The sequence below is a fragment of the Onychostruthus taczanowskii genome, unplaced genomic scaffold (assembly GCF_017590055.1).
Source record: "Onychostruthus taczanowskii isolate IOZ18803 unplaced genomic scaffold, ASM1759005v1 scaffold98, whole genome shotgun sequence".
Lineage (NCBI taxonomy): Eukaryota > Metazoa > Chordata > Aves > Passeriformes > Passeridae > Onychostruthus > Onychostruthus taczanowskii.
This window is the reverse complement of record NW_024507879.1, coordinates 573,026-645,114: the sequence shown is the minus strand read 5'-3', so window position 1 is coordinate 645,114 and position 72,089 is coordinate 573,026.

The window sequence follows — 72,089 nt, the reverse complement described above, 5'->3', positions numbered from 1 at the left end:
ACAGTCCTTTATTTTGTTAGGTATACACCCAGAAATGTATTTAAGCAATTAAATTCAAGTTGCTTAATACCCTCATTAAATTCTGTGGGCCTGCTCTCCTACAGTCATTGAAACCTACTCTTCATTTGGGACTGGGGACAAGCAGAGGTGAAGGAGTCAGCAGAGAGGTGGTTATGAAACTGCAACACTTGAAGAATGCTTTTATGATGTGTGGAATGCAAAACATTCAGCAATGTAAGTCAGGGAGGCAGAGTGGAGCTCTGGTGGACCCCAAGTACATTCTAGGAAGCACAGCTGTATCAAAGCCATAACAAAACATCTATGACAGGAGGTATTCAGCAAAGACATCTCTGCACTACAAAAAATTGTGTAATGTGAACAGGCATAACTTCCTTTCTCCCTCAACCATGGATTGATGCAATCTGCCAACTATTGCAGATGAAAGTCTCATTCCTTAAGTATCCTGCAGCAACAATCTGAGAAGCTGATCTGATAAGAAAGCAGACAATAAAAAGAACATCTTCAACCCCTAAAATTAAAATGAGCAAGCATGACAATGCAAGTGAGAGACAAAAGAGCAAACATTAAGAGAACGACAAACTTTTATAAATAAAAAGCAACAAAACTGAACAAAGAGAGAAGGATGATTTAATTACATTTTTAGAATGAATGAGGGGATAAATGTGTGATAGTAACCCACTGCATGAATGGTTTGTATTTTTTACCTATTCTTCTAAGATAAAATCACCTTGCTCTCTCTTACTGGAACACCCCTACTTCTGAGAATGCAGAAATTTTACATAATATTTTGCAGGAAATACTTAATCTGGTCCTGCAGAGTTCAGTGCAGCAGCCTCTGAGCCTGGTCAGCTGGGTAGCCTGTCTGCCCTGGAGATGAAGAGCTTGAGCCTCTCCCAAAATGGCTTTGTCCTGCAGAGATGGGAATGGAAAGCACCACCAAACACACTGGATTCTGTGACTTCTTGAAACCCAAATGGCACAAGGTTTATTGATACAGTAAACTGAAGAGGTTTTTATACGTACATTGAGTGAGAGTTCAAGAAATGATCTGAGGATAGGAGAAAAAGAACAGGCAAAGATGATGCCTTGGTAAGATGTCCTTCAGCATCCTCTACCTACAATGTTTGAGGATAGTAAACTACAGAGGATGGAAAGCAGCTCTGCTTTCTCCTCTATAAGTTTACATTTACAATAGAAACAGGTACAAACAAATTTTTGTTTGTTCTGGATATTAAAAAACCTTGTCCCTATTGGCTTATGTGGAGTATTTAACTGGGAAATCTACTGCTTTTAATCAGAACAGTTTTAGGTAAGCATTACCTGCATTCCACAACATTTATGTACAAGATACTCAACACTGAATGTAAAACTTTGTATTAGCCTGGGAACTGAAAGCTCCTAGAGCTGCCCCAGAAGTGCTGTGTGACTGTGTGTCCTGTCTACCCTCCATGTCCTCAGGCTCAGAACTCCAGCCAGGGCTCCTGTCACAGCTCAGCTCTGCGGGGAGAAGGATTTCATCAGCCTGGAGAGAGCACCAGGGGTGTTCCTGACCAGCCCCAGTGGGAAAGCAGGACAGGCTCTGTTCAGGCACCAAGGACAAAGCCCCGACCTGGATGCTCACCCTCTAAACCAAATATGCACCAACCACCAAAGCCTTCCAACGCAAATTGTTTGTAAGAACAAACCAAAATCAGACCTGCTGGATATCAGAGCACCTATGAGTGACTTGCTGATCTCATAAATGGATTATTTTACTCTCTGTGCTGAGGGGACAGAAATAAAGCAGTGAAAGCAATGCCTAAGAAAAACTACAGACTCTGAGGCATATTCTTGTGAAAAATGTTCAGGTCATGGATGCAGCTCAACCTTCAAGAAAAGGCTTAACATAGTTCTGCAATTCAGAACAACTTTTTCAGTACAAAACTACAGATTTCTAATTTCCACTTAACTGTGTAAAAATACTGTCAGTTCTGTCAAGATATTCCAAGTTCCTACAGTTCAAAAGAAATTCAGTGTGTATTTTAACAGGTCAGTTGAGTGAGTAAGACTGCAAGATGCCAAGAAATCACAGTCAGAAAATAACCAAGATCACAACGTTTGTGTTTAAAAAAAACCATCATAGTGAATTCCCTCCTTTTTGGACTGGTATTTCAAGCCCTGGGGCCCATAAGTGAATTGCTTTTGTAATAAATCTTACATAAGCTGGGCTACAGAAGTGACTCAAACTCCTCTGACAGTACAAGCTGCAAGGTGAGAATAGAACTTTACCATCAGAAAAGCAGTACTTTATCAGACAAAGGTCATCCTGCCTCCAAGAGTGGCAATAAGCACTTCTAAGGTAAAACTATTCTGTCAAGTATTTTTGGCCTAGGGATGCCATTACTTGGATGGTATTTCTATAAGTGTAGCATCCCTTCACAGCCATCTCTTCCATTAACTAATTTCTTTAATTTATCCCAACTGCAGCATCCACAGCTTCTTTGATGGGGGTCCCACTGCTGACTGCCTTGCTGCACAGGAGACCCTGGCCACCTCTTGGTGCTGAAGCTGGCTCTCACCACCTTCACTGCATCCACGTCCTCCTTGTGCAACGGCAGCACAAACACCTGATCCCAGCTTCCTCCCTTCTCTTGGCTTCATGCCCCAGCACCAAACCCCCTGAGCACTCTCAGTTTTTGGTCCTGGCCTCCGTCACTGCGGAGCCAAGGCAGGGACATGCTCAGCTCAGCGTGCCAGGGAAGGAGGCCCTCCCTGCTGGCCAGGGATGCACACCATTCCCTGCCCACCTGCTGCAGCCCCAGCACAGAAACTGCTTTCCCAGCCCCTGGCAGCAGCCCTTCCTTCATCAGAAGCCCTGATTATTTGATGTATTTGTAATTAACTTCTGACCCATTACTCTTGAGTTGGGTTTTCAGGCTGCTTTTTGACCGATGAAATACAAATAAACCTGGGCTGCTTATCACAGAAGGCAACCATTTTTCTAATTATAAGAAAGTTGTTAATCATGTATTTGATCAAGCTGCATGTCTGCATCCCTTTGTGTATTTGGGAGCTTTGATTTAAAGAGGAATTTAGACCAAAGTAAGTATGCAAGTAATTCAGTGTTTTATCATTTACTGGGAAAAGTCTGAACCTCCTCCATGCAAAATAACAAAATGCACTGAATTTTTGGTGCGGTTTTGTAACACAAATGAGACAAGAGCATACTAGCCAGTTCCTCAAGCACTGATCAGAAAACTGCTTTTCAGGCTGCTTAAGGCAAAGCTCTCATCTATGTCAGCCACTGTCCATAAGAGCATCACAGAGACTGAGCTGATGATGTAGAAAAAGGCTTCCTGTAAGGGCAACTTCCTGGAACCCCTCATGTCAGAGTTATGCCTATGCACTAAGTGGTTTTTTACCAATACACATCAGTCAACAATACTGTTCCTAGCCAAGTTTAAAATATCTGGTTTGATTACAGTAAATTCTCCAATTCTGCAGGGTAACACATCCCATAACTGAAAACAAAGATTTTAAAGAAATCAATAAAGACTGGTACTGTATTTCCATTTAAAATGCTCTCATATATAATTCCCCAATAAATAACTGATGAATTCAGAACTAGCTGATGGGAAAATAAATTTTACATGCCTGCTAGTGGCCTTGCAAATACACGAGGTATTTCTTCTTATTCATGTATACCATTCAAATGGCTACAAATCACTGATTACTCAGAAAAAATGAGCCCTGCCTACCCACAGCACTTACAAGCCAAATACATTTCATTATACAAGAGTGTGATTTTAACAATTATTGTTAATGAGGAGCAAGAAAAATAAATCTCAAAGTGGGCTGTGTACCCACAGAAATAACCTATCCCCCTGCAGTCTGTCTCTTCCTTAAGTTCATACCATGATTAAAAACCAGCCTTACACTTTCCAAGAGGAGGCTATTCATTGTCTTCCATTTGTAATTCCAGTGGTTTGATTGTTGTTAAGCAATAAAATACGATGATAACATGACCCCAGCAGTTACAATTATTGTTATCTATAATTAAGAGAGAAGTACTGGTGAGTGAAAATGAACACTTCAGGAACAATTCACTCCAACATTTCCTGCTTTTCTCAACTGCCTCAGCTCAACTTTCTCATGACTTCCTGGCAGGAACCATAGTGACAGGCCAGTATCTAAAGTTTTCCTTGATTTCAGGACCCATGAAGAAGTCCCAGATTCCTACAGGCCAAAAATAACTGAAAGAACACTGAAAACATTCACTCACTCAAATGATCATTTGCTTGTAAGTGAAAATGTAAGTGAAAATGAAAACTGCCATGTGGCTAAAGCTATGAAATAAAACAAATGCACCATGAACACTCTCAAGCTTTCAAAGTTCAGCTTCAGACTACCAGATTTTAGGAATACCTAAGAAAATGGATAAGAACAGGAAAGACTGGGAATGAAACTGAAAGGACAGAGTGGTAGGAACAGTAAAGGCTGTTTTAACACACTGGGTATTTTCTCTGTTAGATGTAAGTTAGAAGGCACTAATAGAATCCTTCTGATTCTGGCCTGCAATTTCATACTACTTATGGGGGAGAGGAGGAATTAGTTAGTAACCTGGTAGAAGTGTGACAGGTGGTACTTATTCACCAGCTGAATACTTTTTCCTGTTAGGGGAGAAAGCTTCTTTTACTGTCTTTCATCAAAAGACTGGCCAGGGAAGGGCAGTCAACACTCCAGCTAAATAGTTCCCAGCAGGAAGCCCAGTACCCAAGAAAGGACTGGGAAATGTCACACTGGGACAACTGCTACCCTGCTATTATTTAATATTAATATGTTTGACCCTAACTATTGAAGTAGCTGAAGGCAACTTATGTTACACTGAAGAAGAAAATACATCTGAAAATCTAGCATGTTCTAGCAATGATCAGTGTTTTAGGAATTCTTGCATAGAACGGAGTTGGATGGAAACAATGTCTGTGAAGCCACACTGCTAACAAAACAATTGGTTTTTTTAAAAAATAATAAACTGATAATCTTTTACTCAACAATAAGACACCCACATGCATTATTAAGAAGTTATAAAATCATGATGTCCTGTTGTCTCTGAAATTTACACAAACCAGTAAATCCTTTAATACATCTCTTACAGATGATGAAAAAGAGGCTGAGGGTTTCTCCAAAATAAAATCACACAACACTTTATCTGTTGCAAAAAGTCTTACTATAATCTCTCAATAGCAACTGAGACAATGAAAACACTTTGTATAAAACATTAACTTACTGATTCCAAGCTGTTAAGACTTTTAAACCTATTCCTCCCTCCCCTTCCCCCCACCCCCACCAGTTATTCCCAGGCCAAGACATTTTCTTGACTGTAATGCTTCAATACTCAGCTGTCATCTTCATGTTTTATTTTTATTGAGAAAAATATGAAAGCATTTCCATGCTGCCTGTTTTTTTTAATGATTCTTCCTGAAGTAGCTTCTCTCCTCACCACTCTCCACCTTACTTAGTTTCAATGTAGGAAAATATCACCTCTCCTGATGACTTCTTTCCCCCTTTCAGTGCCAGCATTATTAATTACGAGCCTTGAAATTTTACCGGTTGTCATATGCCACAAGGCCACATAAACTATGATAAATCTGTGTCTCCAAAAGCATTTGCCTTGCCCTATCTGGCTCATACACCTCAACACTGACAGTAACAAGGAGCTATTGTGGAACGTGCATTTATTGTTAAAGTGCAAGAGCACTCTTATTGAGGTAACCTATATAAAAATTATTTTGACCTGTATTGTGCCCATAATTAAGATAATTTCAGTTAGCATTTGAGCTCTACATTAACTGGCAGTTCTACAAGCATAAAAATTTGAAACTACCTATAATCAGAACACTAAAAAGACGAAGAAAGTCTTAGAAAATTCAAAGTTTGAAAATTTATGGGGAGTGGGTACATAAATACACAGAGCAGCAGCTTTTAGAGCAGAAATAGCTACTTCAAAGTCAAAGAGTCAAAACATGCTTCTGATTGCAGCATTACTCCAATACAACTCTGACTTACTATTTCAACACAAACATTTTGCAAAGTCTAATCACTAATCCAGGAACCTGCTTTCATAGTTTTACTCATTCTTCTCTACTCAAATTTCAGATCAGTCCCCACCTTTCTCCATAGGATGTGGCTTTCAGGGAGCAAGCACAAGGCAGGTTGAGGGTGACCTTTTCTGCAGACAGAGCTGCCTGGTGCTGCACTAACATTAAAAGCACTTAGAGGATAAAGTCCTTCAAGAGGCAAGTAAGATGAACAGTCCCAGCTAGACAGGACAGAATAACACCACCCACACATAACCACGGCCATACACATTTTGTTCACAATCCAAGCGTCCTGAATAGACACAGCACATGTCCAACTCCCTGCTGCAGGGTGTATGTGCTCAGTGCAGCAGAAATGAGGCCTTTCCACACCCTGACTCACCATGAGTTTACCCTGGGAGACAGCAGGCCTTTGCCACCCTCCACCAGGTACCAACAGGTACTAAAGCTAGAAGTTTGTGCTAGTCAGATCAGATTTGCAATGAGGCACGGTATGTACCTGCCACAGCAGGATCAGCAAAAATCCTCACTGTAAATAGCTACAGGAACAAAACTGGTTCTACTGCTATGGGTTCATTTTGATCCTGGATAATCCTACACCTGTAAAGAAGCACTAGCTTTCCAACATGTCTTCACCAAAATCCAAAGAAGTGTTGTGCTACTTCATGCCCCTGTGCGCATCTGTTTGCATAATTTTATTTCTGGTTATCTTACCTTGTTCTCCCAAGGCTTGCAGCTACTCTTCCAGGTCCCAGTCCAGAACACCCGTACTTACAACAGGTAGGCAGAGGTAAGTACTCCTTCCTCTCCCTCACTCTGAGTTACTACTACAAGCAGAACTTTGGAGCAGCATTCTCACAGCTCTTCCCATCCTCTACACTAGCCTTTCAAAGGCAGCATCTAAACCAAAGCTTTACCTTGTCCTCTTCCTTCTCTCTGTGCCCCTTGTGCTTTGTTCCTCCTTTGTTCTCAGTCCAGTTCCTCTGAAACACTGCCAGCTGTGGCTGGGTGGGCTGTGCACGTTCCACAGGTGGATCTCAGACATAGGTGAGAGGGATGATAAGGCCACACGAGGCTTTGGGGCTGGGTGGCTGCCTGTCCTTCCTCAGGTGTTCCATATTAGCTGCTCCCCATAGTGGGATCTCAGGAGCTGCAGGTTCTGCAATATGCAGAAAAATATCTGATCCCTCAAACAGTGCTGTGCAGGCATTTGCCTTCAAAAAGTCACATTAAATAATAATAATAAAAAAAAACTACATTAAATAGTGTTGGCATGTTTTTTGTTTTGTTTCAATATTAATTTCTATTGTTCAGTACCTTGATATGAAACAACTGAGAAGCACTTATTGTGTCTGTAGCTGAAGTGGAGGAACTTCTGTTTACTGTAATTGGGCAAGCACCAGGTCCAGGAAGGGCAACTCCCCTTCTCTTGCAGCCCAGGGAGAGCCAAGGCACAGTCAGATTCTGAGGTAAACCCCAGCAACTTCAGTAAAGCCAGCCCAGATACAAGACATGACTCACTGGATTCTCTGAAGAAGCTTTTGGCTGTTCAGAGTTTGTTTATAGATGGCTCTTCAAGGAACACACTTCCATGTATGATGAGCTCTTGTATTGTTATGGAATACTGAGAAATTTCAATCCAGTAACTTTTCCTAGAAAAAGAGAAAAATACATCAGCTAGGATCTAAAGAACTGTACATTATGTGCTCTTACTCTCAGCTGTTTAGGGTTTTTTATAGGCTATATGGTCATATGGCACAGTCCTCACTGAGGAGAGCACAGCAAAATTCATGTTTAGCAGTTTTCAAAGCACCACAACGTGGTTTCATCCAAATATAGCACATAAGTAATAACCATTTCAATTTCACAGCCATTTACATGATGTGTATCAAGTAAAACAGCCTGGCTTCCCATTGTTGTTCCTAGTAACTCACACCATGAATAAGAAGTATTGCAGTGACCAAGGTCTACAGTTCTCAGTCCCCAGCCACACTTCACCACAATGGTTTCCACAAGTTTATAACCATTCTCTCCTTGGCTACTGAAATGATCCTGGATAGGATCCTTTGGTGAGGAAGTAATTCAGGGTGGCCAAAAGGACTGCTCGTGAAAGCTGTCTTCATCACCAAAAACTAAAGCTTCTTACTAATTCCTGTCCTGCACATGCATTTTGAACCTTTGAAATCTCATCTGCTTGTATTGCTGGTATTTCTCTCAAACTGCTACACTCTGCACTTTTTCTGCCAAACGTACATAGGTCAGGCTTTTACACGATTAACAGCTTTAAGTATTATCTAGGCAAATTTCTAATATAATAAATGCTTATGATCTCTCTGGTTCCAGTTCCCCTAGTTCTGCACACCTGTACAGAGCGTTTTAAAACCAAAATATTTCTGTGATATGTCCTGATACAAGACCACCACCAATACTACACTGAACAGGAATGTTAAATCAGCTCTCTTCCATCTAACTTTGCCTCAGAGTCAGGATTTCTTGGAGCTGAGGCAGTGGTAACATGATAACAATGCTGGAGCAGGTCTGCTGGCAGCACTCATGACTCTATGGGGAACCCACACAACCCACACTGGAGCAGGCTGTTCCTGAAGGACCCTGCAGCCCATGGAAGGGATCCATGATGGAGCAGGCTGTTCCTGAAGGACCCTGCAGCCCATGGAAGGGATCCATGATGGAGCAGGCTGTTCCTGAAGGACTGCACCTGTGGAAGGGATCCATGATGGAGCAGGCTGTTCCTGAAGGACTGCACCTGTGGAAGGGACCCACAATGTGGGAAGAATGTGAGGAATCCTCCCCCTGAAGAGGAAGGAGCAGAAGAAACAGAAGAACTGACCATGTCTCCATTTCCATCTCCTTGTGCTACTGCGAGGAAGCAGATGGAGAACTCAGAAGTGAAGCTGAGCCTAGGAAGAAGGGTGGGGTGAACAAAAGGTATTTTAAGTCTTCATTTTTCTTCTCATTCCTACTCTGATTTAAGCTAATTGCCCCAAGCTGAGTCTGTTTTGCACAGGATGGCAGCAGGAGCCTTCGATTGCACTTTCTGAGTCTGCCCAGCTGAGGAGGGAAGTTACAGAGGAGCTCTGGGGACCACCTGCTGTCCAGTCTGGATCAACCCTCCACAACTGGATAGATACACTGAGTTACTGCATCCTAGATGAAGGAAAGGTAAATATATCTCTGCAGTAAGTTCACATAATACAGGAAGCTTGCCAGAAGTGAAAACCTTATTTATGTGATCCTTCCCTTCAATTCTGACTCAAGAAAAAAAGCAAAATCTATTTAAGGCCACCAGCTAGATGATGAAACACATCCTTCCACAGAAGTCATTAAAGAGAGATTAACATCAGAAAAATTAAGAACTTACTGTTTTATATGGCCAGAAAATATTTTTCAGTTGATTTAAAATAAAAGACCATTAAACTTACTGATAATGTACTGTAAACAAGGAGAGAGAAATACATCCCAGCTATCAAATTACCAATATAGCCTTCAATATGGAGCCTTGACAGTGATTTACCAAATCTTCCAATGAAGTAGAGCTCTATACTGGTATTTAACACTGGAGACAAACTCCATTTTTGCATATGTCTTATCTGTATCTGTTCATTTTCTAGTCATAGTTTTCCCCCAGAGTGCTTTTTGGTGCCAAAAAAAAAAAAAAAAAAAAAAAAAAAAAAAAAAAAGAAAAAAAAAAAAAAGGCAGTGTCCTGTGCTCTGGATAGTTTTAGCTGAGCTTTTCTATGTGTGGTCTGACAGTCCCCACCTCGGGGAGCCCTGCAGAACTTCCCAGCTTTGTTCTCTGGGGAAAAACAGGACTTCAGCTGTATTCCTGCTGGCCTTGGCTGGGGTGCAGGGCTGGGCAGTGTGAGCTCACAGAGGGGCACACGGGGCACACAGATAGACACACAGAAGGGCACACAGACACAGGGCACACAGAGGGGCACACAGAAGGGCACACAGGGCACACAGAAGGACACACAGAAGGACACACAGATGGGCACACAGGGCACACAGATGGGCAGGGCACACAGACACAGAGCACACAGAGGGGCAGTGCACACAGGGCACACAGAAGGACACATAGGGCACACAGAAGGACACACAGAAGGACACACAGATGGGCACACAGGGCACACAGATGGGCAGGGCACACAGACACAGAGCACACAGAGGGGCAAAGCATACAGGGCACACAGAAGGGCACACAGGGCACACAGAAGGACACAGAGGGGCAGGGCACACAGGGCACACGGGCTCATGGCTGCTCCACCTTTCCCAAGGCAACACCACAATCATCCTGCTGCCCTTTCAGGCTGCTTTTAGTTCCTGCTCACATAAAACTCCATTAAATAATAATTCTAGGAGTAAAGTAATTGACTTTAAAAAATCCCAACAAACCACAACCCTTTAAAATTGTAGAATCCTGGAATACCTTTCTTTGTGTCCCAACCATTCTGTATTCTTCCCAGCCTGGAGAAGGCATATGCAGGAGCCACAGTGACATCCAAGAGCTACTGAATGTGTATGAAACATGCCACACACAGAGCTTCCTCACAGGACAAACAAACAACTGAAACTGTATGGAACCAAGTTGGAATTGCTGGTTTTGGGTTGAAAAGCGTGTTCAGCATATGGCTACTAAATTTTTGCCAGGGTAGTCTCAATGTAAAGGATGAGAACAGTAATTATCATCAGGAAGCAAGTTAAATAGCAGTAAAATATGTGACAATACTTAGCAAGAAATGGAGCTGAGACACTCTCAAATTCCAGTGTTAGCTGCTGAAGTATATACTTTATCTAAAAGCAGTGAATTCAAGCAAAAATGCATACTTAGCATTAGCACAACACTATATCTGTTATCCCAAATCCCAACAGCTGTTCGAATATTCAAATACCAAACTGGAAGCCAGCTTGCAAGTCAGTGATAAACAGGAAGGTACTGGCATCTATATAAATAAGAGCACAAACCTGCACAACAGAACAAAGCTGTCCTAGCACAAAAGAGTACGGCTGGATGAGGCAGTTCCCACAGCACACAACGTAAGGCAGCCTGACACACAGACAACAAGCCTATTTATCATGCTGCCTCCCAAGTCTACTTACATTTAAACATCACTCCTTTGAATCTGTTTATTTTCCATTTATAGATGCACCTGCAGCAAAATTAGAGGTACTAAAAATTAGTTTCTAAGAGCATATTTCAACTGTTTATTTATTTCCCTTTGATTTGAAGAGGTAAATTACAGACTTCTCTAAGTGAAAATGAACCCAAAGAAACTCTTTATGAACCCCTTAAAAAGAAATCCTTAATGATTGCTCTTAGCCAGCTAACTCCTACTGCTGTGCTTTTAACCAGTCAGAAGAAGAATAGAGTTAGGTTTTGCACTTCTATTTTACACCTCCAAGGTTCTGCATACAAAAAATACATTTCCAGATGCTGATGTAAGGTAGAAGAGATATTAACTCCACAGAGCAGAACTCTGGAATAAATACTTTTGTGTAAAAAAATATGAGAGACATTTAGAAGGAGAAAGAAGAAAGGGGAAGAACCATCAGCTAAATATTCTATGACAATATACCAGAGTTTTTATACCAGTGTCAGCTGTGAGACAGTGACTGACAAAGATGCTGGTGCACTGGATCTGTCCTGATGGATTGCTGAATTTCTATCAGGTCTCTGCCTTTGCTCCTCCTGAATTCCACAAGACTTCCAGCAGCGCACCTGTGATTCAGCACAGCTAAAGCTACAGTTCCTAAATTCCATAAAGGCATGAAACACCAAGTTCTTCTTTCACTTCATCACAAAACTTTGCTCCATAAGGTGACCACAGCAAGCTGAGCACAGCCAGAGCTGTTATGGGGACGTGAGACAGTAGAAGAGTAAAAAGTTAATGAAAAAATTAGAATTTAGCTTAAAAGTTAGAAGTAGCTTATCTGCTGCTGGTGGTAAAACTCTGACAGTGCCACAAATAACAGTTATAGATCTGGTCTCCAAACTCTAGTGTTTATCCCCTGGAAGTCTTGCTCTCTACTGATGGACATGCATTAAAATGTTATCCCTATGTTATATGCAGATATAGTTGCATGTACTCGTTATTTTCTTTATCACTTCCTCTTTGCATACCTCAAAAGCAAATTGTTTTCTTAACTCTAAATTATAACAAATTTTGTCATTTGCTGCTACAGTGAACATGCAGGGTGCATTAATGCAATTTTGAATTTTAGAAGCAAACTGTTTAAGTAGCAGCTTCCTGAAGAAAATGAAAGAAATCACTTTTGTTGAGGGTGTTTTCTTCAACAATTCACCTCGAGTCTGCTTTCTGTATTTTTACATAATTGTAGGTAATTTCCTTAAAATTATTAATCCTATTTCATGTAATTGTGTATAAAAAAACCCTGTATGTCTCATGACACCTCATTAAATTCTCATTTCTTATTGAAATTTTGTATGTAATGTACCAGTTTTCTCTTTTGGACAGAAGTCAAAGAATAATTCAGTGGAACAGATCAGATGGTTACTAAGCAAAGTCCTTTCCTAATGAACTTAGTGGGTCAGCTTAACACTGCTCAAGTACATAATAATAAAATTATTATTTCATTGAAAACCATACAACTGGTTTATATTAAAGCCCTTTTAAAAATTATTTGAGAGGTCTGATAATCTAAATTTCCATTGACTTTTTAATAGGGTTCAACATTGTTAAATGTGAAGATGTGTTGAAAAAACACCTACTATAAACTACACTGTTTTCACTAGTTCTGGGGAAATAGTTTATTCATATTTTAGTATGTTGCTGTTCAAAATGTTCTTTTTTTCTCAAGTGATAACAAGAATTATATGGAAAACAGAGGTATTGTGCTATGCACTTAATGAACACAGAATAAAAGAATGGCCCTGATCTGATGACTCTAACACAGCTTGTAAAGTCAATGTTACACAGGGGAGACTGAGGTCTGGGCTCAGATCTATGGCCTTAGCAGCAAATTTTGTTAGCATAGTTCCAATTCTTACTGGAACTGTTAGAAACTCAAAGCAGTAATTTCATAAATGTGGTGAAATTCACATCTAGCAAAAAACTATTGAATAGATTTATTAATCAACATTAATTTGCCTAACACATTCAGAAATTATGTTCACAAACAGTTTCTTTAAAATCACTTGTGAAATTAAATGGTGTTCTGCTCCTCACTGAATGGTTTAGATAACAAGAACAGTGGGAATTTTGATACACATATTTTGTAGTTCAGTCAAATCCTGCTCAGGCTACTTGTGAGAATTCACATGAGAGAAAATGATTCCCCAGATACAAATGAACAGTAAATACAGAATTATTTCAAAGCACTTCACATTAATTAATTTAAAAATCCAAACGAATGTTCACAGAAATAAACTCAGTGATTTGCTGAATGCTTTGCTCCCAAAGACTTTGCACACATGTAACTCTAACTAATATCCCTGTGTACTGGCAGGAGAAAATCAGTGCTTTTCTGCATGGCCTGAGCGGGGCTTGGCCGGCTGTGCCATGTTTCCATCTCACACAACGCCTGCAGGTGTGGTCTTGAGGGAGTTTTCATTGGTGTTTGGTGGAAAAATTACCTGAAGAACTTGGGGAGGCCTGGAAACGACCCTGGGAAAGGAATACTGCTGTAAGCTATGGTTACGGTATCATTTTAGTGTGTTATGCAAAGGTCCAATGTACCTACATCACCCTGAGCTCATTGCAAAGGCAGAGGCAATGCTCTGTTCCTCAGCACTTGTGCAGGTAAAGAAGGTCCTGTTTCACCCCTTATCCGAGGTGTCTGCTGGCTGGCAGCACAAACTTTAAAGGTGGGCTACAGCAAACATTGCCAGCAGGCCTTGGAACTGACTGAGACTGGTTGTTACTTGCTGAGGACTGATGAAGTGATCTGGTGCACATATAGGTGTCTATGTCCTACAGCCTGAGAAGTGAAAATTGCTACCTCCTTCAGCAGAATACTGCCCAGAGAGGCACCATTCCAAATAAGAAATTTTGGATCAAAAACTCAAAAATATTTTCTAGCCTTCATTCTTTTAAATGGGGAGAAGTTTCTGAAAAACTCTTTTGCATCAAAGTGTATAGGAGATTCATTTTACAGCACCTGGATAAAATAATGATAGGATTTCAAGACCCTGCGATGGTTTCTTAGATAGGAGATGAGGAAGGAAGAATAGATTGAATATTCTCTAGAATTAGAAAGTATAGCCATAGACTAGGATATTAAAAGCCTGTCTTGCAGAATTTATAGACTGCCATTAGGATTTAAATCTGTCAGTCTATCCTTGAAAAGACATTTGACTGAAATTATGGGTGGTGGGTCTGTGGGTAGGATTAAAAGCTTTCAGCTCTCTGGCAGCTCTGTCTCACTGCTGAGGTATTTGATGCTGAGGACTGATGACAGCAGACCATTATTTACTCAGTGACAGTTTCTGGAGCACATGCTAAGAAAGTGCTAGGGCAGAGAAACAGAATAGTTTGAAAGAAAGCAAAAGGGTAGGGAGGATTCTTCCCTGGAAATCTCTTGGAATATAGCTAATGGTCTCAACACAGCTAGAGAATGCTCTGCAGTTAATGCTTCAAGCACTTGGGAAAAAAATGGGGGCTCTCCCCCAAGGGGGCACTGCTCCACCTGAAAAGGGGACACAAATTTCAAGGCAAAAGCACCCTCTGGAAAGTAGGAGCTGTGGATCTTGCTGTGATTTCAGAGCCATATCTACTTTGAAGAGTAACTCCAAATGTGTATGTTAAGTTGTTTGATGCTGGAGACCTTTCTTATTCCTGCTGGAATTAGGTTTGAATGGGTCTTTAGCATTAAAAACATTGGTGGCCATCATGAGTGTTAGTGATGAAGTCAGAAGTATAGGAGACAGTAAAGGATTTCACCAGGAGGTGACAAGAGAAGCTCCATGCTGCTCATGCTGATTGGTTTCTTTCTGTAACAAAAACTGACACTACTAAAGGAGTCAGAATACCTGAAGAAAAACTGTATTCCCTCAGAGGCAGTAATTCCTATCAAAGCTTTAACAGAAGGAGCCTCAAGATGCCATTTTTAATCAGAACATGCAAGCAGTTACAGGCTGGTAATACACAGCCACTAGAGATAAAATTTTTTCAGAGGACATCCTCTGAGGTTGCTAGTCTTTCTGATAATTACAGCAAGAGTGTTCTGACAACACCCTCCTGCAGTCAAGGCAGCACAGGCTGTCAGTACTAAATAACACAGTCTGAAGGAGTGCCCTTTTAACAAAGAACAGTTAGGGATTTATGAGGGAAAGAAGATGTAGGATAAGACAAGAATGGCTTGAGATCACCAGTAAACACAGATTTGTCTTCTGCATTGATTTGGAACCTCATGTTGAGAATGTATTGTAGTGTTATTTTCAAAAAGCAGATCCAACAAGACTCATCTTGGTGAGTCTCTTGGTGACTGCTTTCCTCATGTGCACGGCTTTTGCTTTATCTGTTAAAATGCCTTTATCAACCCACAAGTTTTCTCCCTTCTGCCCATCCAATTCCCTGCCCCCCGCAATCCACCGGGGACAAGTGAGTGAGTGGCTGTGGGGGGCTCAGCTGCCAGCTGGATTTTGCACCTAACACTTGGAAAGCTTCTGTCTTTGAGCTGCAAACCTCCTGTCCAAGGAGCTTCACACTGGCTTTTGTCCACAACGCATTCGTGCATCTTACATGACTGAATGGAAACCTGCATTCTTGTGCTGCTATCAGTATTTAAATATTTAGATCTTAAAAGCTGCAAACGGCTCAGGAGCTGAGAAACACACTCCTTGTCACTCTTCATGTCACATACAGGGTACACAGGCTGATACTGCAGAGGTCTCGCTAGTGCTGCCATTTTCCCCCTGATATTCCAGATGCTACTGTCAGCTCTGCATTAACTTGAAAGCAGGTCCAGGGGCCATGACTGAATCCACCACAGCTAATCACAAAAAGATGATATGGCTGATTTCAAGGAAGCACATTATGATGTAAATGAGCAGGAAAACCAGGAAAAAACACCCAACTAGTTTCCAAGATCTGAGCAGATAGCTCCAATGGAAGACAGATATTTTTACTTTTCAGACATACAACTGACAATCCCTCTCCTTCTTTTCATTGACTCCTGCCCCTGCTGTCCCAGTTTCTGTGAAAATCACCTAGTTTTCAGTAGCAATCTGTATGCCACGATGACTTTGGAGATTCCCTAATGTCCTCACCTACGTATCAATGATAGCTTCTCAGAGTGACACCTCTGTAACACCTAACTTGTGCAAACAGACTTCCAACAGACAGACTTTAGTTTTTGATATACAACAGGTCACAATTCACAGTTTCAAAGCAAACTAGGTCTTACATGAAGATTCCCAAGTATCTCAGTATCTTGCTATATGAATAAAATACAGAGCAAAGGCAGATTCAAATAAAAGCATCTTGATGAAAGGCCTACCCAAAGTAAAAATGAACAAATCTTGTCCTTTCCCAAGGCACCATGGATGCATGTATCCAGATATCGCTTAAGCCTCACAATAATAAATGAAGCATTGACAACAGGTATCAACACCACCAATTACAGAACACAAAGAAAGGGCATAAGCCTCAAATCCTGAGCTAGATGATGATCTTTGGGTTCAACCTACTAGCTTCTTTTTCCTCTTTCACTTCAGACACTTCAGGAGACATTAAATATATCCGGGCTAAGGTCACTGCAGAAGTACCTGAAAGGGAAATTGGAATGGTAACTGCTGAGCAGTGCTAATGGGTGCCCAAAGAAACCACCTGGCAGGGAAGGCAGAAAAGCCCAGCTGCAGCAGGGAGAGCTGGCTGCAGGCTGCAATGCCAGAGGCCCAAGGACTCCCTGCAACAGGGTGAAGTTTCCCTTGCTGCTGAGATAAGGAAAACCCACAGCATTGTTTTGTAGAAATCCTGGAAAGCCAAGCCCAGGGACCTCTGGGCACCAGAGCTGGCACTGGGGATGGAAGCCACTCTGGGCTCCCAGTGCCAGTGCTCCCTGCACTGGCACTGCTCCAAGTGTTTATAAGGAATCAAACTGTGATCCATCTTGGCAGACCCTGTGTAGAGCCACTAATGGTGGTAGGACCCTGTCTAATGCACTTGAAAAACATTTTAACACAAATACGCACTTAATTTGCCTCAAGGAGTACAATAAAAGATCTCTATCATATTACTGAAATGAGGTTCCCACTGTGAGAGACTATTTTCAGATTATAAATCTATTTGAACTTAGTTTGCTCTAACAAGAGATCTTAAATTACATAAAATATTTTTTAAAACTCAAATTACTGTCCCCTTTTCCACCCCACAAACTCACTCACACTTGAGGCTGAATTGATACATATACAAACTGACAGCAAAGTGGGAGCCAGATCTCTGTGAAACAAAGCATTTATCCTCCATTACACTCTGGAATAAATTATGATGGACAGTTTTTAGTTATTAATATCTCCTTTTAAATTATGCTGTAATAGCATGTGCCATATTTCCTGGACATGAAACAAATGTTTCTGTGTGATTTGTTTACACCACTGAAAGCCTGGCATCACTAAGCTCCATTCCCCCAGGGACAGTTCAAGTTGAAACAGAGAGCTGTGCAGGGAGTACAGTAAAGTACTGCACTGACTTTGCAAACCTTCAGGAAAATGAAATTACAATAAAATAAGCACTGGTCTCCATCTATATTATCCTCCTTTTAATCTATTAAAACCACTTCTGTTCAGGTCACCCCAAAGGAACGTGCAGAGGCTGCATGAACAAATGCTCTCTGCTATGGCACAGCCAGGCCTGTTTCTCAAGGACTGTGAGCTGTGGGAGCAGGCACCACCTCACATTCTCTTCCCCAATTTGATTTATATTGACACTCCTTCTGTCAGTGATTTGGTTTTGAACAATCCTTTATTTTCCCCAAAATTCTGGCTCTCCTATGTTTTACTGTTGTGAGAGTCTCACTGGTAGAAGTCTTGTCAGAAAGCTCCACAGAATTGTTCTATCTTTATTTTATTATGACCAATGAATTATAGATTCTGATCTAGAAGAGAATAAACAAAGATTAATTCCCATAATTTCCTTTTCCCTCACACACCACTTCTAAAGACTATAATTTCTCCTTGGATTATCATGAATTTCAGTGATCCTCAAAGACAGAGATTCAGACTGAACCTGAGGGGGTTTTCAACAACTTGTTGGCAGCAGCTTTATTTAAACTCAGCACAGGTCACACACCTTGCATAACAGCTTCCACATCACACCTGAAACCTGCTAGATAAAGCAGATCTGATAAAGAGCTATGACCTGGACTCAAACACTGCAGCTGGGGGAGGATTTGCCTCTTTTCTGGATTTTCCAGCTCACTCTGACAGTGTAACTATGTTTGGCACTGAGAAACAAAAGCAGGCAATAACTGTATTCAGCAACTTCAGTCCTTTCCCATGGTGAAACAGGTCTAACTGCCCAAGTTTGGGAACATTATTTATTGAATTTTATATGCAGAAATGATATCTCACATACAGAAAAAGAGTGTGGACTGTAAGTCACCTCCAAAGGGGAAGTGTTTGCTAGCAGCGTTACGTAATTTGCATTAAGAATGATAATGCAGGCAGTGAAAGACCATACAAAGTGATTTTTTATATGCCAAACTTTTTAATTAATCCTGCATTGTGTCTACTGACATAATTTTATCAATGTCAATGCTGATTTTATGTCTGCTGACAGTCACTTAGCAAACACAACGTTCTGAAGAGGTGGAAAGCCACCAGCATAAAAACTGCTTGAATTTAAAAACTAAAAGAAAAATAAAGGCATTCCTGACACTAACTAAAATTTGGAAGTCTTATTTTATTAATAAGAAGTGGGAGAGCAGCTTCCTTCCTGGAATACTACTGTGTGAAATGAAAAAGAATGCATATGGAACAAATGCTGAGTATAGGGAATTCCATGTTATTTCAGCCATGGAAACACACAGTACAGAATCCATCTGTCCATCAGTCATATAAAGGGCATATATACTATACAGCCAGCAAGGCATTTCCACAGTTCAAGCTTTATTTGCCTTAAGGAAGTGTGGGGAGATACAGAAGAATGATGCTCCTAGCAAGTCAGTTTCATCTGTTTCCTTAGCTGACACTGCCAAGTTCATCAGCAACACCATCCTGTGTGGCTGCTGGAATGTTTGTGCTCTTAGCACAGAGCTTTGGTCTGCTGCAGCCACAGCAAGATAAATGACTGTCATGGATTGACTCTGGCACAGTGCCAGTGCCCCCATGAAAGGTGTATTTCCCAAAATGGTTACTGTGAGATGTGACCCGGGAACAGAACAAAGCAGGCTCCAACTTGGGAATGGAGGGGAAAAAAACAACACTTTATTAATCTACATAGACACAAAAGGAAGGGGAAAAAACCCCACACACACAACAATCCACAACAGAACACTTTCAAAACACTCTTCCTCTCCCCAGTCCTCTAACATTCAAATCCCCTCTAACACATCAATTCTCAACCCAATACCCTCCTTTCACACAAGCTCCCCGCAGTCCATCAGGAGAGAGGAGCCTCCCTCTTGCACCATGGGCCGCCCCAGGAAACACAGTAGAACTTCTGTGCTTCCATGTCACACACGGCAGCTGCTCGAAGAGAAATCTGCCATGGTGACCATCTTCCTTCCATGTCCAGTGCTCTCACCACTGTCCATGGACCCAAACTACTCCTTAGGTTCTTTTTAAGAATGCTTTTCACCCAGTTCCAAGAAGATGGCCTTCTCTCACCATTTGGGACGCCTGTCCCCCCCCATATTCAGTCCCCTGGGGCCTGGGGCTCAGGAACAGAGATCCTTCGCTGAAGGCCGAGGGTTCACCACACCCTCCCCCTCATCTCTGTTCCCTCTACTTCTCCTCACGGCCTTGTCATTCTTGGCTTCTGCCCAACCGCCTCTCCCAAGGTGCAGTCTCTGCATTAACGGAAGGACCTGGCTTCGCCCGTGGCTATGTAAGAGAAAAGTCCAGCCAAAGCCACTCCAATCATCTCCTCCATCTCGGGTGCTCTATCTGCTGATATTCCTTCACCTACACAAACCTTCTTCATCTTTCCCATCCTGCGTCCCCTCTCAATTCCCAGCTGAGGAGGATCAGTGTTTTTACAGCTTCCATTGTTTCAACACTAAAAGAGTTAAAAGCTCAGCCTAGTCTGCTGGCAGATGGGCACCTTGCCCCCCCCCTTCTCCTCCTGGCCGTGGTGCCAGCACATGATATCAAATTTCCAGCCAGCACAGTCTCTTTATCCTTCTCTCCCGGGGGGGCTGCCCAAACCATCCCAGAACTCCTCCACCTCTGCATCTTGCAGGGCTCCGGCCTCCCTTCCCTCAGGCCACATGGCCTCCCCCTCCCGCACCCAGATGCAGCTGGGCAGGGGAGAGGTCAGATCCGCTCACCTGCCAGACTCCAAAGAGGAAGTCTCTCTGGGAATGCTCTGCTTTTAACCCCTGTGTGTTCTCAGAGGTGTATCCAGGTCCCCAGTGGCCACACCAGGTGCCAATTTAAAATCTGGCCACTGATTGGTTTGACCATAACTTTCCCAGAAACTCACTTCCTGGTCAAACCACGACAATGACTCTTCCTCAACCAAAACTGGCTTGCCCTGCACAGAAGAGTGTATGAGCCAGAACTTGTTTTCTAAGAATTCACAGTACAGAAAGTATTTGGCATATTATTTGTCATAACAAACCCTGAGAGTGGCATACGTTTTTTAAAGCCTTCAGCAGGTATTGGAATAATTTACTTTAACAGTCAGGCTTTCTGCTTCCAGTCATTAGACTTTGGTCAGAACCAGGCGGTGTAAGTCATTCACCATTCCCTAGTTTTTCCACCTTTTTCCAACACAGAATGAGTGAGCACAAATCTAACAACCAAATTACTACTCCATAGTTTATCAGGTCATGGAGGAATTGGAACGTGTTGTTTTGACAAAGCAAAGCCTTGCTCTATAAGCACAACTCCTTTTTCTGGGACAAAGCAAGATGTGTCATTGTAGAGCATTACCTGTCCAAGCGGTAGGACTCTGTGGCTCAGACAGCAACACTTCCTTACCAGCTGGGCTGGAGCTTGCCAGGGAAAAGGAAAAGGGAAAAAGGAAAAGGACTCAACAGCACTATGGGCTTGTATCGGGGTTCGCTGTTATTTGTCTCTGTCCCGATACGGGAAAAGTGGTTCTGAGTGGCCATGGTTTCGAAGGATGAGTCTGGACTCTCAGGTTTTTCAGTCTTCAATCTTGTTTATTAATTCTTATCTACAGTATTTTCTCTTTGCCCAGCCGAGATCTGTTCAGCAGGACAGCCAAGTGCACTCTCCCCGCCTCTCGGGCTGGTGCTATCTTTTATACTAAAAACTACGTATACCATGTTTACAGTTATATTCCAATACTTATCACCTATGTTAGACAGTGACTTTCTACTCTAAACCAATCTGTGAGTGTCAACATCATTCTGAACATGGATGCCAGGGAGAAGAAAGAAGGAGGACAGGGCACGTCCAAATCCCTCCCTCTTGGAGCCCCTGACCCCCATGGACAGAATCCCAAACCCCCCTGTACAAGGTCCAAAACCCTGTACAGTGCTCCAAAATTTTTCCCTTCACCCTGTGATTGCTACTGCTATGCTACTTAAGCTTTTGGGACCTGTAATTTTTCATACAAAGTTGGTAATTTGTTCCATGGGTTGAGATCAAATTTCCAAGTGTCTTTGGCTTCCTACTAGGGTCTCTGAGCCATCCAGGGCATCCAGAGAGATGTCCTGGGTTCCAACAGGCTTGGAGGGTGACAGTGAGCAAGGCCCTGTTACCTCTCTGCACCTTTTTCTCCTTACCTTCACAATGAAAAACCCTCCACACTCATTCCAGTAAGACTCTCTAAAATGTGCAAGTAAAAACAATGCTGTGATTTTATTTATTTATAAGCAGCTATTACACTTAAAACACAGGGAAACTCTATGAGAAGCACATAAAATCACGCCAAAAGACAGGCTGACTGCCACAGACTAAGTATGAACAAGTTTAGGAAGACAACTGTGAGGATTCAAAGTAGATATTTTTCCTCTACATAATGAGATTTTTTGATTGGCTACTTATTTTTAAACAACTGTAGCTAAATAGCAAACATCTTTATTTAAATTAGTTTCTAAATAATATCTATAGTATTTTCCTCTAAAATTATGGGGTTTTTTGTAGAAATAAAGGATATACAAAACCAAGGCAACCCCACAATCCTTTCTTCACCTGCATCCTGATCTTTGAAACAATTCACTCAGGTAAGGATGAACGATACAAATCAAAATGCACTTGGAATAAATTCACTTGGGTTACACGTTTGGAAGACCCCAGAAAGTACTGATCAAATCACTGGGGGCAGTGACATAGAAACTCTCTTAGCACCCATGGCACTACCAAAATCTTTAGATAATGTAATTTAGATCTAATAAAACTTCACAACCCAAGACAAAAAGAGACTGAGAAAGAAAAAGAGAAGAGGAGAAGGAGACTATTTGCTTTAATAACAGCATAAGGATATTAACATTCTTGGGGCATTTCTTCCCCATAAGAAGCACCTTCATAAACACAAAGACATTCAAAAAGCACTTGTGCCTTGCAAACTTCACAGCTCATTTTCTGAGTTACTTGGAAATTCCTTATTTATTATTTTTATCACTGAAATTATCCAGAGGAGTACAACCTGCCTTTCTCCCCTCTCACCAACAGCATTTTGGATGTAAGAAATGGTAACAAGTCAGCACTTTTTGTCTGATCACAGGCACTTAAATCCCAAACAAGAACAAAATTCTGGAAGAGGCCCTGGTATCTCACAGTAGGTGTGCACAGGTGACACTTAGAAAAACCCACTTCTGTAACAACAGCAGCTCTAAGCTGGGCGTATTACCTTGGCAGCTCAGCTAAGCAGGCAGGAAGGTACTCTTTCATTGTTCTTAGAAGGTTTCCTGGTCTCATTCCTTAGCACTTTAAAAAGCTCCCTCAAATCTCCTGTGTTGACACTCGTGACTTCTGAGATTGCCTGATCCGTGCAACGTTACACCGTGACCAATACACAAATATCGTGCCACTGATTCCAATAAATACCCCTCATCACTTCCAGGGGATTTTTAATGTTTTGTTCTTTTTTCCTTGGTTCACTGTTTTTAAAGTTGCCTTTGATGTCCCAACCCATATTGCTTAGCAATGCTGCTGCTTAGCAGAGGTATATTGCTAAGTATTTTTAGCAAGTACCTATCATTAAACAGGTGTTAAGATAGACTTGAACTTGTTGGAATTAGCAGCTGGATAAATACTGAGACAACATAATTAAATCCATAAGAAACTGCCCTTCAGTACCTTACATGAACGACATCAATAAACCACAAGCACCTTATGTTAACTCAGAAATCATATACCATCTTGAGTTATCTACATTTCATTGATTCATGGCCACAGATCACACTAAAGGCAAAAAACCTAGGAAAGCATAAAAATGCAATACAGCACAAGAAACCTGAACCCCTAAAAACCAGCTTGAGCAGTCACTTATGTATAATATAAACCAACATACAAGGCTTGAGGTGGAAATGAAACGTGAGGGAACATTATTGAGTTATTACAGGCACACAGCTTGAGCTGTGCAACCTGGAATCCAAACAGCAGCATCCCCCTGCCTGCAAGAACACAGGAAGGCCTAGAAGACACTCCATAAAGGATAGGAATCCATGTACCACTCTGGTTTTGCAAAATTTCACTGAGTATTTCAGGCAGCTTCCTTTAACAAAAGAATGATATCCAGGATAGCCTGAGAAAATGAATCCATCCCCTGGTTTCTAATGCCCTTTCCACAACCAGTCCTTACAGCTCTTACTATACAGATAACAAAACAGATCAGGTGTTTTCTGGTTTCACATGCAGACAGGCTTAGAACATACTATGAACCTAATAAACCCAACTAAAACCAGAAAAAAATAGGGGAAATGTCTTCTAAACACTTGACTGCAACCCCCCTAAAGCCTTCTCTCTGGACTCACAACAATTGTTATTGCTGGGTCTAAGAAGGTCAAGGTTTAGATATCCCAGCAGGTACTAACATTGACTCAGGCACTTCTGTTTCTGCCAGGAAGCAGAAACCAAACCATCCGGGGACCTGTAAAAAGTTAGAGACTTCCTAGGTTATGCACCACCAAATTGTGGTGTTTGGAAGTCTCAGTGATGGGCGTAGGCGCTCAATGACTTTTACATGGCTGACTCTTCACTCATTTAAAGCTAAACTAATGACAAAATATCAAATAAGTTAGCTCAGGCTCAATCTTCAGGTATTTGCACAAGGAAACCTTTAAGAAGTATCATCAACTACTGTGAGACTTGTGTCTCATGCTGAACATCAGTCTGACAGAGCATGCTTTGAAGTCAGTAAAAAACCCAGTGTCTTTGAAGGATCAAGAATTTCGCTTACTTGTGGCTGCCTGAGTTTTCTGTTTGGTTTTTCATCTCTTTCCTCTACTGTGAACAGCACAGAAGAAAGAAAAACATTAAACTTGCCTCATAGGTTCAGTTTCTCAGACCTGTGATTTATACTGGAGATGATGGCTAGGAACTAAAAAGCAAACACGGAATGAAGTAAACATCCAGAATGCATATGCTATGAGAAGAGGGGAGCTCTTCACTTGCTGGGTGCTGCCATTTAATGTAGTTTTAAATTAACAGTCTGTTATTTAAGTAATTTAAAGCTACAAGTTGATTCCGTCTATTATTTTTCTCCAGGGATTTAAAATATTGGAAGAAAGCTATTCCCCAGTTTCTGAAGTTACAGAGAAAAGATGTTCCTACTAGTAGAGGAAAGGAGATAGGGTGGTTTCATAACCAGGCTATCAGTACAACAGCAGTTAATTTCACTTAAAACATCTTTCTCACCTTTCTGTTTCCACTGTACTCCTGTCCTTGCAGCACCAAAAATTAAAGCAGCGAATGAAATGCAAAGCTCCTTCTGCCTTGGCAACACACTCCAGCTGACTTCAAAAGATGAACGATGAGAAGCAGTAAATACAGGGTCACACCCCAGAGAAGAGGCCATCACATGAACTAAGGAGAAACCTGAGGTAGTTGCCAGCATGCTAAAGAAAAACATTTTATATTCTCAGCCAGGCAGCCAGGCAGAGCGGAGCCGATCTGGTGTGTGCTCTGCTGTTGTAATTCACTACAGCCCACATTGCCGCCACCTGAGAGAAGCAAGTTCTAAGCCCTTGGGATGCTCAGGGCTGGAGCACTCGTCCTCTCTGGGTTTGTTCTCTAGGACAAGAGGTGACTTCAGCCTCCTAGCAGCTCCTCCAGTTCAGAGCAAAGGGGGAGAGCACCTGCAGGAACAGCAGTAGGAAGGGGCATGAAAACACGGGGGGCTGAACCTGAGCCTAGGGAGAGGGGAGGGGAAGTATTTCTCTAAGGGATAAATTGCTTGGCTTTTTTTCTCAGTATATGGATCACTAATTAAATTTGTGTTAGTTGCCAATAAATTAAGGAACATTCCCTAAGTCAAGCCAGCTTTGCCCTGACAAATATGCTATTTGATGAACTACATGCTTATCCTTTTATTAAATTCAGATTAATTTTACAAGAACCACTCCTGCATGAAAACAACTTCTCTTGATGCCAAGGTGTATTTCCTCCTGAGCTAAGAAAAAAAGGGTGTAATTGAAACCACAGCTTAGAGGTTTGAGTATACCAACAAATTCCCTCATGCCAGCAAAATGACAAGAAATTATTCCTATAAACTATTACCAAGCTAACACTTACAAGAAATGAAACAATGCTCTACACAGCACTGTCAAGTGTAAGGTGACAGCCAGAATAAAGGGTTTCAGTGATTCAACCCTACTGTGCCCATTTCAGACAGCAATCAAGACAAGTCTCATGTTTCATCTTATTCTAACGGGTTTTGAGAATTTCAGTTTCTGGCTTTTAGTAACAAAGTTTGTGTTTCAGGTGGACCCCCATCTGCCTGATGCAGTATTTCTGATCACTTGTGTCAGGACCCAGGCTTGGCAGTCCTGTGACTGCTGAGACATGATGAGCAGAGCAGGCTCCAGCTCACACACAGCTCCCGAAGTTGGACTTTTGTCCCTGGGAAGGGACTCCACAGCCTGCCTGGGAACCTGTCCGTGTTTAGCTGATCTTGCATGAGAGGCCTTCTCTGGGCAGCTATGGCAGAACTTTTGTCTTCTCAGCACCAATGGCCATTCCTGTTCAGGACGCATTGATAATGCTGATTTCCCACTCGAGCCACTTCTGAAAAATGAGATATCTTCCAGGATGACTGACAAAATCCAGCCAAATCAATCCTTATGGGTATCACATTTAGACACACTCAGCACATTCTAAAAAATGTCACATACATGCCATCTAATTGCAAAATAATGAGCTTTCCAGTTTAGACCAGGTGAGTGTGGTTGCTGTGCTGTACAATCTGTACCTGGGGGCAGGTACAGGCACGGAGGAGAGCGAAAGCGAGCAGCCATACACACTCTGCTACTCTGACACTTTGCAATCAAGAATTAATTAGAAGAATCCATGCATGTTTATTAGCTGTTCTCCAGTTTATGGCTATTGACACACTCTCCTTCAAGAAGAAAACTGCAACTCTTAGGGCTTCTTCAATTAAAAAGAAAAAAGAAAGAAGAAATATTTTCTAGAGAACTATCAGACATGTTGTTTAACCAACATTATTTAATCATTGTCTTTGTTTAAAAACAGTGCTATAAAGTCATTATTAATACAAGTACTGGTGATCTACATTCCATTAGTCCATAAAATTTGATAAACTATCAATAGTTCAACTGCCATCAGCATTTTTGACTGCTTTATGATACAGATAAATTGAGTAGGCTGAGCTTTAATTCCAGTTTTATAATAATGCCCTGGTACACTTGATCTGGCTTTCAAATCACTGCAGCAATGCAGCTGAAAAAAATTAAAACATATTTTACTGTGAAAGAGCATAAACAAATCATTTTCATTACAAGCTACTAGCATTCATTTTATTTTTTTATGCAGGTACTGCTTCTGTATCTTTAAATATTTCACTGATGATCTGCCTGCTAGAAACTAGGAGTGAGTACAAAGTTAGGTCAGAAATCACTGTCTATGAACTTTCATAACTGACAGCCTGAGGACTGCCTGCATGCTAAGGACAAACCCATCCTTGTGTACTGTTTATGGGGGGAGCTCTAAGCATCTTCCCTTTATCTGATTCTGAAAATTAACAACATTAAATATTCCCCTGAGAAAGTGCCATCCATTTCCCATGGGACAAGTCTGGGGAAGGGGAAGAGGTGGAGTAATTCAGGAGACAATAAACTCAACTGAGCAATGGCAGGTTGATTTACATACACAATCCCTATATCTTGTCAGGTTGATTTACATACAAAATCCCTAAGTCTTGCCAGCTAATATAAGCTCCACCTCAAATAAAAGCCCAGTGTAGTAGCTGTTGGAAAGAGATCTTCACAATGAGCAGAACAGTCATGAAAAAATTTCTAAAGGGGTTTATTAAAAGCACATTTAAGAGAATCGCCTTCCTAACAATGAGCAGCAAACCCAGGAGCTGAGGAACTGGAGATAATTTGTTCAGTGTAACAGTAGCACTCAAGGATTCCACACTGCTGAACAAGCAAACACAGGGGAGAGAGACTCAAAGCCCCAAATTTAGGCTTTACACCAAAGAGAAAACAAAAAGACAAATGGAAAGAGTGAGTTACTACCCTTATTTTAATGCTGGAGAACTGAGGCATGGAGCATGAGTGCAATCCAGGGATAATGCTTTAACATCACTATAAGCCATTAGAAATTAATAATTAAAGACATTCCAGTGAATACACCAGCTGGACAAATGTACTCGTCATTTGCATTTTCAGACGATCTAAATTGCACCTATATTGATGTAATATTGTGTCCAATGCTTCCTATTTGTGCAGCTAGATATTTTATTAAAACAGATAAAAAATAACCAAAACAATAATGCACAAAGGCCCATTCTTCTTTCCTTGATTTTAATTAAGAAACTGTAGAGAACATCTCCCTGCAAAAATATCACTCTAACAGGTACATGGGTGGTGACAGAAGCCTAATTTAAGTAAAAACAATAATATGAGACAACAATGTAAATGCAATGCCCATAAAATGCCTCTTCTTTATCATTTCAGTAAGAACTAAGTCTCACTAAAAAAACCCCTTTTCTCTGCAGAAAAATAAGGTTTATTAGAAGATCAGAAGCATATGCTTTTTTCTTTTCATAACTGCTTTCCAGCCCAGTATTATTAAAGACTTCATAAATTCAGATTAGAAATTGAGTAGTTCACTGAAGGTACTTAAGGTCAATTATTAATAATAACCTAAACCGCTCAAATATTACTGACATTAAAACTTAAGAAGTAATTCCAAGTATACCACCAAGTTGCATTGAAAGAAATCATGATATTACATGTTTCTTCCCTTTTTCAAACTTCTCTTGTTTGGCAGAGCAGACTAGAAACACAAATCTGGAACCATCACTCCAATCCTCCAGGAAGTCTTTTACTCTAAGGATTTAAAATATTAATACATGACTAAATGAAGTGCATAAAAAGCCTGTCTCCTTTTTCATTCCAAGGGGGAAAACACAGGAGCTAATTCAGGTGTCTATTAGTATTCATTTTAAATCACGTAGCTCCATTGAAGACAATGGAATCGTGGCACTGTACCAGCAGAGTTACACAGCAGGCAGCTCTTCGGGCCAAGCAGCACCAAACTCTGTTAGCACAATGATCCGAGAGAAATATCTCAATGAAACACTCAGCTGGGAGCAGTGGTGCCAGCCGACTGAGCCCAAGGATTGTGTCCTGTGTGTGACTGGAGGCAAGGTCCCGTTCCACACCATAAACTGAGAGGGTACAGGAACACCTTCCTTCTACTTTACCTTAGTCATGGCTTGTAAAACCCACCACACCCCCAGGTTCTGTCAAACCGTGGGTGCCAAAACCTCAGAGAATCCCAACAGGCATAAGATATTCCACTCCTATGAGTTTCTGCACTGTGCTTTTAGCAGTACATCTCACTGCCAGACTGTCTTAAGCTCTGCTGATTTGCATGGCCCCACTGCCTCTGCCCTTAGCTCTCAGTGTTTTAGAAAGGTAATTGTTTTTGCAGGCTGGTTGTGAGTCAGCAAAAATATGTTTAATAGAAAACCCAGATGACTATTTCCTAACAGATCCAAGCATCGCATCAGTGACACCTTCTGGACTTCTTCCTTGACCAAACTCTTCCAACTCTTTAGATCAGCTGTGGAAATCTTAAAATCTTAATTTTGTATCTGCCTTTCTTTGCAAAACCTCTAAAAAGACAATTTCCTTCACAAAGTCTTATGAAAGTATTGACTGAAGCTCATTAGTATACAGAATACCAGTTTTCTTCAGGTTAGTTCTCATACCTTGTTTATCAAAAGGAATTTTTAAAACATCTCTAACTTTTTACAGGGAGAACCACACAGTTGGCTTCTCTAAGAATGTACTAAAAATAAAACCTACTAAAAACCTGTTTTCTAAGACAGCAGTGTCACATCATGCTACAAAATAACTTTCACCATGATATTATTCCTAGGAGAAAAGGTAATTTCAATACACTGCTGGACTGTTTTTTCCGCTACGTAATTGCAGACCACAGCTTCCATCTTTTTCTATTACAATTTTCCACATCCAACAACCTACTGTCTGTGGGTGCAGAAACTTCTAATGCCCTGAAAATCTAGAGAATAAATTTGAATAAGCTGTTATGGACATTTGGGGGAAAGAATGATGTGTGTTTAACCAGTGTTTCTCCTTCTTCCTCCTCCCTCCCACTCTCCTGGCAACTCTTCATTTTCAGGGCGCTAAAATGGAACAAAGATTAGTTGCAAGTAATTTGTTTTCCTGTTTCTTCACAGAATTATCTAACTGCAATGACTACTCTTAATAAGCAATTAAAACTTAAATTGTGTACTCTAAGGGCACAATCACATTAAAATGGAATAGAAACTAATGCCTGGTTGCAAATCCTTTGTTTACAGTGCAGCTAATCATCCTGCAGAGCTGGGAAAAGAAGAGTCTGCGTATTCTCCTGCAATGAGAAAATAAGTTAAAGAACAAAGAGGGCTGAGTACTCAGAGTTCTTGCTGACACCAAAGAAGTCTCATTCCAAGAGAATATTGGTCTGAGAGCAAGAGAATCAACTCTGAATAATACTACCTCACCCTGTGCCACACTGTCAAACTGCAGACAAATGTGAGCCAACCTGCACATCCCCGTGGCCCTCACAGAGAAGGTCTGTCTGTGAGTCTGATCTAACTCTGCCTAGACAGCAAAAGACTTAGGGGATTTTTGCTCTCTCCGAGCAAGAGATCCCTTTCTGGATGACCATGCTGTTGAGAAGACGGTGTCTTGGCAGGAGTCAAAGGCTCTCATTGCAATCCTAGAAGTCAAATTCCCCAAGACGTTCTTTCCATGCACATTCCATGGGCATGGATGCATAAATGGCTGGCAGATGCTCCATGTAAAAATTATCTCTCACGTGGGAGGAAGAATTCCACAAGTGTAGATTAAAAATATTTCATAAGAATATAAGAAAGTCATTGTAAAAGAACAGGGGGATATTTATTCTAATTTACTTTCTCACAGGACCAGATGCTACAGGCACAAAAATAATCTTAGTTCTGGCATTTGGTATCTCTGCAAACATAATCCATTCCCTTGTGCTTGAGCTATAATCATCCTTCATTACATAATCACAACTCTTTTTCCCAAAGAACTTCAGCCTCGGTTATGGCTCAAAGTGAATGCTGGTCAATTAAGCATCCAGGAGGTATTATTTTGTTTAATTATTATTTCTCCTTATAATGCACACTAACATGTCAAAGTATTTATTGCACGCTATTCAACCCTTAGTTTAAAAACAGATTAATCCTGGATAAACTCTTCCACATCTCTCATCCTGAGACCCCGGTTATGTCAGGAAGATGAAGTAAAAATTAATCAACTATCCATGTGAGATATTTCTCCTGGAACTCTGTAAGTTTTTCTTTTATTCTTTCGGCTAAATTTTAGTTTGCTACTTGCCAGCTGGAGGAGAGAAAGCCTGACCTCTGCTGCCAGAACTTCTGGTCCTCTTACACTGGTCCCATTGTTTTCTAAGCTCACACCATGTTCCAACCCAACCCATCGTGCTTTGAACCTGCTCTTGTCTCTGTGACCCCAGTGCTCAGGGGGGCTCCCCTGGCCACACAGTGCCAGTAGTCCCAGCGCTGTGATAGGGAATTAATATCACTTTGTGTCTGTGAAACACACCTGCCTTCTGCAAGGAGAGCAGATGGAGATCAACACCAGGCAATAAGGATTGCTGTATCACACACACCGGTTCTGATCCGCTAAAATATCATCTCAGTGCACAGGCAAAGTATCACTTCAACCCCCTCCTCCTCCTCCCAACCACTTCACTGAAGGTCACTCTCACACAGCTCAAGCATCACCAAGTTTAGCTCTAAACAAACAAAACCTGCTGGTGGTGAGCATCATGAATTGGAGACTGAAAGGAGAACTTAACAGTCAGTAATTTCCCAACAAAGATTGTTTCATCACATTTGCAGGCACTGAGATTAACCCAGTATTCCCATAAAACCTAGCTGACACCTTCCCAGGTCTAGCTTTGGGCCCTTGCAATGATGCACTTGGATCTAGGAAAGGAATGTTTAAAAGACAATTCCACAGGAGTGTGTCACAGTGTGGCTTTCTCCCCTGGCAATCTCCATTATCTCATCAAGTTGTGCAGGTAACTCCTGCAGCACCTCTGCACTTCATGAGAAAGCAGCTCCTACTAGGAAGATATAATGATGTTTATAAGTAAACACCTGGGTGAATTAAAACAACAAAAAACCCTCTATTCATTTAATTTCCACTGCCCTTATGCATTTCACAAGACTCTTTTTGATGTGGTGTCTGTAAGCTCAAGGTAAGAAAAATTCCAATTCTTCCTGAATCTAAGAAATAATAAATGGTTCATGAAATATATGGTAATATCTTTTATAAAAAAATACAAATTGCATAGTATTGGCAATTACAGGAGGCTTTACCTTACAAAGTTACAGTATTCTGCTAGTCACCCACAGTACCCAAAGCACAGAAACAGCCAAAAGGCTACTTCTGTGCATTTGTCTGGAAGATGTTCTTCTTCAGTAAGAAGTGTCTTTCATTTACTGATAATATGTCCTATAAGTCCGTTTTGCTTTCTTCCTCTTTTAAAAAAGAATAGATGAATTAAGAAACATCTGCTGTTCACATGAATGATCCCTGCCTAAATTTGGTGTTTGGTTCATGACTCCAAGATAACCGAGATCTTTATTTTGCAAGTCTTATGCCTTGAATTATTTTGTCAGACTTAAAAAAAGCAAAGAAACGGGGAACCAGTTTCTGAGGGATTTTTGTAGGGCAAGTGAGACCAGTTTACTGCTTCAGCGTACAAATCACAATCATATTCACAGTTCAGACTAGTCTGTGAGACCTCCAGTAAGGGAGACAAAAAACAAAATGTACCTGCCTCCAAATCCTGCTGCCTTTAATCCCACCTGTCCTCACACCTGCTGCTGGCACCTATGGCGCACATACCTGGGCTAAGGTGACTTTCCACTCCTGGGAACTGATGGAGATGCCTGGTTGATGGCAGGTGGACATGCTGGGGTCCCTCTCCAGCCAGCAGCCACAGACCCCTGCAGGAAGAGCTTCAAACCTGCTCCAACTCCCTGTGTGCTTTTGAAGGTGTGCTGAATTACCCAACAGAGATGCTCATTTCCCCCGGTAACAGGAAGGGAATTCTAATGAACAACATATAACTTGCACTGCAGCTTTCACAGGGTTCACGTTATTGTGTCACAGCTGAGTCCACAGTGAGGCCATAAAAGAAAAAGGGCTTTGGGATTTGTTGTGTTCCCCCCAACTGCACTAGGTCTAGAATCAGAGATATGACATGGCACACAGGGAGCAAAGGGAGACACTTAAGAGAGAGAAGCTTTCCAGATGGGCTGGGACCATGCTATTTTCAAGAAAACCACAACACACAATTTTATTTCAAACACATTAAACCTGTGGCATAGAAGAAAACTACCTGCCACAGGAAAGATAACAGGGCAATACCTGTAAATAAACAAAAAAGAGGGGGCGTCGAGGCCAGGAAATGCGTTGTGCAGACCAAGAAGAAAAAACTGCCTTTAGGACAATTTGTTTAGACTAAAGAGAATAAAAACAAACCCAAAGAGATGAAAGGGAAAAATGAAGTTTAGTGAGAGAAAAGACAAAGATCTAGAAGAGAAAAGGTACAGCAGAGTCAGGCAGCTATTTGGTGATATCTCACACTTTCTGTGGATCAAAGGGCGGACTTCAGACGAGAGAGCTTCTAAGGCAGATTGCAGAGCAGAACAGCACAAATGCCAGAGAATGGAAAACACAGCTATACAGGGCAGAGAGTGAAAAGGAACGCCTCAAAATGAGGGCTCAAACAAGCACAGGGAGCTCTGGATGCAGCAGGATAGCGCAAAGAGCTGGAAAACTCTTGTCCAGTGCCGATCTTGCTAGATGGTGTCAATTTAATCTTAAGAAAACATGAGACAATGAGCTCTGGAGTAAGACTTTTAATTTGCTCATTCTCTTTAAGAAGCAAGAGATTTCCTGCACACAGATCTCACTCTACTTACCAAAATGCAAACTGGGGTAGCAATGTCTCAAATATAAACACAGAGGTTGTCCCCTCCTGTTCCTGAGTCCCTCATTTTTGTCAGCTATTTTATATATTTATATTTTTATTTCATATTTATTTTTATATTTTATATTTATATATAATATATATTCTATTTTGTCAGTGAGTTTAATACAACTCACCACCTCCACAGTTAAATTGAAATTTAAAAAATGACTTGCCAATTTAAAACTTAAAAAAATGCAAATGCATACTACAAATGCATTTTCAGCTAAAATAATCAGTCATTGAAGGGCAAGCAGATAAATTCCACTTCTAAGGTCCCTTTCTACTACAACTGTGTATTTGTTGCTAAGAACTGGGCCAAGCCAGTACAACAGTAACTTGAAAAGTCATGTTCCACATATAATTCCTCATTACCTCTTGCCATGTTTTAATTTAAACAATATAATTGGAACTGTGTCTTTTTAATAGCTCTAATTTGTCGCCTAAATCTTACATTCTTCCTACTAGCTCGTGTTCAAATACAGTACTCCATACCAGCACTCCATACCAGCACTTTTCAAATTTGTTTTTCTTACTTTTTAGAGTGATTAGTTATTATGAGATTATTTATTATCATGGAGTATTCTTTAGAATCACATTACACCAACTACCACTGTTAGACCAACTATTACCATCTATTAGACCTTTACAGCAGTGCTTAAACAAGCACCAATGCCTCCTTCATCAGCATTTGGTTTTAATGAAGACTTCCAACTAACTGGTTTTTTAAAATAACATGGTATAGCAATTTATAAGATTACAGAAGAGAATTGCATACATTTTTCTTCTCTTCAAGACATTTGCAGCCTTCTGCACTGAAATGGATTAAAGCCCAATAAACTTACAACTGAAGACTTCAGACTGCAAGATATACATATTTTTTTATATATATTTTAGCATTATTATTGAGTAAATTATTTTTAAGTACAATGCAGTAGAAGCATTCAATAGGTGCAATTTAGACTGGGAATAACTTATAATTGCCAACATGATCTTACACTGCTTTTTCTAGACAAACTGTGCTTTGCTAAAATGTGCAAGTATAGAAACCCATGTTTACGTAATAATGAACTGAGAAGGAAAACTGCAGATCATAAAAAAAATTAGGAATTTTTGTAAAATGTCCTTGGAAGTGTGGTACTTTTCTGTTCTTGAGCTGCAGAGAGCAAGAGGCAATGGGGATTGACTGTAGGAGGGCAGTGCCACCCTGCTTTGTGTGCAGTCTGCATTGGTGTCTTGTGGCCCTCAGGATGACCAAAGCTCCACTTCAAAGACCCTGTAGCAGTAAAGCTGTGAAGCACCCTCCGGTGCCCGGAGTAGGAACCAGCCTGTCCAAACACTTCACTGCCTGAGCGGGAAACGTATGTGAAGAAACAAAGTACATGGAGCAAATTGTCCAGTGTCACATAAAACATCTCTCCCAAAACCAAGCATAAACAAGGACCTTTTTGGTATTTTGTTCCCATTTCTGTGACTCCTACTCAGCACTTCACTTAAGTGTGTATTTGACGTCCCCTGAAGTCACTGGCAAGTCCACCAACACACACCCTGTTCTTCATGCCTAAGTGTCTGCAGCACTCTGTCTTGTGTGAACTCTATGGCTACAGACCTACCCTGTGGCAGTTTGTTTGGGGGATCACCAGGAAGTCACCGGAGGGTCCCCCAAGCTGTGAGTTGGCTGGCAGCAGCAGGCAGGCAAGGAGACTCCACACGGCTTCTGAGGGTGCTGATCAGATGAGGGTTTATTGGGGGTCCCACCCCCGGGAGCAGCATGGTTTCTGAGGGAGAAGGGGGGAAGGGGAAGGGAGGGGGAGAGAGGAGAGCCTGGGGAGAAAAGGAGCCAGGAGAGCCTCTGTGGTCTCCCTCGCACAGCTTAACAGGGAGATCCAAAGTGGGCACGGAATAGGACTTGGGCCAATGGGATCACAGATACACGCGACTTCAGGGCAGGACCACAGGTTCGGAATAAACTGTACATTTTCAGGGCTGAGACAGAGCATAGCATTTAACTAAAATGTAACACCACAATTCACCCTTTTTTGTTAGAAAGAAAAGATGAAGAGAAATACGACAATGAACAATTTAAAAAGGAAGCAGTAATTACACAGTTTCGCAGCATAAAAATAAATGCAATTGCAGTGAGCTTTATGTTTTAAACAGTCCATTTGACTTGATATTTGCCTTTGGTGGTAGGTATTAAAGATAAAATGAGCATTTAATTGTGATAAACAGGTTATATGGTTCATTATTGCAGATTTTAAACCAATTTAAAGCATGGGCGAGTGCTTAAAGGGCTTCAGCCTCTGGCACTAAGCTCATATGAGAGTTTTGGGATTGGCCTTTTCAGCATGACTGGCCCAATGGTGTCTAACCTTTTCCAACTGGCTTTTCGGACCACCACAGTCCCCAGTTTTAGGCTGAGGTGCCGACTTCTGCTCCCTCTGTCAGGGACAGGGAATCACCTGGAGTTCCCTGGACTCCAGGCAGGTTTGTGGCCTCAGATTCTCACCCTGGGATCTGAGCTTTACCACTGCTTTCACCTTCCAACCAGTTTAATCCAGAAGACCCCTGGTTTTAGGTCATTAAAAGAAAAACAAAAAGAAAAAAAAGAAATTAGGTTTCAACTACTACCTATACTCAGGGAGCATTCACCACGAAAACCATCAGAATACTTTCCCAGACACCATTTTGGGTTATCAGTCACCCTCAGAACCTACTGAGGACAGCATAAACCCAACAGTGACTTGATTCAGCAGTCTAATACTGTCTGAACCCTCGCTAATAAAGAAACAATCAAAAACTGCTTCTCGCTGGATCTACCCTTGTGACCTGACAGGCCCCTGCTTTCTAAAACTGAAAACAGGACAATCTGCAATATGAGCACACACAAACTAGAAAAGCATAATTGCAAAAACTACTTCATGGCACTGGGAGGGAAATGGAGAGAGGACAGGTATTGGGTAAGAATGATAAAAAGGTTCGAGGGTTTTAGGATAAAAGTTCTAGCTGACGAACTCTTTTCTGGATAGGGATTGGGAATTGGGGAGGTTACAGGGAGGCAGGGACTCTGCGAAAGAAAAACCTTTTCAGGGTACCCTGTGCTTTCAAGCAGTTTGCTCCCGGTGAACTATGCAAAATAAAGAAAAAAGGGGTATGGATTGCAGAGAAGGATATTATCCTGCTCTTGGAGTAACAGGGGAAGGAGATGATAAAGTAGAATTTTCAATTCAATGAAATATGCAAGGCTTTTAAAACTGGTATTACAAAGTTACTTTAGCTTTAGGTTTTGGTTTCTTAGCTTCTTCTCTAATTCCAGCTCCTACCTTGCAGGATTTGGAAGGTTGAAGGTGGGAACTGGGAGTCGGAGAGGGGGTGGTTCATGAGAGATAGGGAAGGGGTGGAGCATGGTGGAGAAAAAGCAGGAAGAAAGGGATTTTGGGAGGGGAAGTAGAAGATGGTGCTGTGCTGTGTGGCTGGAGCAATCTTGGCTGACGTGGTCATGGCTATGTTGGAGTTCTAGGCCGTTCGGCCACAGCACTCATGAGGTAACAGTGTTGAGGCTTAGCCGTGTGACTGCTGTGCTGGGCTCAGCAGGATGGAGTGGACTCCCGGGGGTTTGTTTAGGGGAGGGAGGGTTAGGGATGGAGTTAGGGAGAAGGAGCAGCAAGGAGGGGAGAGAGTAAGACCAAGGAAGGAGGTCACAGAACTGACAAAACCAGTTTGGGGGAGGTGCCGGGCTTGGGCAAAGCTAAAAACTGCTTCTTGCTCGTCTGGTGGCTCCCCTGCAAAACTGGTGGGCTTTGCTTCCTTCTTTCGCCGCTGCTGTGCTCCATGTTATAAATAAGAAGCTTGACTAGGCCAATATTCAAGCAACAATCAATTTATTAATTAATATGGTAAAGTATGAGCAAAACAGCGCTGGGTACAGCGGGGGAAGTTTTCCCTCCAACTGCACACCGATGGTTGAGGCTTACAGGTATTTATAGGGGTACACACAGCTTTCTCAGCAGTTTCGATTCCCAGCAGTTTCTATTCCCAATTTTTACATCACAATTCTATACACTATTGTGAGTTGGTTTTTCTCAGGATGTACCCCAGGAAGGAGTATCCCCAGATGGTGGGGTTTGACTTCCCAAAGAAGAAAGAGGTCTTCCAGCTGGTCCAGACTCCAGATGTGTGTCCACCTTTTACTTGCAAGGATTACAAATCTCATGACGGTGATGTCCAGCTTCCCTTGGTCGAAGCTATCAATCCTTGAGTTGATGTTCAACTTCCTTTCTCAAGCTGCTTTTTACTGTTTTGCTAAGGTGTTGAGATAAGCATATTTCCTTTACATATATTCTAAACCTATATTTTTAAAGCTCCTTATTACAAGCAATATTCTAAAATTATATTTCAAAAGGTTATTATTGCAAAGCTGTTTAAATGCTTAGCTACGTGCAGAAAGTTCCTGTCTAGCAGCAACATCCTTAAAGCTTTAATTCAGATGTTGTTTGCAAACAAAGGATAATTTCCAAGGCCTTTTTCCATGCTTTACTCCCGCAGTTATTTTTTTAGAATTCATCTTTTAATTGTCCCATGATCAGTTTCCACACAAATCACAATCACAAGTACACACACTACGTGTATGTACCTGACACGAAACACAACTTTGTATCTCACATCCAGAGCATCGGCTGCTGGGGCTCGGCGATCCGCACGGCCCGCCCGCTCTGCGAGGCCACCCCTCCGCCTCCGGGCCTGGGCGGCGGGCCCGGCCCTGCCACCATGGCAGCGGCTCCCGGCGCTGCACTGCGCGGGGGCTCCAGGCAGCCACGGGGCGTGGGGGAGCCGGCAGGTGCCGGCAGTGGGTGATCTTAAAAGCCGCTCGGGCTGCGATGGTGGGATGGTGAAGTGGCGTCTCGCAGGGTGCTGCTGGGGCGAATGGAGGTCCATTTTCGTCTCAGGGTTGTCGATATTTGAGCCGCATGTTGGGCACCACTTGTTCATTTGGGGAATCACCAGGAAGTCCCCGGAGGGCTCCCCAAGCTGTGAGTTGGCTGGGAGCAGCAGGCAGGCAAGGAGACTCCACACGGCTTCTGAGGGTGCTGATCAGATGAGGGTTTATTGGGGGTCCCAAACCCGGGAGCAGCATGGCTACTTGAGGGGGAAGGGGGAGGGAGGGGGAGAGAGGGAGAACCCGGGGAGAAAAGGAGCCAGGAGAGCCTCTGTGGTCTCCCTTGCACAGCTTAACAGGGAGATCCAAAGTGGGCATGGAATAAGACTTGGGCCAGTGGGATTACGGATACACGCGACATCAGGGGAGGATCACAGGCTTGGAATAAACTGTACATTTTCAGGGCTGAGACAGAGCATAGCATTTAACTAAAATGTAACACCACACTACCCCTGCTGAATCATCTTAAATGAAAAGATGAAAATATCCCTGTTGCTATAAACTAAGCAAACTGATCTACTGTAAATGTGACTTTTTTTTTCTTCCAAATCATATATTTCCTGATCTCTTATTATTCTTGGTGTTTCAGTTTAAAATTATGTGAATTACAGTTTAATGGAAGAAGCTGTATTATCCATAAGTTATACAGCCAAGGCTATGAGGAAGGAGTACCTTTGTCCTTCACAGTCTCTTTACAGCTAAATTTACAGAGGGTAAATCTCACTATACAACATTAATTGTTCTGAAAATAAGTGAAATAAGATCCTTACAGCTTTGTTATAGAATAAAATAAACCAAATTGTTACACGAGTTTCTTGTCCCCCAGCTTTGGCAAACTTATTGATGTCCCTTGTTCATTTTCCTTTGTTCATCTCAAACACGAAGAACTGGATGCCCCCCAGCAGGAAATACACTTGCACAATTCCCGACAAGACATTTGCTCTGGACTGTGCTCTGCACAAGTGCTGCTCTCTTTGTCAGCTGTTCAAGGACTATCTGTTGTCTCTGAGAGACTCTTTCATCCTCTTGGCTCTGATTCCAAAATCTTGAAAAATCTTTCTTAATTTCCATGACCACAGCTGTTATCAGTAAGGGCAGTTACTTCTGATTTATCTGTCCTTTTTTTCTCAGCAGTTCTATCTAACATCAGCTGTTACCCCAGAAGCTTACTATGTATCTGAGGGATTTGCAGAGAAAATACAACCCTACCTATTTTTCATTATTTCAGAAGCAAGAACTTCAAAATTCTTTCCAAGGTGACTAAACTAATCTCACCCTAAAACAGCCTAAATAATGTTCAAGTAGAAATGAATATGGTATTACCTATGGACATAATTTAAAAAGTAACTAAAAGTAAAATAACAGCTTTGTTTCTTTTGAACAGTAACATAATCAGCCTGCCATAGAACTCTCATGCCACCTGAATTAGGAATTGCTAAAAAGAGTGTTCAGTGAAATATGTGGTACTCTGTCAGGACAATGCATGCTGTGATCAGACAGCTTCACAGGAAGAACAGCCACTGCTTCTAACAGAGCAATTGTTCTGGTGGTAAAGAATTTTATGTGTCTAGTTCATAACTCTGAAGCTAAAATTGCATATGGCTTTGCATTATTAGACCAAAAGGGAATAATATCAAAGTGCAATCCAGAATATACAACAGTAGAGCAAATGTACAATGTGAAACTAACAGCTATAGCTTCCAGCAAGTTAAAACCAGAAGCATCTGTCAAAAGCCATATAAAGTGGGATTCAGATGGCAACAGAGGAAATAAATCAACAGAATGCTAAAAAGAAAATTAAGCAAAGAAGCCTCTGAAAGATCTCTGCAAGAATCCATTTACAAAGCATGAGTCAGATGAAAATTTTTGGAAGTAGAAATAACTGTAATAGAAGCAAAAAATGCAGCTTTTTCCTCCTTTGGATTCCAATTTATACAGCCCTCCATAACTGGCTTTATTTTAATTTAGTGGTAATGGAAAAGCTGATAATTAACCTAAGGAGAGCACAAAAACCTTTGTTTTAAATAAAGTTCTCTTCTATTCCTTGTAGCATAGTTTGTTTTCAGCTGCAAAGACTATGCACAAAAGGTCAGCTGAACACAGCAAGAAGCACAGGGAAGTACTGGAAAAACAACTGCTGGAGGAGTACTTGTTCTAGGATGCTCCTTAGGTGGAGGTTGAAAACTGAATGGGGAGATGCAACAATAAACAGGCTACACAGAATAAAACAGCAATTTTATCTGTTCTCTGCAGAAGAGAAGTAGTGCTCTGCCAGCAGGACAAAGACAGAAAGGCTGTAAGGGGCAATTTCTCTAATGCCATGAGGGAATGATCATAATTTCGTCTACAAAGCCTTTTGAAAAGTCAGCTCTGAGGAGAGAAAGATTTAATGGAGCGCGTCAGTGTCAGTTTGAAGCAGTGACCCAGCAGAACATTTTCTCTAACAATTCTGATGATACTGCTTCAGCCAGAGAATATTCTTTAAGAGAACTCATTCTTCTTAGTCCAAAGAATGAGAAGTCTCCTTTCAGTTGTACCCCATATTTTCATTTTTGCAGCAGCACCATATCACATGCTTATGTTCAATTTAGCACTCCCATGACCCTACTCCTCTGTTTCTTAGTCAGCATTCCCATGTTTTATGTTTTGATTGTTTCCTTTTACAGAGTGAGAACCTCTTTGTATTCATCTTGATTACATTTTACTCTGTTAACATCTGCCTCTCTGTTAACTGCTGTACTTCCTACAGCCTTTTATGCCCAACTTCACAAATGTTAGCAAGACCTGCTAGATTCGTTTTTGTCAACAAATATGATTGCTGCAGTATTCATCATTCCTCCTTTTGCTTTCTTTTCTCCAGACAATTTTCTTGCTGAGTTTTTTAATGCACACATTGCTTCAAAACCCTGTGAAAGTAATGTAACCCACTTAATTTTAATCTATTAAATATCCTGTTTTTACTAATTTGTATGTGAAAACATTCAGATAAGCAGGGGTGCATAAAAACAGATTTCACTGAGTGAGCTCTATCACAATCAGAGTGTACTCCAACAATGAGGCAGGTAAATGCTACACAGCACATCCTGAAATGTATTTTTACATCTATTTTATCAGTAATTTAAGGTCTTTTTTTTTTTTTACCCTCCCTTGAAAAATGGAGAACTTAATTTGTACAGCTTATTTTACAAGATGTACACAGCTGTGACTGCAGAGTATCAAACTAGTCCATCAGGCACATGTCCTCTTCCATTCCTCTATACTTCCTGATGTTCTCTCTCAATGTAGAAGTTGACTGCCAACAATTCTCTACTCCTTTGCTAGCTCTTTATGAGTTTTGCTATCTCATACTGCTACCTTTACACATTAAAACTACAAAAGGTAGTGAAACAACAAAGTTGTATCTGCCTAAAGCGAGTCACTTACAAGCCAGGCTCACTCCTGGAGGTTTAGGCAATGCTTTGGAAAAGGTACTTACTTAAGGGAAGTCTCTTTTGCAAACGCTCTGCAAACATGGTCTTCATGTAAGTAACTAAAAAAAATTTAAAAGCGAAAGGTACTACAAAGATTGTTACATCAGTCTGTGGGCTCCTGGAGGGAAGTTGCATCTTTATGGAGGAAAGTGAATTACCAGAATGAAAGAAAGGAAAGAGTAACATTTTACTTTTACTATATCACCCTTTGGTATCAAAAAAAAAATTATCACAGACAAGAGAAACAAGAGGTTTAGGAAATGGAACCTATTAAAGACTGAGTTTAAGCTTCAGAATTTCTTTTTTTCTTCTATTGTTGGTGAGGGTCTGTAGTGATGCAGGGTTCCCAGGCAGGTGCAAAGGAGAGCAGCTTTATTGTAAAAACCTAGCCTTGTTAAGCAGTTAGCCCACTATCAGTCACAGTTTTAAATCATAACAAAACAATTCAATCCACCACCTCACACCATGATGTGAACATGCAATAGTTATAGAACTTGTTTTCCTACCCATAAATCAGCTGAGTCTCTTTCCCACAGTCCTCTTCTACTCAGCCCAAGTAACAGGCCTGAGCCATGATTTTACAAGGCCTTCCTTTTGTAAAGTTTTACTTATCCGTAACATTCTATCTCCTTAATGAATTGTCTTCCTCTTTTACCTAAGTGAAGCATAGGAAAGGCCCGAGTGACAGCTGGCTGGACCAGAATCCATAGAAGTGCAGCCTGGGCTGTACGAAAACACCTTGACCCACTGCAGAAAGGAACACTGCAATACTCTTCAAGCCATATTCTGCTGGCTGGGAAATTAATAAACATATCAATCAAAAGTGCAGAGGCTGTTCTTTACTCCTATTGCAAACTACCCAAGAAAATTCATTCTTGGTACTCAACAGTGTCAAGCAGCCTCCCCAACCAATCACACCAGAAATATGGGCTAGAATGTGCAGATTCATGATCTTCACTTTCATTGCCTGGATAGGTATATATTTAACAAAATTTGCACTATTTCCTTGCAATGAGTCATACCTAGTGTTCTTTTCACAAATCAATTCTTTCAAACCTTAGGAAAACTTCAAAAGTGCAAATTTAGATGTCCTACTCTCTCCCTTCCCCTTCAGCCAAAGCAGTGGCCGCTGACTTTTACAGGCTTGCATCAGCCCAATGGCTCCAGGCAATGGAGCACATCCAAACCGAGCAGCTTTTCTGGAGTCCTACACCAGTGTCTGCACATTCATCTGTCCAGGCTCCCTGCCAGTTCATCCTTCCTCTTGCAAGACTTGTAAAACACAAAATTCTTCATACAACTGCGTCCCAACAGAACAGCAGAAACTCAAAAAGCAGCAACAGGCTACAGCTGACAGGGTCTCAAGAGCAGTGGCACTTGTGTGTGAATCACCACATCTAAACCTCTTGTAGTTTACACACCTCAATATAGATGTTACAATACAATTCCAGTTCTAGGCACCACTTTTAGGCTGTTTTACTACTAAAGTCTCCTGCTACAGGTAAGAATACCAGAAAATAGTGGCTCAGTCAGAATCAAGGAGAGAATCTTGAGTGTTTCTTACTGTTATTTGAATTCTCATAATTTCTCTTTTTTTTTTTTTTTTTTGTCTTTTCAGACAAGAATGTAAAATGCAGAAGAAAAACTAGAATCAAGCAGCTCATTATTAAGAAGCATGCCAGAAACATATCCTTGAAAGCACACACATTCATGGTTGGGCTAGGTGTTGACCAAATTGAAAAGTATTTAAAATACAATGAAATTTCAAGACAGTATTTAGAGGTATACAGCTTTTACATATTCTCTGACTTAACCTCTATTTAATTTGCAATGTGATTTTCCCAGGGATATATTCTAACACAAAAGCAAGTCTGATTTATATTGCTTTGACTGTAGCTTTTATTCATTTACTAATAAATTGAATTTCACACAAAAGCCACAAAACAGTATCAAGTGAAATAAGCCTTTGGATTTTCTCAAACTGTTACAACAACTTGAAGTGTAACTGCCGTACAAAGAAACATTTACTTCAACAGTTAATGGAAGACTGAAATCAATATTTAGGGTAATTTTTTTTTACAAGTCAGTAAAAGCCTGCAACATCAATTACTTCTTGATGGCACAAGCTTTCAGTGGGAATTGTAGCAGGTCTCACCAGGACTTTCAATCCTACACAGGTGTGTATGTTTAGCGCCGAGAAGGAGCAGAAAATAACCTCTGCTCACACAGAGCAGATGACAGACAAGCAGTACCAGTAGGCAATCTAAAATAAAGCTGATGCCAACAGACTGCTTTACTAGAATTATCCTAACACCCTGTGCAGATTTGATCAAAATCCTTAGCTTACAAAGAATTAAGCTGGATATACCTAATCCCATGCATCCCCTTCCTTAAAATGCTATGAAACCATACTCCACCCAGGAGCTGCTTTCTCCTTTGCTTGGTATCCCTTTCCTTCTCTCTCTGCTCCTATGCAATTCAATGACAAAAGGACACAGCATAGCTATCTTTTTCCAAACGTGGAATGAAGTAATGGCTACCTTAAATGAGAAAGAAAAGATGTGAAAGTTATCTCAGCATTCCGTTGTTTGCAATTCCTTAAAATAGCTTTTTCAATTTTGAACACTGATAAGGAACATTTGAACAGCAATGCTATTTGGCTGAGAGCTATCATATATATAGTTTTATTTATTTAGTTAGTTAGTTATATAATGCACTGCATAAGTAAGACAACAGTGATAAACTGCCCCTGACCATGCAGAGCAAAATTTGGTGAGGTCATGGAGGGCCTAAATGAGCATTTATTTGCATTATAAGATTGCCTCAGTTGTATACTGTATACCAAGGGTCATCCACTGCTGGCATGAAATGTTCTCAGACCGTTAAGCTCATTCCTCCCAATGTCTAAGCACTGAAAACAAAAACACACAGAATATATTATTTCTTTGACTTCTCTGAGACGTGTAACGTGTACAGGTCTCACACATTTTTTTCAGAACAGTGGGAATGACGCTGCAAAGCAAGTGGAGCAGGAATTTCCTAGAACAGGCAGGACACCTGGCCTGAAGCAGCTACAAAATGTTAAGAGAAGCAGCACATGAGAGAGGATAGGAAGAAGCCATCCTGTGCCATTCAACTTCTGCTTTTCTGGAACTCCTTCTCTTCTGCCTGTGCAAATTACATCATACAATTTGTACTACATTTTAATGTAATCCTTAAAACTGACTCTTGAGAACTGGGGGAAAAATGCTAACTGATAAGAAATAACACATAAATATTCCATAGTCATATCATTTATTGGCAGAACAGGGATTTGAATCTGGAACTCCCACAATATTAATAAATGCCACCACACAACCAGTCTCTGAATTAGTTTGACACAGGCTTATCCCAATTTTTCCTGTTGGAGCTGTCCCACTGTGTAATTTGAATCTAATTAAATCTAATAATTAGATCCGAATTTGAACAATAGTTTGCCAGGGGAGCTCCAAAATCACAGTCCACCTCTATCCTTACCAGCTGAAAAACATTTAATCTCTAACAGCTGTATTTGTACACAATGACTAATGCTTAATGAATCAGAGTTCCTGGTAAAGCCAGTTAAACCTGAATTCATTACCAGATCTGACACACAGCCTTCATTCCTCTAGGGACTGAAATATCCAGTACAATCTTTCTTGTGATCCCTAACACAATTTCCAAGAGTTAGATTAAATGAGGCAGAAACTAGACATACAACTGATTTAAAGTTTACAGACTACATTTCAGCAAGACCTTGCACAATTCTATTTTAACAAGCTAATTCATTTCCACTAAATAAATTATTATAAAAATACAGGGTTCTGAGGAGGAACTGTAAGAAAGTTTCTTTTCAATAGGCAAATGCATAGATTATTGAGCAAAGGAACCAACTTACTACAACAGACAACTCAGGGAACCCATCATCAGGTAAGGGGAAGCCAGAAGTGGCTTAAAACGTGATCTCTGCTCAAAAAAAGGGTAACTGTTAATAGAAATTGCTATGTGAAAGTAGAGAACAGACAGATTGAAAACCACTGTTGCTAGGGCCAATGCAAATGGACTTTGTTTTCCCTTCCAACACACACATTCCAACTTCCAGTTATTATCTCTCTAGATGTTTGGAGATGCTTATCAGATCTAAATACTCTAATTAAATGATATTATAATAATACCTTATCAATGTGCAATATGTTGTTGTTAATATATGTTACATACAAACTATTTACATATACATATTTATGAAATCTAAACACCCCTGTATGTTTACAGCTGCTAATTAGTGCTAACTAAATACACTGGGCAATGCTCTTAAGTAACCACAGAACAAAACAATTCCTGCTTGATGCAAGAGCAGTTATGATAAAATGCTAAATCTGTCTCTTTTCCTAAAGCCCAGATATGGAAAGGAAAAGACTGAAATCAAAGCACAGCCATAAAAGCCCCTAGAGGAGAGAACACAAGGCTGAAAAAGCCTCACAGCAGTGATTCAGTCTCTGCTTTCAAGACATCTGGCTAGGAACCCCCAGGTAGTACTGAATTATTAAGATCTAACACACTGCTTTAGGAACACTGGAGCTGTCTTTCCCTTGCCATCTCCAGCACAGAGCCACCACCACTGCTCTTTATGGAAGGACATGCTCGTGCTGTGCTGGGCTGGCCTTTGTGAGAGAGAGAAGAGCTGGACCATTTCACACATCCAGTGGTGGTTGAGCTCAGAAACACTGCAGTGCTGCAGCCTGCGATGTGCCACACACGAGCACTGACTATTTCACACATCCCTTGGTGGTTCTGCTCAGACACACTGCAGTGCTGCAGCCTGTGCAGTGCCACACAGCAGCACTGACCATTTCACACATCCCTTGGTGGTTCTGCTCAGACACACTGCAGTGCTGCAGCCTGCGAGGTGCCACACAGCAGCACTGACCATTTCACACATCCCTTGGTGGTTCTGCTCAGAAACACTGCAGTGCTGCAGCCTGCGAGGTGCCACGTGCCAACACTGACCATTTCACACATCCCTTGGTGGTTCTGCTCAGAAACACTGCAGTGCTGCAGCCTGCGAGGTGCCACACAGCAGCACTGACCATTTCACACATCCCTTGGTGGTTCTGCTCAGAAACACTGCAGTGCTGCAGCCTGCGAGGTGCCACACAGCAGCACTGACCATTTCACACATCCCTTGGTGGTTCTGCTCAGACACACTGCAGTGCTGCAGCCTGCGAGGTGCCACGTGCCAACACTGACCATTTCACACATCCCTTGGTGGTTCTGCTCAGAAACACTGCAGTGCTGCAGCCTGCGAGGTGCCACACAGCAGCACTGACCATTTCACACATCCCTTGGTGGTTCTGCTCAGACACACTGCAGTGCTGCAGCCTGCGAGGTGCCACGTGCCAACACTGACCATTTCACACATCCCTTGGTGGTTCTGCTCAGAAACACTGCAGTGCTGCAGCCTGCGAGGTGCCACACACGAGCACTGACCATTTCACACATCCCTTGGTGGTTCTGCTCAGAAACACTGCAGTGTTGCAGCCTGCGAGGTGCCACACAGCAGCACTGACCAATGCACACATCCCTTGGTGGTTCTGCTCAGAAACACTGCAGTGCTGCAGCCTGTGCCGTGCCACACAGCAGCACTGAAGGGCTCTGGGGCAGAGCTGGGCGACTGATCCATCTGCTGATGGCAGCACTGCAAACAAGGCAGGAGCCCTGGGGCTTGCTCCTGTCTGCCACTGAGGGGACTCAGAGCACACACTGGTCATTGCTGGACATTAGTACCTGGCTGGCCTCAGTCACACACACTGGAGACACCTCTGTGCCACCCTGCCATCAGATCTGCAGCCAGTGAACGTGGATTCTGCCTCTTGTACAACCCTGTCAGCAATTAGTTATGATAGGCTTCAATATCACATTTTCTTCCCACACAATTCCCTATCTCTGTTCATCTTGCTGACTCTCCTCTATCTTTTGTTTGTTTCTTTGAAGTGCTCTCTGGCATTTTTCTCTGATGGAAAAAAAAATAATTACCACATCTACCACAGTTCTTATGAGCAATTCTGCTTATTTAATCCTAACAGAGCTGTGGGGCTTCATGAAATCTATCAGCTGTGGTCAGCTTCTTCAAAGGCAAAAAACCCTTTAGAAATTAAAACATCATTTGAATATATGCCCTACCTTGTAATTAAAGATTTTCTGAATGTAGAAGAATAGCTGGGAGTCTGTGATCACAACTGTCTCAGAATGCTTATGAAACACTGCTGGGAGAGTTCTCGGATCTTGCATCTCTGAATGCCTCCTTGTCAGGCTGGATATAAAAACTCCTGAGAGGAGTCCATGAACATATCTAATTCTTCTTCTTTCTTTTCATCTAGTTCAGTGCTCAGACCACTTCCTTCAGCTTGTCCAAGACAGTAAAAATGAGCTAATCCAAAAACCTCTATAAATTTGAACATTTATTTCTGGATGGGCTCACAAAACTATCTTTCTAGCTCAGTCAAATGCAAGACAACATTGTCTGATCATGGTTGCCAGTGGTGTATATTTTTCAGAAAAAAGACACTGCCAAAGCAAAAATGAGAGACTGAATTTGAAGACCACATTTGTTTTATCAAACTATTCATCCTATATGGACTAAGAATAAAGCTGAGCAGTAAGCACACCCTAATCATATTATTTATTTTTGAGAATAAAATCTGAATATTTGGACTGTTCCTCCTAGAAATACCACCTTTTTTCCACCTTGTTGTTTGTGTGCAGAAACCATGAGGGAAAATGAATAGATTTTGGGTAGCTAAATGATATGCACAGTTATTTTTCATTAAAGGTCTTGTTTTAGTCTTCAGTTTTCAGGGAAAAAACCCTCAGAAATCCCTCCTTGACATGATTTTGAGATCTGAACCTGACCTATGGCTTAACACCAGACAGACAAGAAAAAAATTAGTAATACCAGCACAAGTAACATAGACTTACCTTAGATACTAAGGTAAATATTTTATCTCAGGGTGATTATACTGGAAGCGTCTTCTGGTTTTTTTGGTTTTGAGGTTGTTTTTGTGTGTGTGGGTTTGTTTTTTTTTCTGTTGTTTTTGCAAAAGCTGGTCTGGCAATTATAGTGACTTTCTTTATTCCATATTCACACAGCTGTCTGTTACATCTGTTGATTTGCTTTCTTGTGTGTATGTTGGGGCTTTTCCCCCTCATGGTTATTGCCCAATATTTTCCTCCACATATTTTATATAAGTTCTAATAAATTTTTCTTTCTGCAGATCATTCATTAAGGTCTTTTTTTAATCTTATGTAATGTCATAGAAGATAAATATCATTACTATCTTTCATCTGATAAATGGCATTTTGTCATTCAGTCCTAAATGATGCCTGTGGGATAAGCTGATTCCTCTGCTTCCACACTTCTGACATTGTTTGATTGGATTGTGAAGTGTAGGTACAGAATAATTCACTGAGATGTTCTGCTCACTTGTCCAAGTCAAAGGATGCCAGCTGAAAAGCTCCTCTACACATGGCCTGACACAGCCCATTTTTCCTTAGCAGTATCAAGCTGTGTCATCTGAGCCACAATAAAGCTTCCACTAAAGATAAAATCCCTTAGTCTGTGTTGTATTGCAAAGACCTTGCTTTCTTTGCTTACTCATCTAAACTGCAGCCACACAAATTGGCTTTTTTGGCATGGCTATCCCTCAACAGTGATGGAAGTAGAATTCTGAGGTCCTGTATTTGGCAAAGTCCTGCAAAGTGGGTCTCACTGTACATTTCCTCTCTTCCTGTGTTTATTATCCTTCCTTTTTTATGTCATTTGGCTGCAGTATAATTGTGTGACCCATAAAGTGAGCAAACTGCTGTTACTATCAGCGTAAGCTCACCTTTGTTTATTTATGTTCTCTTACCACCTGATGCTCTACTGCAGCTGTTTGTGGATCCTCCCTGGATCCTCCCTATCTGCTTGTTTTGCTTTTATTTGATGCAATTGTAAGGCTCATTGTCTTAATGTCTCCTTTTTCACAGTATTTTTTCATATTTGGTAGCTCTTGATCTAATGTCTGAAAAATTCTGAATGAACTCTAGACCACCTTTGTTTTCAGTTTTTACCAGCTGTAAATCTTTGCTTTACCACCTTACCATGTTTCCCCTAAAAATAACCTTCACAGTAAGTGCTTGCAATCAGCACATCACCACCTGTCCGGACAGTGGAAGGCAGAGAGAAATTAATGTCTGGTGTACTTGTTCTGAGAGCACAACATTGGCTTTGCCCTTTCATCTTAGATGGGTTATGGCTGTGATTAACAAGCTAATCTTATGACTTGCATTAATGTTTCACTAAGCAAATGGTTTCTTGTATTGAAGCAAACGATATCTTGTATTGTCCCTTCAAGATCCAAAAACCCCCAGGGTTTTGAACAACAAATGGATTTCTGCCAGGTCAGTTTTCAAGAAGCAATTTAGTGTTTATTGGTTCTGTTTGTCTGGGTCTTTGTTTATCAATCCCAGCAAACGTACCACAGGCAATGAGGAGGATGACTGCTACTTCCTCATTGCCAGGAGGTCCAGTGTTTCCAGAGTCAATGGCTATACTCCTCACTAGCACAGGACACTGAGTATGTGCTGTCTTAAAGCACTTACAAGCTGAACAGAATTGATTTGACCCACTGCTTGAGACCTGAAGGACAATGCAATTCACTGAACTCAGGAAGCTATTTACAGAAAATGTGATAACAACTTCTCTTGCTGAACCCATAGAAAACTCCTGTACTTAGGCCAGTGACCAAATGACAAAATAGGACTGTGTATTTTGGCACTCTGATGCCAAAGTAATGTCCCTGTAATCCTGTTATCATCAGTAGCATAGTTTAGAGATTGTTAAATAAATAAATGAATAAATGTGTAAGGGAAATGAAGAAGTAATGATAAACACCTAACTTTGTACTTGTGAAGGCAAACTATAGACACAGACACTACATTCCCCCAGAGGTCTCTGCATTCACCTAAGATGGGGAGCTGCCATTTCTGTCAGTGTCCCCTCTAAAAGGTACACAGTCAGTCTCTGGCTTGAGGTGGGCCTTAAGGAGGCTCAGATGAGTTCTGCTGGTTTGCATGGATCAAACTTGGGCAGATCCTGAGATGGCACTTTTTGGCACTCAGGCCACACTGATTTAGATGTACATGACAACCTGAAGGGCTGCACATGCACAATTTTAAAGAGATCTTTTAACACTACCCTTTGCCACAAAGGATGATTTGTATTCCTGTGGAAGAGAATGGAAACTTTATGAGTGACTTCATTTGGGCAAGAACAGCTCAGATGTTTTTCACAGACTGGTAGACTCATGTCCTGTTCTGCTATTTCTCTTCCTCTTTTCCCCCAATTATGAAGAAATAAACACAGAGTGGGAGTTGGACAACGTATGTCATGTTGTGCTTTGAAACCAATAAGCATTACACTTTGAACTGCTTCACACTGCTTAGGCACATCCTCTAGGATGGTTTCATAAAGAAATTGTGAATTTCATCAGTGCAGAAATTGTAATCCTTCCAAAACCCTTAATAGTCTCAAACTCCCTATTCATTTCAATGACAGCCATAATTCTTTTTCCTGCCTCCCACAAGATACTGTAGGCATATTCAAAACCAAAACAGAAGGAAAAATTGTATTAACCAACATGTTGTCTACTTGAAATGCTGAATCAGTCTGACTGTCCACCCATCTCCAATTACTCTTCCAAAAGCCAGGAAGTGACTGGAGATGAGTTTTGCTTGTTTGTGAGGAGATTTAGCATATTAAAAAACAACTCAACACTGAGAGCCTGACAAAGCCCCACACTTAAACCCTGGCAGGCCAAGGCTTGCTCTGTGAGTTCTGGAAGAAGGGTGGCAAAAAGCTGAGAGGGCCTCAGGAACATAAATTAGTGGGGAAGTGGAAATGCAAGGCTGAGTATGAAAAAGGCAAGAGAAGAGAAGTGAACTTGGGAGGTAAAAGGGCAAAGATCATCTATATATAATCTGAAGACTCTTAGTCTGCTCCAAACTCACAACATCAAGCACAGTTCTTGGTGTGTGGCCATAGCTGTTGGCTTTCATTCCTTAAAAACAAATGTTTGTGTTTCACAAAGAATAAACCCCAATACAGATGAAGGCTGCTAACAAAGCTGGCTTTAGTATCAGTAGGTTTTAAAGTGATGAGCATCAAAAAACCATATTCTTCAAAATATGTATGACAAAGTTCTGCAGAAGCTTTAGCATGCAAAGTCTCAAAGACTCCGTCTGAGAGAAAGTAAAGATTTTAATGCTTCCATATTCTTTTCCAGCACTGTGCTACATATAACCATTTCCAGAAAAAACAGTCCTTAAGCATGTGATGAAAGTGATGAAATCCCTCAACAGAAAAGCTGATCATATAAACATATGGAAAACACAATTAGTAAACAACCCACAAGATGAAGATTTTCCTCATTAAGCATTTGCAAAATAACTCACGAGAACAAAACTGTAAAATTTGAAGTCTGTTGTAAAACAGCATGCAAACAAAACAAAAACATAAGCGAGTGCAGCAAATGGTTTGCAAGGAACTGTTTGTTTCTAGAATATTTGCAAAATCAACTTCCTGCTTTATCCTTCTCGAAAGTTATTTCTGAACAGTATTTGAAAGTAAAAATTTGTTCTCCCTGCCTATCAGAACTTGCTTTGAACCCTTTTCTATGCTTCTGAAGGGGACGTGCCCTTCCTCAGTGACATAACAGCTGTGCTTCTGATTTTATAGCTCCCACAGAAGAATGCAAACACACGCTTAATGAACTCCACTGAAATCAACCTAAGAACTTAAAACGAAGCATTTGTGCAGTATTGACATAATCCTGTACATCCATGTTAACAAGAACTGCCAACTAAAGTCTTCTCATTACATAAACACTACCTACAAATGCACTAACTCTTGTAAAGACGTTTTATGAAAACAAGCAAAAGCCCCATTTTTTCTACACGGGTTAATTTGGGGAAAGTCTTTGTTCTTCCATACATTTTATATTTGGAAGGAGAGGGTAGATAATATTAGGTTTTTTGTACTTTGTCAAAACTTCAAGAAGCTTTTTGAAAAGCATTCCCTTGAGATTTGCTCGAAGCGATCCATGCTGTAATTTCTGTCTTTTGCTTGGAAGTGTAATCAGCAGAAGAATTCAGTAGAGCATTTAAACATGCACCTCTGTAAAAATGCATGATATTGTACGTGTTTCCTGTAGTACTCAGTGAAGACAGACTATGGCCAGTAATTTGAGAAAAAAAGAGTAAGATTCTGAAAGGAGAAGAAGACAGGGATATGAATGGTGTGGAAGAAATAAAAAGCATAAGGAGCACAGTCACAGCTAGAGTAGCTGACAGAGTAAGTTGAGGGAAGGAGTTACACTTCAAGGAAGGAGGTGAGGACAGCAAAAATTATGAAATAAGAAAAGGTGGTGCAGGGTTATGAAAGAGCAGGAATGGCTTAGTAAAGGAAAAGTGTCATCATCAGCAAACCCTGAAAAAATTAAATCGGGGCCACAAAAGTAATTGAAAACACCTTTGTTGTCCATTACGTGGAAGGAGTGGTGAACCTGTGTAAACTGAGTGCTCATCCTCTGCTGTAATTTTGTAAACAAAATTCCAAAATTAAGACTCTAACAGTTGAAGGCTGACACCTCACAGGCCTCTAGCAGGCAGAGGGAAATAAAGCTGCTGTTCCCTGCCATAAGCGAAAGCAATTCACCATTTCTAGATGGGTTCAAGCCACGATGCACATGGCATTCATCTACAACCAACATGACCCATGACTTGTACCACTACCAAGTAAAAATATGACCATCATCTTTGATTTAGATGTAGTACAGCCACCAAAGGACTTTAAAACTGATGACAGTGAGCTGTTTCATGGTGAGAACCTGAATCAAGTCATTACAGAAAGAGCTTACCAAAGCATAACTCAGTACAGTCCTCTCTTCTCTCCCTCCTTTCTTTACATGATATATAAACCATCAGAACAGAAGAACAAAAGGCGATGACAAAAAAATTGGAACCATATTTCATAGCAAAACACTTCATTATTACATGAAGCATCACCCTCCAGACAAGGACAATTCTGAACCCTCCAAAAGACGAAACACTGTTTCAGGAACATATAGCATTGTTTTCCTTTAAAGGAATTATTGATATCTAGTGATATTTAAAACTAATTTAATTTTTATTTAATTAGTGATATTTAAAACAAGAAAATTAGATTTTTACAGGAGAAGTTCTTACTTCAGTTGAAAGAGATTCTTTGAGATATGTGTATCCAGACCAGTTCACCCACTTTCTAAACCCACAAGTTCTCATACTTGGCAAAACATCCAAGCTCCAGATCACTCAAATCCAAGATTCGAGACTTCATCTCCAACCTCTTGGGAACAATGACCACGGCACAACAAGAGATGTGGAAGAACAGAAGATCTACAAGACAGAATTCTCAGCAAGAACATCCCTTAATCAAATTTTACACACAAGAAAGCCATGTCAAAAAACTGAAAACATGAACACAGGATACTCCATCAACATCCTTCACTCCTTGTTTGAGTTGTTTAGAACTCCTTACCCACGCTCCAGCCCCAGCAGGCTCCGTCTCATCAGGGCATTGTTATAGTGCATACCATAGTGTTTACCATGCACTTTGTCTCCAGGTGCTCCACAAAGAGTAGGTGTCTGCTAGATCTACCAGCTCAAGGTATTCAGATGCTTCAATATATATCCAGATGCCTTGCTAGGATTTCTAATGCACTTGATTACAACTTCAGATGAGTAACTACCCTTAAAAACTGTGACAATTTACTTAAAGAGAGAGTGTTTTGTGCCTTGATGTATTCCTGTCACAAGCTCAGTTTCTGCTAATGGGAACCTGACCTTAGGCTGGTCAAAGGTAGGTTATTCATGTTGTATTTTGACTGAGGCAGATAAAAAAAGGAACTGGAATTTTTAAAGTACTTTTTTACCTAGTGAGCATCACAGAAGATAAACTTCTGAATATTGTTTAAGCACATGCATTATGTAACAGCACTTCTGATGGTTTTTGTTAGTTCCTCTGTGTTTTCTCTCCTAACAAAAAGAAAGGGAGAGACAGTGGGAAGAGTCATTCATTGTGACAAACAGTACGAAACCCCTAACAAAGTTACCAAAAACCAGACCTTTGTCTTTAGTTCTAACTATCAGCAACTGCTATGACAGAGTTACCACATCTCCAGTGCTTCTCAGAACAAACTGCACAACCTCTGTACACACCCATGCTTCCAACCTCAGCTAGCAGATACTGTTTGAAATGTGTGAGTTCTGGCTTTTCCAATGAAGCCTTGTACCCAGCAGCATTTGTATTGCATTACATGTTTATGGCATTTACTAGTGATACTGTGCAAGTAGACCTCTCGAAAACAGTGACATCTAAATTAAGACATAAAGTAATAATTACTAAGGTTAAAAAAGAAGAAAATAAATTGAAACAAATAATATTGCTTATATTGCTTTTGCCATTTTACAGAAACAAAAAAGGCTAAAGCAATAGAACTGCCTTATGAAGTCATCTGATTGGAAGTACTGGGCCCACGTGTTTGAGATCTGCATTACACCAGAGCATTAAATGTTGGAGCAGCAACCTGGGAGTTTGCATTCACCTGCTCATTCATGAATCATTAAACTGAACTTCTGAAATGTCCTCAATTAGAAATGCCTGTCCCTTGGAGCCAATCATGGATTCAGAGAAAATGAGTTATGAGTAGCACAGGGAAGAACACTCTGAGTTGAAACAAAGGAAGGAGTCAACACTGAGTAAAAAAATTATTAATATTGGAATTAACAACTTCAAGAAGAAAAAAAATACTAAACGTGAAAAAATTGTAAGCACCTCAAGAACAGAAGAAAGTAATGCCAGTGTCAATTAAAAGAGCTGTCCCAACAATGATCAACACTGAGTCTGTGGAAACACTGTTTCAGAATGAGGAATATCCTCCAGGATACTGAACTAATCAAAGGGCCCTGTATTAGACTCAGCCAGGCTACACTCAGATCTTTAACTCAATGACTAATGTTAACACAGCTTTGAAATACAAAATCTGCCCTAACAAAACCAGATACACTCAAGCTAATGTAGCACTGCCTCACACCTCAAGAACTGTTTAACTACAATTACCCCTTAGCTGTTATTCTTAAGGAGAAGCATTTCCCATTTCAGCTAAATTTTCTTGCCATCTTGCTCCTTCTAATAGCAGAAGTCCCTTACAGTACAGAAAAAAACATACAGAACTGCAGAAAGATTTCTCTGGCAAGTTCTTTTCTCTTATAAACATCAGACAATTGCCTGGCTTAATCTTTTGTTAGCACTCTTTAGGTAGGCTTTTTTAACATGCTGCATTTGAGTAGAGGCTTGTCAGATGAAGAACATTTTATCAGACCAAAGGAATTCTCCCTCTTCTGCTAAAAATGACACTGCTAAATTTAGATTATGCTGTAGCAAGAATGAGGTGTCTTAGAGCTGAAATTCTGAAGTGATTAACACTGACACTGCTTTATCCACTTATTGTGGCACACCATTTTCTAACCAAATTCAACTTAGAGAAAAATGAGAAATATCACAAAAACTTACACCAAAAAATAGTTCCTGACTACACTGGATCTAAATTTTTTTTTTTTTGGTGCCTATTAGTGTACCTAGCACAGATTCTATTAAGTACTGATGCACCATTACCTTTAAAGTTTGGTTTTGGGTTATATCTAGACTTTAAGACAGAAAACCCTTTCTAAGATAGGAGTTCAAATAAGTACTTTTAGGACTTTGAAGAAAAATTTTACTGTGTAACATTGCATTTGTTCTAATTTTGTTCCTCTCTCTCAACATCCCTTCCCTGAATATTCCTCTTGGTAGAATTTGTTCCTTCCCTGTGCCTTATCTGCCTCCTTGGCTGTGTGTACAATTTCTGCACTGTACATGATGTGATTCTTCAAGGATCAGAGTACTTGTAAGGCTTTTCATTCCTAATCCATCTTCCTGTCCCTTCACTTTTCTAGGTCTCTACCTACTATCTAGTATACTTGCTCTCTGCTGATTATAGAACCATGCAATTCCAAATTAACCTACCTTACAAACTCAGTACTTTTAAGATTCACTTTGTTCAATATAAATTTTAATAACTTTCATTAAAGTGTTACTTTTTGGTAATGAGCTTTTAAGGTTTCCAAAGCCACTTTCTATTCATATGGATTTTACACTGCAACCACAAACTACCAAATATTCATTTAATTTTCTACAGCCAGATGGAGTTGCTTCCCAAGTATTTATTTAATGAATTTCACTCTTAATTAGAATAGCTTGCCAGTGGTGATCAATAAACATTTTGGATATTTACAGAGTAAATATCATGAAGAACAGCCACAGACTAAAAGGACTGAGTCGGAGAAAAATCTATAAGATTTTATTTATTTAATTAGCAATGGTGTCATAATCCTCACAGAACATGACTGTTTCTAGTACCTAGTAATTTACTCCCCCTCACCCCTCCCAGTCACTATCTCAGTCTCGTAAGCAAAGATCACTTCAGGTAAAAACCCAGTCAAAGAAAGTTTGAAAAAAAATTTTAGATGAGAGATGTGTATGGACTTATGGTTTGGGAGGAGCTCAGAAACCAAATCAAGGTTAAAAACAAGTGTAAACCCTACATTTGTGGTAAGAAACCTTTCAATTCAAAAGGCTCCAGATGCAGCATGCAATCAAAAATCTGCCTAGCATCCAGATTTCATGTTCCGTAATATTTCCTTTTTTATGGAAGAATCAAAACTCTGACGGAACAATGAGGCAGGAAGTGTACCAGGTGCCTGGATAACCAGGATGGAAAGTGCAAGGGACCCAGGAGCCTTGATGTGCTCAGGGAGGAACTCAGTGGGCACACACGGATGGAGAACACTGCACTGGCTGAAGGGACTGGGCAGCAAAGCACATGTCCTGTCCCTCCGACACAACTGGGACTGTCCCCCGCTGACACACCTGGGACTGTCCCTCTGACTCACCTGGGACTGTCCCTGTTGACACACCTGGGACTGTCCCTCTGACTCACCTGGGACTGTCCCTGTTGACACACCTGGGACTGTCCCTCTGACTCACCTGGGACTGTCCCTGTTGACACACCTGGGACTGTCCCTCTGACTCACCTGGGACTGTCCCTGTTGACACACCTGGGACTGTCCCTCTGACTCACCTGGGACTGTCCCTGTTGACACACCTGGGACTGTCCCTCTGACACACCTGGGACTGTGCCACTGACACACCCGGCGCTGTCCCTCTGACACACCTGGCACTGTCCCACTGACACACCTGGGACTGTCCCACTGACACACCCGGCACTGTCCCCGCTGACACACCTGGGACTGTCCCACTGACACACCGGGTACTGTCCCTCTGACATACCCGGCACTGTCCCTCTGACACACCTGGGACTGTCCCACTGACACACCCGGCACTGTCCCACTGACACACCTGGGACTGTCCCTCTGACACACCCGGCACTGTCCCTCTGACACACCCGGCACTGTCCCCACTGATCACTTCCCCAGATCCAGACCAAGCCCAAGCACAGGCCAGCAGAGCAACCCTTCTTCTGGCCAGCATGCAAGCACAGGGAAACTCTCAAGTGGGATGGGGACAAGAAAAGCCCTTACTGTAGCTGTCAAAGAACTTTGGGTGGATTTAAAAATACTGGTGTCAATAAATGGTCCAATCCCTAATTCCTGTTTGATTAAGTGCCTTATATAAATGATGAGTCATTTTACTACAATTTTCATCTAATTACTGAAGCCTCTGGACAAATGTTATGCCTCTGAACGTTTCAGAAAACTGCAGGATTGAATACCACAAAAAATGTAATATCTACAAGCATTCTGAACTGAGAATTTTCTGTACAGGCAGTGCTCAAGGCACAGGGCATATAACAAGTAGGTCTGGTTTTGTCCTTGCAGAAGAAACCCACAAAAACACTGAAATCTCAGAGGAATTATGCAATAGCAAATTTTTTATTGTAATAAACAGTAGGCTAATTCATAGAGGAAAAGTTATTTCATTTCTCCAGCCACTCAAAATAGTACATGTGGAGGTTTTTTCTCATGAACACCTCAGGAAAACTGAAGTGTCAACAACATTGAGACTCAATATTAAAGTTATCACCCGCAATTTAGAATCATGTCCTCATGCTCAATTAGCAATCCTCAATTCCTAAATAAAGATAAGCAATTTAATCCTCTATGACATTCCCAGATTTTCATATCCATTCTGATTGATACTTCTGGTAAATGCTTTGTCCACAATTTCTACACTACATGCCCTTTAACCTGGCTTTTTATATGGTGTTTCATACAAAAATAAATAATCAGTGTAATTAGCTATCTAGTATCAAAATGACATTAAAATCACAAAAGAAATGAGGACTCCGGGAAAGCAGAAGAAAATAAAAAATCCACACTTCCACAAGTTCCCCCTCTTCTCAACATTCACACAAAACTTCACTTTCAAAATGAGCTGCCACTCACAGACATGAAACTTGTGAGTTCATTAAGTGTAGCATAGTTGTTCATTTCCTCAGTGCACTTGGCTGCCTGAAGCCTATTTCTTCGCAAAAAATGCAAAAAAAGAATTGCATTAATTTCAAGAAAACAGCAGAGAGTTACACACAGTTGTATTTTTGCACATGAATTTCATAGTCATGTCCAACAAAATCGAAGAAACAGAGAAAAAAGGGATTAAAGGGGTAACTTACAAATAATCAATAATATAATTAAATCACCAAGCAAACTACATAGAAAATAATAATTCTGTAGCTAAAGCTCTTCCTTCTCAAGCTGTTTATGTGGTTCTGTGCTGCTCACTCCAGGCTCGGGTTCCCCTCCAAGTGCCCCAGTGAGCAGGCAGAGCAGAGCAGCGCTGCAGGGACCTTCCCTGCCCACAGCTGGGGCCACAGCACTGCACCTGCAGGGCACACCTCCGAGCTCACCAGCACCGAGGGGCAAAAGGAGCCTGAAACCTGCTTTAGCTCAAGGAACACATCTGATTTCCAAAGCACTGATTCTACCAAGCTGTCATGGTTTAATCCGGAAGTGAGGTTTTGGGAAAGTTATGGTCAAACCAATCAGTGGCCAGATTTTAAATTGGCACCTGATGTGGCCACTGGGGACTTGGATACGCCTCTGAGAACACACAGGGGTTAAAAGCAGAGCATTCCCACAGAGACTTCCTCTTTGGCGTCTGGCAGGTGAGCGGATCTGACCTCTCCCCTGCCCAGCTGTGTCTGGGTGCAGGAGAGGGAGGCCATGTGGCCTGAGGGAAGGGAGGCCGGAGCCCCTGCAAGGTGCAGAGGTGGAGGAGTTCTGGCTGGGGGCACTGGCACTGTGCCAGAGTCAATCCATGACACAAGGGATTTCCTACTTCACAGCACATAAACCGTCAACTGAGCACTTGATTTTTTTCTTCCACTAAAATTCAGTGTACTGAAATTCAATCCATATGGAGTACAATGTAAGTAGTTTTTAATCACTATTGTAAATAATAAAATTTATTAGCTATTTCAATACACATTTTTAGTACAAATAATTGTAATCATCACTGTAATAATCTAAAACTGAAACAACTACATCAGCAGTTCAATCATCCCACACTCTTCTGAGATAAGCCTTAGTGTCTGTGGCAACTTAAAGCTGTAAATCTGAGTTGTCACTATGATGACTGCTGGCCTCGACACCTCAAATATTCAGTGGCACTTGCTATGCATTATGCCTTCCCAGCTGCAGGTGAGGGACTCAGGAATGGACAGTATTCGTGACTCTAATCCCTAACTAGATTTGTTTCTTCAACAGCAGCTATTTCATTTACAATTGGCACCACAACAATCCTTCATTTCAGAAAAGTAACTTGAATAAGTTTTATAAATTAAAACATGAAGTGGAATAACAACTCTTTGAAAATGCCATGCCCCCTCAGAAATCAGGAAATGTTAACATGGCATAAAAAGCAGATTTGAAGGAGACTGCTCGTGGTAAATGAACAGACTTGAACAGTAAATACCACTGTAGTTATTTGGGCCATACTCCTCTTGGCTAAATTTAAAGAGGCAGCTATAAAGATCTGAGAGTTTCACACTCATTGAAAACCAACCTAATTCTCATGAGAATTATAAGGGCTAGGTAGTAACTAAAGAGGTACCTTTTCCAGCTTCAATTTGAAAGTAGCATTTTGCAAACAAGTAAAAAAAAAGCTTTTCCCTTCCTTTTTCATGCATTTGAAAGCTATAATTATTTAGCCCTTCTAAAGCTCCTTCTATATTCACTTTAATTTCTCCAACTCAATTACATCTAATTTCAGAAACTTGAATGTAATTTAATTATAATTAATAATATTTTCAAATTAACATAATTCCTCTCCAATCCTAAGTAATCAGAAACTGTTCTTCATACCTTTCTTCCCTATCAGTATTAAAGGGGACCTTGGCATCTCTCTTCCTCAATGCTGCAGTATCTCAAAACCCTATTTACAAGTAAAAGTCTTAAAACTGGGGTTTTGCCTTGCCAACCCCCAAAATGAGGTCTGTGATACCAACAAGCATTGTAAATTTTCAGGATAATATCTTAAAATAGAAGAACAGTAATATCTTTCCCACTTTCCACATAAAATTCACTTTCTCCAGTCCATCTGAATAAATAATTTTATAATGGTCTATGATTTTTTTATTAAGATTCACACTCTAAATGACTGTGAGTTTCCAATACCTTTCTTGGCAGCACCCCATCCTCAGGACAACTTTCCTTTCTTCCAGTAAATTCAAAAACCTCATTAAAGTCAGATTAACATTCTCAGATTTTCACACATTTTGAAAACGACAGTCTTGTTTTGCTTTGCTTTCTAAAGTATTTTTTTTCCTTAGACACCTTTTACCTCTATGACTAAAGTAACATCTTTGATTTTTTTTTTTTTTTCACAAGAAGAAGGCTAGCTTCTCAACTAGCATGTAACATTATACAGCATTCGTCTTGGATTTATTGCAGAAATAGAACCTGCAAGCCGTGCTGGTATTTTAGGGTGTTTTCTGGACTGCACAAACCTTGAGCAGTCACAATTTGAGTGATGCTTCCCAGGAGCTCAATGTCTAACTACACCATGGCACTCCATAAGCAGGTAGATCTGGGGCTCCCTTTGAAAAGCACAATTCAGAGTACCTTTAACAATATTATCATGACACAGGCTGTGTGAAAGCTTCCAAATCTTTCCTGTAGAAAGATCTGACAGTGGATAATGAAAAACCCTCACTGACTGTTTGGGTTTTGTTTGGCTGCTTGTGGGAGCTTGTTTGTTTATTGTTGTGGTGGTGGGTTGACTTTATTTTAGAGTTTTAAGTCTTTTTCCTGAAATTATTTTAAACACACTCCAAGTGACTCACGCACAGGGTGTGTTTAAATTTCTCAACCTGCTCCCAGAGTCTGCTCGTTGCAGAGTTCACACATTCTGTGATCACAGCAGGCCCTCATTTCACATTTGTTCACATTTGTACCAGTTTTGCAATAAGGCAGACAAATTAATTTCACATCATTACTTTACATACTGCCTAGGAAATGATGGTAACGTTTTAGAACACAATTCAAGTCTATTTTCATTAAGAGACAATGCTCTATATTCAAAAATCCAGTCAAGAGAATCCAGTTGAGAACTCCAAAATAACAGTGCAAAAGGCAAAACACTGTATTTCTAACTCAAACATATGAAACAATGTAAAAAACAAACAAAGAAAAAAAGCTATGATCCATCAGAATTGTCTGTAGTGATTACCAGGAAATTAAACAAATACTAAGTAATAGGAGCTGGACTAGATGACCTTTGTGGGTCCCTTCCAACTCAGCATATTCTGGGATTCTGTGTTTCCATAAACTAAAATCTGCACTTTTCTCCTTCACAACACACAGTATATTACATCTTAAAAATAAATGGCAATATTGTAAATTTAAAAGTCTAATCTATTTAAGCTGACAGATAAAGAGAATAAACTAATCCTTACAGGAGGAAATTTCCATAAAACTCACTGGGAAGCTTTAAAATATTTTTTAAATGACACCTGGGCCAAAGGGAAAAGAAAAGCAGCACATCTTACTCCAAAGGTGAAGGCATGAAGAAGAAACTCTTAATTAGGAATCTAAGCTCCTTCTGCAGTTCTTATTTTGTGCAGCACTGCAGAGGGAGAAAGCATGTCAGACAGAGCTGCGTGAGCTCCAGGTTTCTGTGATGACAGCCCTGGGGAGAACTGTGGCTGGCTCAGAACTCCCAGCTGGCAAACACTCCTCTGGCGCCTCTCCTGCAGCACAGCGCTGGAAGATATGGGTGTGGAGGCGAAGAACCCTTCACAAGAGTCCACTGTTGGGTTGCTCCTATTCCATCACCTTGAAGAGCATTAGCATTTTGCTAGAGAGCATCAGCACAGCTGAGGTCAAGCATTTTTCAGACCCCAGCTTTACAGGGCACTTTTGACACATTTTTGAAAGCACAGCTTCTGTTTGCCGTACGCCTTCAGAGAAAAAACACTCCAGTTTACACTTCATGATGGCCCTCCACGGCTACAGAGCAGAATCCAGAACTGTTTTCAGCACAGCTGCAGTCTCCTTATACTTTGATAATTCCTCTTCAAAGATTTTCTTTTACAAAGCATGTCATACAAACATAGACAGCCAGTACTTGTTTCTCAAGCTGAGTAACTGCGAGCTGAGGTAAATCCCCCAGCAGAATGTCACTACAAGTTATTATGTTGTAGGTGCTTTATTTTTTGAGAGCTGTGCTTGACTGAAACAGAGCTGAAAGCAATCAGGGATCCATATATTACAGTGCAGTTTGAAAGCCTCTTTGGGGCACGTGAGAATTTGAAACAACTTTTGGTTGCTCTGACCTATATTCTGATTCAAGGGGCTCCAGGCAGTAACCAGGAAGCAGAAAATTTGGAGGGAATATAGCATGCCCAATGTAGTCCTTCCTTCAGCATTGCACTATTGTGCAGGCATTCACACCTTGCACAAAATCAAGACTACTTATGTATGTCATAAATAATTCCCAGTTGAAGGTTTACCTGTGCCAAGCAGTCTTGGAACTGTGGCAAGAAGGATATACCCTGTGTGGAAGGATATACCCTCTAAATACTCAGTTCACTACATACCTTTCTTTTTTTAAAAGGATTTTTCAAATTAGAGCAGAATAGCTGGTCTTTATGCTCATAAAGTTATTATGGCATAATATCTTATCCCTTTTGTATTTTACTGAAACTAATAAAATGATGTAAAATAAACCAAACTCTGCCAGACAGATTCAACCACATTTTTGTTCACTTGAAATCTGCATTCCTCAAGGATGCAGAACTAGAGCACCAGGGTGCAAGGGAATGGACTAATGTCTGTGTGTAAGGCACTCCACTCTCAGAAGTGGAAGTAGACTTACCTAGACTTTGATATTTGTGTAAGAGAATTTTTGCACATAATGATTGGATAAGGTTCACAAGATTTAGCATAAAGTTCCTCTGAAACAGGAAATTTCACAACCCCATTTTTACAGTTCCTATCAATATTCTTAACCCTGTCCATGACTGCTGTGATGTCCCCCTGCCTCTGGCTGCTATCTCACTGCTATGTTGTTCTGAAGAACACACTGCTTACCTGAACAGCTGAATCTTTTTTTTCTCAGTGTTATCCTTTTTGCACCTCCTGCTCATCAGCTATGCCACAGTTTGGTTTGTCTGCCTTGGTGCTGCACCCCCCTTACGAGCACACTTCAGGTGACTGCTCTGCAGCACCTGGGCAGGTTTCTCTCTCCATTTCCTCTCATTTCTTTTGACATGAATAGCCCTGGTTACCACAGGCCAACCTACCAAATCATAAGCTGCTTTTCAGGCCTAAGGAAAGTGGTTAAGGTGCTGTACAACAAACTCACCATGACTGTATCTACATCTGGCTTTATGAGCTTATTCTAAAATTAAGTGTCTACAATAATTTAACTGCAAAATGCAGTATATGCTCCCACACTTCAGTAATAAAATATACAGCAGCTTATAAAGAGAATTCTACTAATTAATAAGCACACATTGGACTGAAAAAGAAGTTGCTCAGTTTGCATTTATCAGCTTCTAACATCTGAAAATTTCAGCACAGCAAGCAAACCAAATTTCTCTCTCTTGTTGAAGAGATTTGCATATACATTGTTTTCTGGAAGTCCACCTTTTCGAAATTAAATTCCCAGCATAAACTGGATAACTGGTGTCATGTTCATAGAGCATAGACATACATTCTGCTGTGGGGCTCCTAATCACTGTGTTTTCTTCATCCACTCAACCCAGTTGGATAAATGGTTGTCAAGTGCACACACTTATATCACAACTAGACGCTGATGGATTGATATGCATCACATATAATGCCTCCTTAATTTTTACCACCTCCATAAAATGTTCCAGACTCCTGTGTCCATTTGAGGACCATTATCAAAAATGATTTATACCTCATCCTCTGCATGAAAGGTTTATTTCATTCATTCATCACAAAGGTAGCAATTGTATAGGGTTTTCACCATTAATGAAACTGTTTTCTTGACTTCCAGGTCAGTACCTGCATACCAGCACTTGCTTCCAAATTAAAGTTGTGTAAAAAAATTATTTTCTACTATTCTGTTAATTCCAGGACTATTTGGAGAGGTTTAAACACTAGAAAAGGATAGGTCACTAGTACCCAAGCAGAGTGCACATTACTTGCTTTGAAATAATGCTATGTAGAGCTTTACTCTTGCAATCAACAGAATGAGAAACAGAAATCCTTAAAGGTCTCCCAAGCTCAGACACTCCACATGCAGCAGATTTTTGAAGGTAACCAGACTGTTCACATTCACTTGCATGTTCATAGACACACATTTTTCTCTACTAGAGCTCCCTTTTTGGCACTCCTGCTACTTCTGTGGAATGGATTTTGAGCCAGCTCAACAATCTATACCCCTTTGTTCCCAAAGGAAATACCCCATTGTCATTTCCCTGGCATAAGTTACGACAAATAAGGAACATTTTGAAGCGTGGCCACAACACACAGTTTTGTTGTTAAGAGTCAGCACACCTTTCCAAACCTGTTGAGAAGAGCAGACAGGTAATGGAGCTGCTTATGCTGCTGAACAATCTCACGTGCACAACAGCGATTTTCAACCCAGCACTTATTTCCCATTTTCTTGTCTTCAACAGAAGAAAAAAACATCCTGGTCACAGGACTAAAGCAGCAGATTAACATGGTTTCGTTTCAAGATTCAAAAAACCTTTTCTATGCTTACCATGCATAAGGCACTCTGCTTGCTAGTAACTGGAAAACAATAAATGTTCCCCTTTTAATAAATGCTCAAAAAAAACCCCAAACCCCCAAAATAACCAACCCCCCCCCCCAAAAAAAAAAAAAAACCCAAAAAAACCCCCAACCAACAAAACCCAAAACAAACCAAGAGTCCAACAGCAAGAGAAACACAAGACTGAACATTACAGTAAGTATTCAGTTTCTCTTAAACCCTTTGGAACAAACCTGAAAGACAACAATAATTTTGGCCTACACAGAGAGATATGTGCACAATTCTATTTGATTTAGTTTCTACTATTTTCGCTTTCTATTTAGTTTTCAATTTTATCCTATTTATACACAGTAAACTGGTGCTTCAATGGCAGTGGCTCCGATTACCTGCTCTGTTCCTTTGCATCACAGGCCATCTGTGGTATTCACATACTCTTTGAACAGAGACATAATTCTCTCTCCTAGGATTTTTCCTGGGGAAGGTAGTGAGAAAGCTCAGAAAGAGAAGAGAAAACAATTCTCATCTCTGCTTGCTGCATCTGTTGTTTGGCACATGTGGAATGTGTTATGGAGATTGTTTACTGAAGAAGGGATTTGTTAATTGGACACTGGCGATGGTTGTTTGGATTGACTGACCAGTTAGGTCAAAGCTGTGTTGTGACTGTCTGAAAGGGTCATGGGTGTTTCTTTAGTTTAATATAGAGTATAGTATTAGTATAGTATGTAATGTAATATAGCTTAATAAAGCAATTGTTCAGCCTTCTGAATCATGGAGTCATTGCATGTTATTCCCTGGCTGGGGGTTGCCTTGCATTGATAGCCATCATCTGACATGAGAGAAAGGTCAGAATTCACTACTAAAATAGTACTTTTTTTGCAGACCCCTGGAGCCAGGTCTCCTGTGGTACTACTCAGGGATGTTATAAAAATGAATGCACACATACCAAGAAAGTCATTCTTGCTTCAAGGCACTTCAGATCCTGCAGACTTCAGGCAGTGCTCAGGTTTCAATTCCTAGCAGGGACTGCAGCGCAGCTAAAGCAACAGGCCCTTCTGTCAGAGACACCACACATGGAAGGGCTGTTCTGGGAGAGCTGGCAGGAAGGCAGAAATCCCCAGCTGCCAGAGACTGAGCCACCAAAGACATTTGTCACCACAGCTCCATCGAAACCATGAGTCTGCTGCTGGCATGCAGTTTGTTCCTAATTCCTCAGGGAAGTTACTATGGGAACTTTTGTAGTGGGAGTTCCTTATATCTGATGCATATTTCAAAAAGACAAAGTAGGAACAAAGCAAAGAAACTGACAAGAATGATAGGAAACCGTATCAGCACATTGTGTCCCATTTACTGTCCTACTGGAGAATCCCAACAGAGATGAGGCACTTCTTATAGACAGCAACCAGGCAAGATTAGCAGCACATCATTGATTTACACCGTGCTTCATGTTCTTAACTATTTAACTATTGAACATTTCCATTAAATAAAATATACTAAAGCTTTACCCAACCACACTGACATAAGACAAATGTCTCCTAGTCAAAACATTTGCAAATGCTTCTCAAATACAACTTAGATATACATCTTGATAGAGCTCGAAATCCCACAGTTAAAAGTTAAGCAACAAAAACGTGTATGTTTGGCCCAAAAGCCCACTGCCCTATCCCAAGCTGCTGGCTTGCTGCCAGAGAGAATACAGTAGCAATAGTGACACAGATTCAATTACTCTACAAAGAGTGCCAGATAACTAAATGGAGAAATTTGCATAAAGCTTAATATGTACACTGACTGCTTCTGCCTTCACATACACTACAAAATCTGTGTAGGCTGTAACACAGCCTCCAAGTCTTCACAAAAATATTTTCGTATAATGGTAGCTAGGAAAATTGACCCAGTTATGGAGTAGTCCTTGTCTGAAAGGCAGCAGTGTTACTGGAATCACCATTTGTCTCAGGGAAATGAAATGGTAGGAACTGACACAAAAAAAACTTAGCATATGGGAAGTGGTAGTCAATATTAATCATTTTGCCACTATTAATGATGGCAAAGAACAGTGCTCAGCCCCTCTTCCTCTCCAGTGTATTTCTGTTTCAATATACATATCAATATTAATTTCCTCTGCAGAGTTACTGTCATATCTAATGAGCAAATACATGCTATGCCTTTTTATGCCCTTGATTTTTCAGATTAATTAATTCAGATCACTAATAATATATTTTAAAGTCATCACAATTGAAAAGATGTGCTGTAAGACCACACAAAGTTAGAATAATGCACAAACTCACATGCCAGGTATATGTTGCTGTTCCCTCCCACAAGAGTTTTCCAATTTTTCCTTTCAGATTTTCCTTTGAAAGACCCATCAAAGACTAAACATTGAAGCTTCACAAGGTACTATCACAGTACTAGAAAGAATGCAAATTTGCCCAGCTATTTCACTCTAAACACAGTATTTAATTCATGGCGATAAATTGGTTCTGCAGATGTGCATCCTAAAAATGTCATCTTCTTCAAGACGTGTGCTTTAGACCAGTCAAACACATTGACAGTACCTTTGTAAGAACAACTCCTTACAAGAAAACCCATTTTTAAACTCAGGGGATGAATCACAGTTTCAAACTAATTTCAGGTATCTCTTTTCTTCTCATAATTTTGATTTATTATTGGATCTCAATTGAAACACTAATGATTTCTGTAAGCCATTGCATCAGTCAACACATTTTAAGGAAGCTATTACCACTCCAAGAAGTACAGTGCCTTTTAAAACAAAGACCACACAGAGCAATCACTGCTCATGTCTGTATTTTCAAATCCTGTGGCCTAGCAGTAGCAGACATAGAAAATTAAACAGCAGCACCCAGATCTTAATGTCCATGTTAGATCCATTTGAGAGCACCTTTACTTAGATCAGCCCTTCTCTCCTCCCATGGTCTGACTGTTCCTCTGAGCGTGCAAGGTGTGCTTCTGGAGTACATCCTCAAGCTCAGTCTAATTCAAAGGGAACTCAGTTTGTCTCTACAAACACTACAGGATGTGAGCCAAAGCACAGTAAGTGATGATGATCTGCTTCAAAAGCACACTTCTGAATCAAAGAAAAGCACTAAAGGAGATGTGGCCATTGAAGTCAATGGGACTTCTGCTATTCCTTTCAGAGAGATAAAACTTACTTGATCCTTCCCTCCCTTTGTGTTTTTTTATCTCTGATCTTTCAATTTGGGTTTAGTAAGAGGTGAAGAGTAAAATAGAATAGCTAAATACAGTGGAAGAATAGTGTGTTAAATAAAAGGAATTTTGCTGCTGTGGTTATTCAGATTGCTTTCATTTACTCTGGCTTTTCTCCTTTTCACAATCATGCATGTAGAACCAAATCAAAGGGGTAAAGCTGGTGGTATTTCCACGGCTGTGCTTAGAAACTCACTATAGAATCATACTGCTGTGCACAAGCTGATTACTCCTGGAGGCACTGGAGCTCTCCAGAGGCTGAACAGCCAGCTCACATTCAGCTAATTCCAAGCACTAAAGAAAACGCCTATGATGACAAAGGTAACATTTGTCAGCTCTTTAAGATCCTTTGGCCCCAAGGACTTTCCTGGAAACCGCCTCCCCTCACTCTGGCTGATGCGAGGGGAACTGAAAGTAAGTGCAGGTGAGATACCATCAAAAGTACTACAGGGCCCTGAGTCAATATGAAAATCTAGTCATCGCAGAAGTGCTGCTTAAAAACATCACACCCAGAAATGAGAAGAGTTTTTTATTTTTTATTATGCTTCTCCATAATCCTCCTGTAGAAGAACTTCATTCATAAATTATGTACTTTTCTTTTTCTTGAAACTGTTGAAGCCATTTATCTTGCAATTTATCATTTACATAGAAATTATGAGACGATTAGGCATACTTATTGTCCACCACAGAGATAATACACCAAATCCAAACATATATTAGGAAGACAGAGTGTATGACATCAAACTAAGACACTTAATAACCCTAAAAACAGCTATACACAAGCGACAAAATGCTGAGCGGACTATAAAGACAAACCCCAATCTTTGAGCCTAGTAGTTCCTTACACATCTTCTCCATGAGTCAGATACCACCTTCCCCATATAAAGTCCTAGAACTGCTACCACTTCTTTGTAAGAGGAGGATGAATCCCAAAGCATACTCAGCACAAACTGCACTCCCAGCCACTGTAAGGTATGGGAGAAAAAAGTGAACTGCCTTTTTTTTTGCCCTGGTCTTTAATAAAAGTGTCATGACTTTACAATGCCTACATAGGCTTGTTGTCGGTTTTGCTCCCAGGAATAAGGCATCTGCAGCCTTGAAAATTGGGAAGATTTTGTTTTGAAGAAGTAGAAGATTTGTTTTCCAAGAAAGAGGAACCTCTAACTGTGTAAAGACCATGCCTAACAAAGCGGAAAGTGTCAGAACTCTGCAGTACTCACCCAGCCAAGACTGATCGCTGAGGATAGGTTACTGATGTTTACAAGAACATTTTAACAACTCTAATCCAGATTACACACCAGCTCTCAGCCAGCATGTGTTTCTGACAGCTTTTTCTAGACTGTCTGTGGCAGCTGAGAGTTTTTACATTTTCAACAAATGGGGAAGAGTTAGCAGCCCTCCTAAGACTATCAAGGATTCTCACAACTCAAGACTTCTTAAGACACTCATGATTTCAAGAGCCCTTTGGAAGCTGCATTTAACAGTCACAAGGTCTTTGGTTTCTTTGCCACTTCCAGCAGTAGAGATGTAGAAATGCTGACAGGAGCTGGCACTTGCAGAACATCCCTGTGCTACCACAACTGCTCGGGCAGCACCTCAGGGTTTCTTGCAGAAGGTGTGATGTGGGCCAGACTACACAGTACCACCCAACACTGCCATTTCAATCCATGTGCCACCGTGCTGGAGCAGACAGCTGATGTAACAAGACATCTGCAGTCACATCTGCCTCTTACTGGATAAACTTCTTGTTTATCCAGTAGGCCCAAAGGAGGGCCTTCCTTCTGCTCTGCTGCACGCCTTGTAGGGCCCAGGGCAAAGCAGTCCTGGGGGCACAGTACTCACAACCAGCCCTGAGGGTGAAGAGCAGCAGGAGGTACACAGATTCTGGAACGCCTCTTGTGCGCTCCTACTCAGTTTTGTTGGAAATGGCAGGAGTATTAAAGCCGTACAGAGCTACAAAACTGCAGCATATCATTGACAAACTGACCTCTGAAAAGCAGGAAGTACAGCATACGGTAAACAACAGATTTCTGTTTTGAGACCAAGGAAATGTCATCCTACAATGAACAGCTTTCAAAACAAAACAAAAAAAAAGGCACTACCTCTGAACTTCTGACACATGAAAATT